A 67,906-nucleotide genomic window follows, 5' to 3' on the forward strand; every position below is an offset into this window, starting at 1 on the left:
TAAATCACCAATTTACTTTTAAGAATTTTTTTTTAGAAAATAGATATTTGTTTCTTGATAGAAAAGAAAAAAAATACTTTAAATAGATAGATTTTTCTAAATTTACCTCTATCATTTGACAAAAACTTGACTTAGACATGATAAAATCCCAATGTAAATCATTCATGGAATTGGACTTTTTGGATCGTCATTTTAAAGAGTGGATTGGTCGATAATTAGGTTTGTTCATTTGGGCTATATTTGCATGGTGAGATTGCTCAATAGTAGGCTTATCATCGAGTCAACCCAAAAATATACGTAAATATTTTAAATTTTCTATTACATTTAGATAGATCGATGGCAAATTTCTTATGGATAGTGGGTTTTGTTTGAACCCGAATCTCATACTTTAGAAGAATGGGCACAAAAGTTAATGCATTAATTACAACAATAGATGACGTTTATAATGTCTATGACACATTAGATGAACTCGAACTCTTTACCAACGCAGTAGAGAGGTATCAATCGATAAATCTATAATTATAAAGTATATTGATACTAAATTTTGATTAAAAATGATAGAAATTAACAATTAAAGAAAAAAATATTTAATTATATAATTCTTTTTGAACCTCACTTCCGTTGCATGTATGTTATAATTTATAAAATATATAAATATTTAACTTTCTATGATTTTAGGTGGAACGGTGATGCAATGGACCAGCTTCCTGACCATGTGATGGTCTTCATAATTTTATAAATGAGATGACTTTTGATGCACTCAGAGAAAAGGAATTAATGTCATCCAATTCTTTAAGAAAACCGTAAGAATTTGATTATGATAAAAAAAAAATTTAACTTTTAAAATTAACTTTATAGCAAATTTATTGTACAATGGGTAGATTTGTGCAAATCTTATATATTGGAGGCTAAGTGGTATCACACCCGCTATAAACCAACCTTGAAAGAATATTTAGACAATGCATGGATTTCAATATCGGGATCAGTTATGTTAGTTCATGCATATGTTTCCGTGACATCTCCAATGCTCCAAGACATAGAGAGCTTGGAAGAGCATATTAATATAATAAGTTGTTCTTCCATAATTTTGACTTAGGTGATGATCTTGCATCATCATAGTATAGTAGGATCTACAATCACTTAACTTGACATAACATAGCATACAAAATATTTCACATCATCCATATCATGGTATAATAGGACATCGCATACATACATAACATGACATCGTAGGTCATCAGATAACATACATAAGCGCATAACATTATGATGCACGTAGGGGCAACGAGGCATGTGTCATCATACATCATACAATTCTTCGGACCAACCAACAATAAAGCTACTTACTTGTTTATAGGTGCTCCAAGACTGTCCTTAAAGCTCAACCTGACTTTCTAAAACTGCAACCCGATCTCCCTCTCTTCTCATATCTGAACTCCAATGACTCTCTATGCTCAATTTTGGCCGCCACTAGTTTACCAAACACTCGTACTTCAACCCTGAACACTCCTATAAAGGAAGCATGGGTGGAGTGCTTATCAAGGAAGCATGGGTGGTTGAAGTTGCACTAAAATCTTCGTTTCACCAAAAATCTTGAGATTTTGAGCTAGATTCAATTATTTTCAGCTGCTATTACATTATTTTCAGCTGCTATTAAATAAGAATTTTTTTTTTTCGAAAGTGTCTAAATCTTAAAATTACTCTGTGTATTTCTAGTTCAATTCATCCTCTTGTTCCCTAGTAGCTTTCTATATATGATGATTTCTCCACAACACTTTGATAAAAGGTGATGTCCCTAGTACGTAAAGTTTTTATATCACAAGCCAAGATCTTCACTGATGTTTCTTCGTATCTCAAGTCTTCGACCAACTCTAGTGTAACGACCCTAAATTTCCCTTCTTAACATTTAATGTGGAACTAACTTTATTCGGCGTTCTTATACGTTTATTTCATACCTCTTTATTACCTTGGGATAAACAAATACAAAGAAAATAATAAAGGAAACAATACAAAAATAAAATGTCATATACTAACCTATACTAACCTATATAATATCAAGGGAAATACAAATTCAACCTTTACTAACCTATACTACAAATGGAAATCAAAGTTCGATTTAAACTAACCTGTACTATTAAATTGAAAAATACAATTGAACCTACACAAACCTATACTACTAAAGAAAATGCAAATCTATCCTATGCATGTGCCACAGTCTCGGGGTAGCGATGTCCCCGTTAGCCTTACAGGGGTGCCTTGCATTTATCTGAAAAATGTAGTAGCACGAGGCTTGAGTATTTGAAAAATACTCAGTAAGCGATCCCCTATCGGGGTTATAATGCAAGAACATGCGAGTGCAATGACGAGACCTATCATAACTGTCTATTTTCCTATGGTACTATCCTAACGAGCACCTTGGATGTGTAATTCATTTCCTACACACGGTCCACACGTGCGAGTACGGACCCACCGGTCGGTTTGCACGCTGTTGGGCCCCCTTTACTTGTCGAGCGAGCACACTCTAGGAACTGTCTATGCTGGACACCTGTTAGAAGTAGTAACCGTCTCGGCAAAATTTTGTAAAACATAATGGTCTCTTGCCTAGTAGTGTATGCGTCCGTACAATTGTTAAGGAATAGGGGTTTCCCCCAATGCATGAGGTCTCAATTTTTTTCCATTTTTTATCATAATTAAATATAACCCCCGCTGTCAATTTATTCATATCAGAACGTTTCTCATATCAGTCATCATATCATTCATACGTCTTCTAGGGTTATAATTCATGTTTTTTTTTTTTTTTTTTTTTTTTTTTTTTTATCGTTTTTCATGTCATCCATATTATGCTATTCATGCAATTCTCACGACATAACGTAACGTTTTTCATGCTTCTAGACATATCATACAGTACGTATCATAACAATCACATAATGCAATCCGAGCATAACATAATACATAACATCACAAGTCATAACAATTCATCCAAAAACAGCATAACGTTCACATCCATAACAGACTAAACATACAATTTATGACACATGCAAATCCATGGGCACGTGCCAACATACAACATATATTTTATAACCTAACGACGGTAGGGCCACTTACTTGGTTGGCCTGAGCAGGCGTATTCCCAATGTAAGCTCCCGCTCCACAAAAGCGTCTCACGTTATCGTCGGTCCTATGTTCCTATTGGATCATTCATCGCTTTTGTTGGTATTTCATAATAATAACCATATATCCAACTTGAAATTGTGAACTACGACATTAAAATGATCTTATTTACCTTAATCGAGGTCAAAAATAGGTTCGAGAGGGTCGAAACGGTACGAAACGATCCATAAATAGATTCCCGAGCCGAAAATCCACGCCGTAGCCAAAGCCGAGCCATTTAAGTTGACTAAGCCAAAGGGATTTTGCGTCAGACAGTGACACGTGGTGCAACAGAAAGGTGTTGCGTGTGTAGGCCGAGTTCGGGTCGAGGCTGATTTTAGAGGCTTCGAATCTCAAACCGTGGCTCAAAGTGAAGACCAAAAGGTTTTTGAAACAACGACCAAGTCTAGGTGTCATGGCATACCCAATTCTGCCGAGACTAGAAAATGAAACCAAGGCCATGAAACAATGTTTAATAATAAGTCCCAAACATGATTGGATGTGATTACATTTTCTTACCCAAGTAGTGGGATCACTTACCGGGTATTTCTTAAAATACTCAAGTCACGTGCTAGTTGTACTTTCTCGGTAAAGGCAAGGACCCTCTGCATGGATGGAAATGTCGCGATGATGACCATCGGACTGAAATTAGGGTAGAAGCATTCATGTTATTTGTAACCCTTAAGTTAGATCAGGCCATTGTTTCAATTTCTCTCTATTATCTACGTTTCACGTGGTTTGTTTTTCTGCTATAATTTTTCTTGTGTCTTCTCACTTTTGTTCTTCATATTCTCTATCTAGATTTGGTGTGTGAGTTGTGCGATCCTAACACTCATTTGTCGGGATCAGACTATACCTATAATGTTCCATTTGGATATTCTTAATTAGTCCAAATTGATCCAAAATATTTTAACTTGATAAAACAACAGTCTTACCAACATCAAACTTTCTATGTGCAGGAGGAGAGGATGACTTCCTAGAGGAGTGAGGACAAGCCATGGGTTGGCTTGAGAGTATAACCATTTTCAAATTTGGCAATTTTGTAAGCCATTGACAAATTTGGCAAAAAAAAAATAAAAATTTCAAACACTCCTCCAATAAACGCAAAATGACGACTCCAAGAAGAAATTAAGCTCCTTATCCTTAATTAACTTTTTTATAAAAAATTAAAATATGTAATTATACTCATTTAGACATACCTTCTTTAAATCTTCCAACTCTTTTGACAATAAATCAAAAAGAAAAAAACAAACGAGAATCCTAATTTCAAAAGAAACCATTACTATTTTTAAATTATTTTAATAAGTAAATTGATAATGAAGTAATATTAGAAAAAACAAAGGACTAATACTCTAGAATGACCCCTCTGTGACCGCGCAGCTCTCAAATGCTTCACCACCTCAACCGATAGTCTGTGAACCCCTAAAAAAAGGTGAAAGGTGAGTATAAAAATACTCATTATGCAACTTACTTGTAGGCTCTCATTGCATCCTTAACCTATTAGATATCCACGCGCTTTACTCTATGCTCTAGGAAGTATAACTTTTGGTGTTCGCAACTTGACTAGCTAGCTTTGCCTATAAGCAATAACTGACCTTGCAGAGCTGCTCGTCTGCTACCTGAGCGTCAATAATACGCCTACAAAAGGTAGGTAATACTATCAGCTAAGCTAGCTATACAGTGACTCCTCGTATCACCATATCAATTCCAACTCTCCGAATCTAATCCTGCAACTTGCTCTGTTTAGCGACCAATGCAGAAGTATGGACTGTCTTTCCACTCAGGACATCTGCTACAACGTTAGCCTCCCCTGGGTGGTAAAGGATCTCGACATCATAATATTTCACCAACTCTAACAACCTTTTCTGACTCATACTCAAATATTTAAGACTCTTATGATCTCTGTAAACTTGAATTCTCTCACCATATAGGTAATGAGATCAAGTCTTGGCAAATACCACAGCTGCAAGCTCAAGATCATGTGTGGGGTAATTTCGTTCATAATGCTTCAGTTGTCTAGAGGTGTAGACGATTACCTTGCCACTCTTCAAAAAAGTAATTTTAAGGAGTTAAAAAAGGACATTGAAAGAAAGATTAGAAATGTGAAATTAAAGAAAATGACAAAAATGTCATATTTTCCATTTTAAAGGAATTTTCTGAATTTTTAAATTCTTATCTAAAAAGAATTTCAAGATGTTGAAGGAGTAAAAAATGACAAACAAAATGTCTTACAAAAATTGGATTTTTTGAGAAAAATAATAATAAAATATTCAGAAAATTGCAAATTACCCGTATATCCATATAGGTCAAGATAATTACGAAAATGTCATAGATTAGAAAATCAAATCTGCGACCGTATAAAGTCATAAGAAAATCCCTCGAAACTTCAAATCCGACCGTTGAATCTTCACCAAAATTAAATATGTTACAGAGAACATACAGCTCACCACATCCAACGACTAGAATTCAAATTGGAAGTTAGAAGCTCGCTGATCGGAGATGATATTTCCGACGGATAATCCAAAAAACTCTTTTTTAAAATCACGACGATTCTAGAGGTTTCAACGTTGGTTTAGGTTTCCCCTATGAAGTTTGAAGTTGGGGCATTCATATGGATTAAGGATTGAGTTGAGTCGAGCTCATATCGCAAGTAATAAGCATTTAGTGTTTGGTTCTCCTATTCTCATATTTCTTCCAAATTCGAGATCAATGGTAAATTATTTCCCATCAAACTTGTTCCTATAACTTCTAAACTTGATTACCCACAAGTCTTATAAAAAGATGCGTGCTGAACTGATATTTCATGATAGGTCCCCAACACGAATGCATGTAATTGTATTTCCTTACTCCAATAGTGGGGTCACTTACCAATTATTTCTTAAAATACTCAAGCCACGTGCTACTCTTACTTTTTCCAGGTAAAAGCAAGACACGTCTAGATGGATGACAATTATGTCGCGAGGATGACCATGAGACTAAAATTAGGGTAGAAGCATTCATGTTATTAGTAGCCCGTAAGTTAGACTAGGGTGTTGTTTCAATATCTCTTTATTATCTAAGTTTAACATGGCTTGTTTTTCCTTAATAATTATTTTAACGACTTTGTTATAAACATATAAGTCCATAGCATGAGGAGAGGATAACCTATGTATGGTGGACAAGAAATGGGTTGGCTTGAAATGTGATGTATTTGGTCGCCAGCCAGTTTTTCAAATATTTGGCAAAATTTAAAAATTTGAAACACTCCTCAAGTAAATGTAAAATGACTATTCCAACAACAAATTCATTTAATAAGTAAATTTATAATAAAATAATATAAATTAACAACAATTTATGTAATTGTAATAACAAATTAATTAGATAAATTAAATGCCAATCAGCTAATTGTTATATTAAAAAGAAAAAACAAATTAACATAGAATTGACACGTACTCCTTATTTGAAAAGTAAGGTTCCATGGTAATATTGGAGAATAAAGCCTGGTTTGGATCATTTATATATTTGTTCCCTCTCTTACGAATTAGTCATTAAACCAACAAATTCTTCCATCCACTTTCTCAATGGCTCTTTACACGTTTCTCACTCCTTTTATCATGACCCCTTCCATCAAACGAGTTTATTTTGATCAAAACTCTTCAATTATCTGTCCTACTGCTAAAGTAATTAGTGATGCAAGAGTATCAAATCAAACCATTATACGACGCTCTGGAAATTACAAGCCTCCTATCTGGAAACATGAGTACATTCAATCATTAAACAGTGAATTTAAGGTATGAATGATAGAAATCTTTAAATTGGTTCTTTTCTTTGTTTATTTACATTTAATGTTAAAAAGAGTTAGCAGGTACTCGTGGATATGTATGTTATGTTCAGGGAGAAATATATGTAGAACGCTTCAATGAGCTAAATGTAGAGGTTGGTGTTCTTTTGTACCAAATAAAAGACGATCCTCTAAAGCGACTTGATCTTATTCATAGTTTACAACGACTTGGAATCTCATATCATTTTGAGAATGAGATTAAGGATGTGTAGGAAAGAACATATGAGAAGAGGTATGAATGTGATGATTGGAAAAAGAATAATTTGTATGCAACATCACTTAAATTTAGGCTTTTAAGACAACATGGATTCAATGTGGCAAGATATTCACTTTCTTCTTCACCTAATTTTTTTAATTAGAATAAAGATATCAACATTAATTCTCTAAAAAAAATTAAGTATTATTATTATATAGACACCCACAAGAGTGAAAATGAATATGTAAAAATGTCGATAGGAAAGTTTAATACTCTGGTCATGTTTGTTAAGACCATGCATATTTATTAATATAACAATTTTTTATATTATAATGATAGAAATTTTTCATAACTTCAAGGAGAGACGAAGAACTTTAGCACAAGACTCTATCAAGATTTAAATGGAATGTTATCATCATATGAAAATTCGTTCTTATGTATAAAAGGTGAGAACATTCTAGAGATATCAAAACATTTTACAATAAACTATTTAAAAAAGTACATGAGATCGTGCAAGGATGAATATGAAGCATCCATTATTAGACATGCGTTGGAGCTTCCCTTACATTGGCAAATATCAAGATTGGATACAAGATGGTTCATAGATATCTACGAGAGAAAAGTGGGCATAAACCCTATTCTTCTCGAGTTCAATCTATCCACCAAAAAGATTTTAAATATGCACGAACGTATGAATATTATAAACATATTTAGAGTATTAAAAATAATGGTTTGTGGCTAGTTTTTCTCATAATTTTGTTTCAAGTAGCCCATTTACTTAAAAGTTTATAATTTTTATTTTTAATAAGAAAAAAGATATTTTATATAGATGGTTGTAACTTACATTAATACTTTTGCTGACTAATACAAATTAAGAGTGAAGAAGAACTGGATTTAGGGAAAAGTTGAGTTTTGCAAGATGGGTGTTGGATTTGAACTTGAGTTCTCATATTTTAGAAAAATGACCACAAAAGTTGCTGCAATAATAAAGACAATAAATAACATTTATGATGCATATGACATATTAGATGAACTCGAGCTCTTTACGAAAGCTGTAGATAAGTTAGCAATCGATAAATATATTTTTTGTTTACCAAATGATTTAATGAAAGTAAACTATTTAATTCATAAACATTAATAAAAAATTATTTTTTAAAACTTAAACAATTAAATAAAATATTATTAAAATATAAATGTCTTTTGAACCTCAAAATGGTTGTGAGAAACTTATAATTTAAATTGAAAATGTATAAATATTTAACCCTCTTCTAAATTATAATTTTAGGTGGAATGTTATGCGGTGGACCAGCTACCTTACTATATATGTTTCCTTGGTCTCTACAATTCTATAAATATGAGATGGTTTTTGATCAATTAAGAGACAAAAGAACTAATGTGATCCAGTACCTTAAGAAAACGGTAAGAATTTAACTATGATGACTTTTTTTAACTTTGCAAATTATTATGTAATTTACTTTAAGACAAATTTAATTTTACTGTGGGTAGATTTGTGCAAATCTTTTCTATTGGAGGCTAAATGGTATCACATTGGTTATAAACCAACATTAGAGGAGTATCTAGACAATGCATGGACTTCAATAGGAGGACCGGTTGTCTTAGTTCATGCATATGTTTTCATGGCATCTCCAAAGCTCAAAAACGTGGAGAGCTTGGAAGAACTTGATATAATTCGTTGGTCTACTACAATTTTTCGACTTGCTGACGATTTAGGAACATCAATGGTAAGTGAACAATAAATCATGTTATCATTATTAAAAGCAAATTTTTTTATTAAAGTAATTAAAACCTATGTATACGAGTAGATAAGTATCTTTGAGTCAATCAAATTCCATATAGATTAGTCCATTTAACATTTTGGAACATTTATTTATTTATGAACATTTTATTTAGGTTGAATTAGAGAGAGGAGATGTTCCAAAATCAATATAATGTTATATGAATGATACATGAGCTTCGGAGAACAATGCTCGTGAACATATAAAGAGTTTGATTGATGAGACATGGAAAGTTAAATACAGTTGAGGTCGAGAATTCAATATTTCCTCATGTGTTCATCGAGATAGCTAAAAATCTTGCTGGAATGGCTTAATGCATGTATCAATATGGAGATGTTCATGGCACAGGGTGCCAAGAAATAAACGATAGTGTAATGTCTCTACTTATTCAGCCCATTTCCAGGCAACCACATTTGATTATGTATCGAAGGAAGTTGATAGAGTTTTGTACAAAAACACTATTTCTTTTTTATAATGTACAACTGGTTCTGCCTTAGCTTTTAAAATACTAGGTGTAAGTGTATTTTGTGTTCCTCCATCATGGCATTATATACAACGATATCGTCGAGATACACTACGACAAACTGATCTAGGTATTTATGAAAAACTTGATTCATTAAGGTATAGAATGTAGCTTGTAACACCCCAATTTTATACTTAGATCAGATTCGTCATTACATTCACGCCTTTGATAACATATGCGGAAAACGTAATGATATATTTTAAACGAAACCATAGACTTATACATTTAATTTAAAATAAGCAATAAAAATAATAATATTGTCAAAAACTAAGCCTTAACATAATTTTCAGTACAAGAATGAAAAGTCACCTATGAAACTGCTATTTAACGATGGAGGTTAGAAACTTTTCTCATTAATTGATTAATTACAAAGAATCGTCATCATTATCTAATTTCCTCAACTGAATAAAATGCTTTAAATTATGACATGTCGTACTCTCCTCCAGCCTCAAGAATTTGATCTTCAACCTGATTTAATTTTCAAGTTTAGTTTTCCACCTCTTAAGGGTGACGAACACAGTGTTTTAAAAAATAAACTTATATCTTCCTTTTGAAATCATCAATGAAGTGACGTGAAACTTAGATCAACATATTGATGAAATAGGAGATAGTTCCCAAACATTTGTATAAACAATTTTCAACCGTCTTTTCTTTAATTTTTTTTGCCATCTTTGTGAAGCTAACTCGTTTTTGCTTACCCATAATGCAGCTCTCACAAAAACTCATACTAACTAGTTCAAGATTTCTAAAACTCCTTTCGCAGCCAGCATCCTCATACTTTTAACGTATATATATCCAGGTTTAGTGTACCATAGACTTGAACTTGAAGCACTCTCAGCAATAGCAGCTTTGTATATACACCATGCAGTGATACATAAGGCTCTAGATCTTGGGCCACGTGCTGCCACCATAGCATTCTTAGTATCTTCTGCTGAATATTGAAAATCATGGTTAACTCTACATGTATGATTCTGCTTCTTCTTCGATTTAGTATAATCTGTCAAAAAGTGTTATTTTCTTCAAAATTTCAACACATTACGTGTTATTTTCTTCAAAATTTCAACACATTACGTTTTGTCTGTTTGAAGACTTTCATTAGTTCTTTGATTTTGATTGACTATGTATGTTTGAGCCCTTCGAGTTACTTCTTCCCCCTCGATCAACACTGAGAGCATGTCCGATAAGGCCTCAATTTCTCATTTGCGAATATTTTCACAGAGAACTATATGTCAGATTTCCAAACAACTTTAGTAATAATGACGTCAAAATCCTTCAAAATTAATTTCTACATAGCTTAGTTGACTTACAATCATATTGAACTCATTTATATGATCTGCAACAGATCCACCTTAAGACATTTGTAGATTGAAAAATCTACGCATCAAATGCATCTTGTTCATAGTTGATGATTTTTGTCCATATTTGATAGCGCATTCAACAGATATAGCGTTGTCTTCTCCTTAATGATGTTGAACACCATATTTTTAGAGAGCGTCAACTAAATCAACCCTCTAGCTTGTCAACCCTTAAGCTTACACTGCTTCCTAGTTATGTTATCTAGCTATCCAATTGCTAGCTTAAGATAACCGCCCTAAGATAAAGATGGTAAATTAATCATTTTTTTCCCACTAATTATGACAAAAATCCATTTTTGGGTACAAAAAAAATTTGTATTCTCAAATGCTATCCCAAGGGTTTGCAGTCATTGTGGAAATTCCATTTTCCCTAAGATTAGTATCTTCCTTAGAGGAAGAAGAAATTGCAAAATCTTATAATTTACAATCAAGTCATTCAATATTTCCTTTTTTAGAGGATAAATTACCACATTTAAATTATGTGTCAGATGTATTAATCCCCTATCCTTTCATCTGGAAATTTTAGTTCAAATCCTTTGCTCCTAGGTGAAAGATGCCTCTTCTTTTAATTTATTATGGTTCTTTTTTCACGAATATTGTAATTGGAATAGTCTTAATACTTCAAAAAAAAATTGATTTCTTTCTTGACTATAAATAAGTAGAAATCTAGGATGGTTACGTTGACAATGTAGGAACTAAACAAGATTTGTTGTCTTCCATGATTGGTGGAAGCAAAGCATTAGCAACAACTTATAACTTTTGTATGCTACCATAAAACCACTACCATATGCATAACATGACAAGATTCATTTAAATTAATTTCAAATGCTATCATGGACTTAAACGTTCATAGTTAAATCTTATAAACATGTAACGACCCTAAATTTCCACATATCTAGAGTCGCCACTAACGTCTCATGCTTATCTCTAATGCAGAATAAAAATCTAAGCATGCTCATCTTTATTAGCGGAAAAATTTAAAAATTCAGAATACATTAAAACATTGGAAAACACTGCCGGACTTACGTGTTTCAAACATCGTGCTGGAGTTCAAAAAGATAAAATAAAACGATTACAAATTAATTAATATAAATGAATGAAATGCAAACGCCCTATCCTAACCAAGACTAGGAATTAAATATGCAACTATCCTATGCACGCGCCACAGTCTCTGATCATGATGCCACCGTCAACCGTACATGGGAGCCTTGCCTTAACCTGAAAAACAATATGGCACACGGCCTGAGTATTTCGAAGAAATACTCAGTAAGTGACCCCACTATAGGGGCCATGCTAATGCAAACACATGCAATCATGAATAGGGACCTATCTCTAATCATCTTAGGGGTGGCCTCCAGTCTCGGACAAATTGGATGTGTAGTACTTCCCTACACACGACTCACACGTGCGAGTGTGAGTCCCCAGGGCGCTCACACACCCCCTGGACCCTCTGGTCAAGCTAATCTGTAGCGACGTCCGGAGGTCAGTGGAACCCCATAGTGTCATGCGCCTCATGAACACCCTCATCTGTGTGCTTTCGCACCTGTGCGCATTCGCGCTCATCATAAGGTGCGCGTCCGCACTCATCATCTCTAGGGGAAGTAGCCCTATGCTTATGAACATACAAAATGCATGAGGTCCCTCTAAATCCATCGTAATGTCTCTTCTGACACAACCCTCTAGTCTCATCTCTAGGTAACGCATACTCGTGGATATTTATATTAATATCATTTTCATGCTCTTAGGGTTGTGTCCTACGTCGATCTAACAACATGATGCAATATGGCACTCATCATCATCTATCATGCTCAATATGGAAAACATCATCATATTAAGGTAAAAATCATGCAATCATCATGCTCATCATAATGCCACAACGTGCATCAAACATATCAAGCGTCACTCAACAAAATATGTATATACTAGCACATATCATCAAGCATCATATAATTTATTTAGCCTATCCTATAGTAAGGCCACTTACTTGGTTGGCCTTGGCCGAAGTACTCCCTAAATAGCTAAACGTAAGCTCCGGTTCCGTGAGAGCTGCTTCCTACGTCGCCGGGGTTTGTTTCCTATCGCATCGTTCACCACTTTCCGTTAGTATTTCACAATTAATTTACCTATAATTTAATAAATGTGAAATACGGCTCTAAAACGGCCTCGGATACCTTTATCGGGGCTGAAAACAGATCCAGGAGGGTCGAAATAGTGGAAATCGGGCTAAAAACAGTTGAGCCGAGCCGAACAGCCGCTGGAGCCGCCGGAGCGTCATCGGAGAGAGCCCGAGCCGTTTGCACCGAGCCGAGCCGAGGGACTGCCGTGCCGCTGTGTGACACGTGGCAGCAGCAGAGAAAGCCACGTCGGGCGGTAGTGTCGGGTCGAAGCGCGGGTCGCAGTCCGGTTCGGGTCGTGGTTTGGGTCGTGGGCTGTGGAAGGCTACTGGGCCAAGGCTAATCGTTGGGCCTCGGCTTACTGGGCTGGGCCGCAAGTGTTTGGTTTGCAGGGCGGCTCAATTGGACCGTGGGTCTAGTCTGGGTTGGTTCAACTGAACCGTAGCTTCTGGGCCGGTTTGAGGTTTGGGCCGCTGTAGTTGGGCTGGGCCGAAGGTAGAGGCCAAGGGAGGAACGGGCTGGCTCTCCCGGGTTCTGGGTTCGGGTTGACCCGGATCCGTGGATCTCGTCTTCCTTACCCAACTTCGGCCGATTTTCTGGCGAGCTTTCTCTCTCCTTCCCGCGGCGTTTCCGTTGTCGATTTCGGTCCTCTTCCTTCCCTTTTCCTCTTTGTTCGTCGTTCTTCTTTCCTTTTTGGGAGTTTTGCGGCCTAAAAGCTCCTAAAAGCCACAGATCTAAGAATCGATTAAGAAACCTAATTTTCCGACCTCGGTTACCGACGACGACGCTTACAAAATAACACAAAACGCACCCTGAGTTATTGTGCTTTCGTTAGGGATCCCTCTTATGGTGGTAACAGGTCGTTTGGTGTCGGTTTGAGGTTGGTTTGAGGGCTCGTCGGAGAAACTGGACACTCGCCGAAGTTTGTCCGAACTCTCTCTCTCTCTCGAAATTTTCTCTCTTTTCTCCCTTTGCAGGCGTTCTGAAGATGCTGGACTGAGGGTGGGCGTGCTGTGGCCGTTGTTTTGCGTGGGTTCCGCGAAACTCGGCAGTCGCCAGAAAACTCGCGGGTTTTCCGGCGACTGAGTTTTTTTTTTTTTTTTTCGTTTTCATTTATTTATTTATTTATTTATTATTATTATGGAAGAGAGGAAGATTTTAAGAAAGAAAAGAAAATTAAATCGATTTAAAATGACCCGGTTAATAGATTTTAAGGAAGAAAAGAAAATTATAATAGATTGAAAATGATTCCGTTAATTGCATAGACATTTTTAAGAAAAGAAATGAAAATCATATGGATTGAAAATGGCAAGTACAATAAGCAGAATAAAAAAAATGATGAAAATGAGATTTCATTAATGATGAAAATGAGATTTCATTGAAAATGGCTAAGCAAAATTAAAAATGAATGATTCCTCATATTTTTAGGAAAGAAAAGAAAATGAGATAATATTTTTATGAAAGTAAAGAAAATCACATTACGATGAAAATGAGATTTCATTGAAAATGGCTAAGCAAAATTAAAGACGATGATTCCTAATATTTTTAGGAAAGAAAAGAAAATCAGACTGATATTTTTAAGAAAGAAAAGAAAAGAAAATGAGATAATATTTTTATGAAAGTAAAGAAAATCAGATTAGGATGAAAATGAGATTTCATTGAAAATGGCTAAGCAAAATTAAAGACGATGATTCCTGATATTTTTAGGAAAGAAAAAAAAAAAGAAAATCAGACTGATATTTTTAGGAAAGAAAAGAAAATCAGATTACATCCAAGAGGAGATAAACGGAGTGACAGAGGTAAGTGGAAAATATGAGAAAATTATTATAATTTGTACCCATTAAATATAATATTATTAGAAATCATATTTTGATTGAATGATCCAAGTAGCATAAGTTTATTACCCAATACAATTTAGAAACAATGAAAACATGGAATTTGATTTTTTACGGAGGTCGTTTTAGAGCTGCATTTCATATTTATTGAATAAATGGTAAATTAATTGTGAAGTACTAACGAAAGATGGCGAATGGTGTGATAGGAAACAAATCCCGGCAATGTAGGAAGCAGCTTTCACGGAACGGGAGCTTACGTTTAGCTAATTAGGGAATACTTCGGCTAAGGCCAACCAAGTAAGTGGCCTTACTATAGGATATGCTAAAAATTGTATGAGTTATGATGATGTATGAACTATGTCGTACGATGCGGTATATGAGTTATGATGATGTATGAGTTATGATGATGTGTAGGTTACGATACTTGATGATGTGCTCAGTATATATATATTTTGATGAATGTCGTACTTGATATGTTTGATGCACTTTGTGGCAATATGATGAGTATGATGATTGCGTGACGTTTACCTTAATATGATGATGTTTTCCATATTGAGCATGTTATATGATGACGAGTGCCATATTGCATCATGTCGTTAGATCGACATAGGACACAACCCTAAGAGCGTGAAAATGATATTAATATAAATATCCACGAGTATGTGTTACCTAGAGTAACAAAGAGATGAGACTAGAGGGTTGTGTCAGAAGAGACATTACGATGGATTTAGAGGGAACTCATGCATATTGTATGTTCATAAGCATAGGGCTACTTCCCCTAGAGATGATGAGTGCGGACGCGCACCGTATGATGAGCGCGAATGCGCACAGGTGCGAATACACACAGATGAGGGTGTTCATGAGGCGCATGACACTATGGGGTTCCGCTGACCTCCGGACGTCGCTACAGATTAGCTTGACGAGAGGGTCCAGGGGGTGTGCGAGAGCCCTGGGGATTCACACTCGCACGTGTGAGTCGTGTGTAGGGAAGTACTACACATCTAATTTGTCCGAGACTGGAGGCCACCCCTATGATGATTAGAGATAGATCCCTAAATCATGATTGCATGTGTTTGCATTTGCATGGCCCCTATAGTGGGGCCACTTACTGAGTATTCTTTGAAATACTCAGGCCGTGTACCACATCATTTTTCAGGTAAAGGCAAGGCGCACTTGTACAGAGGACGGCGGCATCGCGAGCAGAGACTGTGGCACGTGCATAGAGTAGACTCATATTTAGATTCTTAGTTTTAAGTTAGAATAGGTTGTTTTGCATTCCATTGTTTTAAATTATTTTGTATTTGTTTTTATTTTCTCTAAATTTTAGTATTTTGTATTTAAACACGTAAGACCATGACTGTGTTTTCCAGAGAATAAGTTGTTTTAAACGTTTTTTTAAGTTTACGTTATGAATTACGTTCATGTAAGAGTTATATTTCCGCATTATAGATGAGCATGAGACGTTAGTAGCGACTCTGACTATGTGAAAATTTAGGGTCGTTACAGTTGGTATTAGAGCTCTAGGTTTTAGATTCTGTAGACTAGCCTACAATGTAGGCTTGGCACGTTCCATGGTCCCATCGTCGATACCCCGTCACCGTATGGTACGCCTTGCACAAGATAAGAAAAGAGAAACGTTTTCAAACTCGCATGCATTTTTATGTTAATGTTACTGAAATTGTTGTAATATTTCACGTATTTATTTAAGAGCATGATGTGACGTGTTGCATGCTGAGTGATTTTGTTTGCAACATGATGTGAACTTACTAGATGTGGTGCATAGCATAATTTCATAGGTAATGAGCCTTAGACTTAAGAGATGTTATCTTGGTTTCTAGAACCATGCTCCTTAGACCATGCGAAAGAGTAAGACGAGGAAGGGGACGACCTCCTATTAGAGATGACCGACTTCGCGTAGTCTTAATAGTAGTAAAGATGACCGACTTCGACGTAATACTAGGCATGGATTGACTAGCTGCAAATTGCTAGTATAGACTGTCGCAAAAAAAAATGATATTCTCACCACCGGTGTGACCTAGCTTTAAATTTAAATGCACAAGTACTGGGACGACCCCAAAGGTAGTCTCGGTGATGAAAGCAAAGAGATTAGTCCAACAAGGCGGTTGAACTATATTAGTAGGTGTTGTAGACGTAAGAGGAAAAGAAAAGACCCTTGAAAACTTGCCAATAGTAAAGGAGTTCCTAGATGTATTTCTGGACGACCTACCTGGAATACCCCTTCCCGAGCGGTCGACTTCGTCATCGAAATCCTAGCCAAGAACTGGTCCTATTTCTAAAGCACCCTATCGCATGGCGCTAGCAGAGTTGAAAGAACTTAAGGCGCAATTACAAGACTTACGGGATAAAGGGTTCATTCGACCTAGCATATTCCCCTGGGGTGCGCCAGTGTTGTTTGTTCAGAAGAAAGATGGATCGATGCGTTTGTGCATCGATTACAGAGAGTTAAATAAGAGAACCATAAAGAACAAATATCCTCTACCTAGAATAGAAGACTTATTCGATCAACTAAGGGAAGCAACGATATTTTCTAAGATAGATCTGCGGTCAGGTTATCATTGAATAAAAAGTAAAGAAAAAGACGCACCAAAGACAACATTTAGGACAAGGTATGACCGCTATAAGTTTGTGGTATGTCATTTAGCCTCACCAATGCTCCAGCTATGTTAACGGAGATAATGAACCGAGTGTTCAAGGACTGTCTAGACACTTTTGTGATCATGATCATTGATGACATCCTAGTGTACTTGAAAACAAACTTGGAACACCAGGAACACCTCTGAAAAGTCCTAGCCACCCTAAGAGAGAACAAGTTGTATGCCAAGTTCTCAAAGTGGGAATTTTGGTTACGATAAGTCTCTTTCCTAGGTTACGTGGCGACAAAGGACGGAGTATCTGTAGATCCTACTAAGGTCAAAGCAGTCACGAAGTAGGAACACCCAACTTCGATAACATCAGTACAGAGTTTCTTGGGACTAGCGAGATACTATCGAAGGTTCGTGTAGGACTTCGCTAGAATAGCCTCTCCTTTGACACAGCTAACGAGAAAAGGGGTACCATTTATATGAAATGATGCTTGTGAGGCAAGCTTCTAAAACCTAAAAGAGAGATTGGTAACCGTCCCGGTACTCACGGTACCCGAGATCTCAGATAAGTACGTAATCTATAATGATGCCTTTAAAGAATGGACTAGGATGTGTGTTAATGCAACTCGGTAAAGTTGTTGCATACACGTCCCGTCAACTAAAAGAATACGAAGATAATTACCCTACCCACGACCTAGAGTTGGCCGTTGTAGTGTTCACGTTGAAATTTGGTGACACTATCTGTATGGAGAGAAAATTCAAAGTTTAATCGACCACAAGATTTTAAATATTTCTTCACTTAGAAAGAGTTAAATATGAGACAGAGAAGGTGGTTAGAATTGGTGAAGGACTACGATGTAGATATCCAGTACCACCCTAAAAAAGCAAATGTGGTCGTAGACGCTTTGAGTAGAAAGGCGGCCCACTCTTCGGTCCTCATTACAAGGGAAGTAAGGGTAAAAGAGAACTCGAGCGAGCCAACATAGCTATAGCGATCGAGAGAGTCATAGCACAGCTGGCCCGAGTCACAATGCAACCTACGCTTAGACAGAGAATTATTACCTCCCAACGAGAGGATCCAAGCCTACAGAAAGTCTTGGGCAAGCTAGACAAAAGTCCTAGGCCAGCTAGATAAAAGTCCAGTAGACAGGTTCTCGAAGTCTTCAAATAAGGACTATTGTATCAGGGACGTCTATGTGTCCCAGAGGAGTTCGGGAAAGAGATACTAATGGAAGCAAAAACGAGTTAGCTTCACAAAAGTTGCAAAAAAACTAAAGAAAGAACGGTCGGAAATGGTCCGTACAAATGTTTGGGAACTATCTCCTATTTCGTCACTATATTGATCTAAGTTTCATGTCACTTTATTGACGATTTCAAAAGGAAGATATGAGTTTATTTCTTGAAACACAAATCATATGTATTTTTCAGCTTCAAGAAGTGGAAAACTAAAGTTTAAAATTAAATCGAGTTGAAGATCAAATTCTTAGGGCCTGACAATGGAGGAGAGTACGACATGTCATAATTTAAAGCATTTTGTTCGGTTGAGGAAATTTGATTAATGAGGACAATTCTTTGTAATTAGATTAATGAGAACAGTTTCTAGCCTACATGGTTAAATAGTAGTTTCATAGGTGACTTTTCATTTTTGTACTGAAATTATGTAAGGCTTAGTTTTTGACAATATTATTATTTTTATTTCTTGTTTTAAATTAAACCTATAAGTTCATGACTTCGTTTGAAATGTATCATTAAGTTTTCTGCATATGTTATCAAAAGTGTGCATTTAATGAGGAATCTGATCTAAATATGAAAATTAGGGGCGTTACAAGCTACGTTTTATACCCTGATGAACCAAGTTGTATACAATGTCACGATGGAGGAACACAAAATACACTTACACCTAATATTTTAAAAGCTAAGGTTGAACCAGTTGTATATTAAGAAAATGAAAGGTACTTTTGCACGAAAGTGTATCAACTTCCTTCCATACATAATCAAATGTGTTGCATGGAAATGGGTTGAATAAATAGACACATTAGGGCATCATTTATTTCTTGGCACCCTGTCCCATGTCCATCTCCATATTGATAGATGCATTGACTCATTCTAGCCATATTTTTTGCCATCTCAATGAACACATGAGGAAATATTGAATTCTTGACCTCCATCGTAATTAACTTTTTCCATGTCTCATAAATCAAACTCTTTATATGTTCACGAGCAATGTTCTCTGAAGCTCCTGTATCATTCATATAACATTGTATTGATTTTGGAACATCGCTTCTCTCTAATTCAACCTGAATATAATGTCCATCCAAAAATTATGTTAGTAAATAGATGTTCCAAAATGTTAAATGGAATAATTTATACGGAATTTCATTAACTTGAAGATGCTTATCTACTCATATACATAGGTTTTAATTACTTTAAAAAAAGATTTGCTTTCAATAACGATAACATGATTTATTGTTCACATACCGTTGATGTTCCAAGATCATCAGCAAGTCACAAAATTATGGAAGAACATCGAACTATATCAATATTTTCTTCCAAGCTCTCCATGTCTTGGAGCATTGGAGATGTGAAAACATATGCATGAACTAATGCAATTGGTCCTCCTACTGAGATCCATGCATTGTCTAGATACTCTTCTCATGTTGGTTTATAACCGGTGTGATACCACTTAGCCTCCAACATATAAGATTTGCACAAATCTATCCACTGTAAAATTAAATTTGTTATAAAGTAAATTACATAACAATTTGGTTAAAAAAAATCATTATAATCAAATTCTTACCGTTTTCTTAAGGTATTGGATCACATTAGTTCTTTTGTCTCTTAGCGCATCAAAAGCCATCTCAGTTATAGAATTGTGGAGACCAAGAAAACATATTTTCATATAGTAAGGTAGTTGGTCCAGTACATCAACATTCCACCTAAAATTATAATGTATAAGAGGGTTAAATATTTATACATTCTTCTGTTAAAACCGGTATAAATTATAAGATTCTCCAACCATTTTGAACCTCAAAAGACATTATATATTTGAATAATATTTTATTTAATTGTTTAAATTTTACCAAGTAACTTTTTTTTATTAAAGTTGTTACTTTCATTAAATCATTTAGTAAACAAAAAAATATATTTATCGATTGCTAACCTCTCTACAGCTTCGGTAAAGAGCTCAAGTTCATCTAATGTGCCATATACGTCATAAATGTCGTCTATTGTCGTTATTATTGCAGCAATTTTTGTGATCATTCTTCTAAAATATGAGAGTTGAGGTTCAAATCCAATACCCACGGACCAAAAGAAATTTTCCATCAATCTATCTCTTGCAAAACTCAACTTTTCGCTAAATCCAATGCTCCTCCACCACCTAATTAGCATATACAAGAATGTATGTTAAGTTAGCAAAAGTATTAATGTAATTTACAACCATCTATCTATATAAAATATCTTTTTTCTTATTAAAAATAAAATAGTATCCTATTTTTTTTTAAAGAAAGGAAAACTTTTAAGTAAATTAGTGACTTAGAAACAAAGCTTTCCGAAGAAAAAACTGACCACAAACAATTATTTTTAATGCTCAAAATATGTTTATAATAGTCATACCTTGATGCATATTTCAAATCTTCTTGGTGGATAGATTGAACTCGATTGAAATCTAATTTAGCAATTTCGAGAAGAATAGGGTTCATATCCACTTTTCTTTCGTAGATATCAATGAACCATCTTGTATCCAATCTTGATATTCGCCAATGTAAGGGAAGCTTCAACGCATGTCTAATAATGGATGCTTCATATTCATCCTTGCACGATCTCATGTATTTTTCTAAATAGTTGATTGTAAAATGTTTTGCTGCCTCTAAAATATTCTCACCTTCTATACATAAGAATGAAGCTTCATACAATGATAACATTCCATTTAAATCCTGATAGAGTCCTGTACTAAAGTTCTTCGTCTCATCCTTGAAATTATGGAAAATCTCTGTCATTGTAATATAAAAAGTCGTTAAATTAATAAATATGCATTGTCTAACGCCATATGATAAGAGTATTAAGCTTTCATATGACATTTTAACATATTCGTAGATTTAACATCTTCTATGAAATAATTTAAAAACAAATAGCAATAAAATCAAATTCATTTAAATTATAAAAAATATATATTATAAATTAATCTATATATATATATATATATATAAAAATGTGTGCATGTATACTTAAAATGTGTCTAAAACTTTTATAATAATATTTATTAACATTTTCTCATCATTTCCATGAAATTTACACTTCTCTCATGGGTATTGATAAGATTATTAAAATTTAGGCTTTAACTCTCATTTTCAACCAGGTAAGTGTTGGTATTTTTATAATAATAATGATAATAATAATAATAACAATAACAACAATAATAATACACTTATCTCTCGGGTCTCCGTAAGATTATTAAATTCTAAGAGATGTTGATACCTTTCTTTAAATAAATAAATTAAAAAAAAAAAAAAAAAAAAAAAAAAAAAAACTTATACCAAAATAGTCTATACCTTGTGAAACATTGAAACCATGTTGTCTTAAAAGTCTGAATTTAAGTGATGTTGCATACAGATTATTCTTTTCTGAATCATCACTTTCATTGCTCTTCTCGTATGTTCTTTGCAACACGTTTTTAATCTCATTCTTAAAATGGTATGAGATTCCAAGTCGTTGTAAAGTATCGATGAGCTCGAGTTGCTTTAGAGGATCGTCTATTATTTGGTTCATAAGCTCACCAATCTCTTCCTTTAGCTGATTGAAGCGTTCTACATATATTTCTCCCTGAACAGAACAAACAAGTAATTTCTGACTCTTTATAATCTTTAATGTAAATAAACAAAGAAAACAACTAATTTAAAGATTTCTATCATTCATACCTTAAATTCGCTGCTTAATGATTCAATGTACTCATGTTTCCAAATAGGAGGCTTGTAATTTCCGGACCGACGTACAATGGTTTGGTTTGATACTCTTGTAACACTATTTTCTTTATCGGTAAGACAGATAAATGAAGAGTTTTGATCAAAATCGACTCCTTTCATGGAAGGATTCATCATAAAAGTTGTGAGAAATAATGAAGACTTCGTTGGTTGATTTAATTCTTACGGGAGGTAGCCTAATATATAGATGATCCAAACGTGGCTTTATTCTCTAATATTAATTTTTTTTAATATATTATTTTTGTAAATGATTTAAAATTTTGACGTAGGACCAAATATCTGAGATTCGAAGCCAACCCATTGCTTGTCGTCACATCTCTTTCGAAAGCAACATTTTCCACGACAAATAGATGTGATAAGATTGAGTTGGAGACAATAGAAATCAAATTTTTTACGTAACGATCTTAATTTTTCTATTATAATAAGTTACTATTATATGCATGATTTGATTAAGAAACGTGTAAAAGTCTTTTAAAACATTTCAAAATAATGTCATGGACTTATAAGTCAAATAATTATTTCGAAAAAACAAACCAAGTGAAACTTAAATAATAAAGAGAGATTGAAACAATGCATTGATCCAACTTAAAAGCTATAAATAACGTGAATGTTTCTACCCTAACTTGAGTCCCATGGTCATTATTGTGATATTGTCACCCATGCAGAGGTGTCTTACCTTTACCTGAAAAGTAAAAGTAGCACGTAGCTTGAGTATTTCAAGAAATACTTGGTAAGTGACACCACGTTTGGGGTTAGGAAATGCAATTACATGCAATCGTGTTTGAGATGTATTGTTAAACATCATTTCATGGCCTTAGTCTCACCTTCTAGTCCGAACAATATTGGGTGTGTAGTACTTCTCTGTACACAGCCCACCAAACACAACATATCCTTAATCACGTTAGTTCTTCGATATGACAAAAAAGAAAGAGACTAATGTTACTTTTTACAAGTGTTTGTTCTTTAACTTATTGTTGAATAATAGTCATTTGAAGGGCTCCATTTCATTAAATAAGAAGGGCTCCATTTCATTAAGTAAGAAGGGCTCCATCAATACATAACCATTGCTTTTCAAAAGAAAAGGAAATAAACGTGTGTTTGGATCAACTTTTTCAAAGGGAAATAAATGTGTGTTTGGATCAACTTTGTAAGTGGAGAAAAAAATTGCATCAATTTTAACCTTCAGCTTTTAATTTCATCTATTTAAATTTAAAACTTAAATTAGTTGTACCATTTATACCATCGATTAATTTTTTATTTCAATTTTTCATTAGAACCATTTAAGGCATGCTTAAAGCCATTTGTTGCTCTAAGATATACACTTCTTTTTTTATATTTTTTAAAAATATTATTCTCACTAGAAACCAATATTATTTCTCTTATAAATTTCTTTGATGAAGTACTTTCATTCTCGAATGAGTCGTCAATATTGATTTCTTGTTCTTTTTATTTCTTATTAATCTCAAGTTGGATTTGTGCTTCATCTAATGCAGCTGAGTGCAGGTTTTTCATAATAAATTTTATCATAATCTTTATCTTCTTCTTCTCTAACATCGATGTCAACTTCATCCATAGTAATATTGTTGACAGGGCAAACAAGGTCAACTACGTCTAATTCATTGTATTAATGGGCGTTACATTGTCCATTAATGCTTTCCTTTGCTCTTGTCCACATTTTAGTCTCGCTCAAAATTCTCACAATCAAAGTGGGTGAAATAAACGTGGCCACTTGAGTCTTCAACGAATCGCCGTTGCATCTTCCATACACTTGTTATTGCGTGTCGTAACAAAACTGAAGGCTATGAGGAACACAAGAATCTTTTTTGTTTCTGTATGGGTCCTCTACAAAAAAAGGTGCACCTATCTTTTTTTGTGGCTCAATCACAAGAATTTCAAAGTTAAGCCTGCTTTGTTTTGAGTCATTTATGTTGGGTGACCTCCGGACTATTTTCCTAGGAAACATGTGAGTAAGAACAAAGCATCCTAAAAGAACTTGTGTTGGCACTCTTTTTTTTTTCTTTTTTTAGCCATGTCAATAGAATCCTCAAGTGTCGAACAAAAAGTTGTGAGCCATGAAGGTGTAGTCAAAGGTGACTTAAACATCGAACAAATGGTGTACTTTGTAAGAGGGTTCCAGAAAAGGAGTTGAGCCTCGATTAAGTGGAGGTTGTTCGAGAGCTCCAGAGAATGAGGTATTAGGAGCGGCTCCATGGTGTTCTTTGTTCGAGGAGAGGATTGTTGAGGATTATTGAGGAGAGTAGTTCTATATTGGCTAATTAAGAGAAAGATCATGAGTTTATAAGTAAGGAACATAATCTTGAATTGTATAAGGCCTTTTGGAGAAACCAAAAGTAAAATCTTAGAGCTTGTGCTCAAAGTGGATAATATCATATCATTGTGGAGGTTTGTGATTCTTAACAAATTTTTCAATGCATGACTGCCATATTTCGTGATTCCAATGTGATGTTTAATATTCCGTTTTGAACAAGTCGAGCTTATTTTCTCACAAAGTAAAATTTAAGTCTTAAAAATAAAACGTCCATTTTGAACAAGTCGAACTTATTTACTCACAAAGTGAAATTGCAGTCTTAAAAATAAAACGTTTAATGAAAATATAATACTATACAAACAACAAAGAAGAGAAATCGTGTAAAACTTTGTGATCAAGAACAATAAATACATGTGTGTAAAACTTTAGTAAATATGTCTGCCAGTTGTTCATTGGTGTTATGTTCTTCAAAAAAATTTCTTTCTTTGCAATAAGATCACGAATATAATGATGTCGAAGTTCAATATGTTTTGTTCTACTCTGAAATGTTGGGTTCTTTGTTACGTAGATAGTTGTTTTGTTATCACAAAATATCTCTATTTCTCTTTTTTGCTTTTGTGGAAAATAAACTAACATTTTTTTTAACCAAATGACTTGACACGCTATTGAAGCTGCTGCAACATATTCTTGTTGCTTTCTTCTTTGATCTCTAAATTGTTGTTAATTATTTCAAATTTAATTAAACTTCAAAAGATTTTCGTAATGTGCATGAAATAACGGTTATAATATTTAAAGCAATTTCAATGAAATCTTTAGAGATGATTGGTGAATAATTCAACATTTGAATTTCATTCAATTTCTTCCACGACTCGATAACCAAATCCTTGATATATCTTCCTGCTTGATGTTTAGAGGCGCCTGTGCCATTCATGTAATATTGAAGAGACTTAGCAACTACCTCTCTCAACTTCATCCTATGAATTAGAAAATTTTCAAATTTTCATTATTAGTGTGATTCGTCCGCATTCTCGAAAATTAGGAAATTAGAAATACCGATGATGAAGTTAAGTCATTGGTAAGATGAAAGATCATGGATGAATGTCGAATAATATCAGGATAGTCTTCCAAGTATTCCAAATCCTCTTTCATTATTGAGTCTATGGAAAAGACGTAAGCATGAACGAGAAGAAGAGATCCCGATACTAAAATTTATGCATTGTCTAAATACCTTGGAATGTTGGCTTATAATTGGTGCAGTGTTATCTTGCCTCTATCAGAAACGTTTTGGATAGATCTATCCATTAAAACATTTTAAATGTCGGAGGAGTTAGGGTTTCATAAATTATCTTAGTGAAAGAAAAAACAACATCAGAATTTTTCAATTAGCGTAAAATTAAATCGAAAGAAAAAATATTTACTATTATTTTTCTTAAGTATTGAATGACATTGACTCCATGATTCTTAAAGAAAAAATTACCTCTAGACAGCATCCATGAAGAGTTCAAGTTCATTCAAAGTTCCATACACGTCATAAACATCATCAATTATTGTTATTAATGAAGCAATTTTTGTAGACATTCTTCTAAGATATCTCAGATGAGGTTTTCATCTCATTCCCACTGACCAAAAGAAATTTGTCATCAATCTATTTCTTATAAAGTCGAGTTTTTGTCCGAGCTCAGTGCTCTTCCACCACCTTCATACCAAATAAACCATTACAATGTTTTAGGTTCAATGTTTAGAAAAGAATTAGGTAAAAAAATGATATAAATATAATATAAAAGTTCTCTATGGAAAGACTTCCTAGATTATATTTTCTTTTAAAAATACTTTTTTCAAAATTAAAAAAAAAAATATTTTATATTGATAATTAAACTTATTACCTAGAGACATATTTTAGGTCATCTTGATGTGTGGATTGGACAATATTGAAGTCTAACTTGACCAAATCTAACAACACAGGATTTAGTTCCGGTTTTCTTCTATACAAATCGATGAACCATTTAACCTCCAATCTAGGCATTCTCCAGTGAAGTAGGAGTTCGAGAGCATGCCTAACCATAATACAAATTATTTCATCACCACTCGATTTAAGGTATTTTGATAGATGTTGGATGGCAAAATGTCTCGCTTCATCCAAAAAGCATTCACCTTCCATTGCTAAAAGAAGCTTCGTATAAGGATAATATTCATTCAGCTTTCTCTTCACATATATTATTAGAACTTTCTAACTCATCTTTAAACTTCTCGACCACCTCTGCATATAATCAATGAGAAACATTATTTGGGAGAAAGAGATATAAAAAAGAAAAAAAAAAAACAATGAAAAACAAATGGGTGACCTTCCCGATATAATAGCCATGTTGCCTTAAAATTCTAAAATGAAGAGAGGTGTCATATAATTTGTTGTTCCACTCGGGAACTTTTCATTTATATTCTCCAACATATGATTTATTTCTATTTTGAAGCGATGTGATGGTCCTAGCCTTTCTAGTTCGTCCACTAGCTCCAATTGTCTCAAACTATCTCCATCAAATAATAATTTTTTTTTTATTTGTACATCATTTTCACTCTTCTTTTTGGCTTATCTCTACGTGGGTAAATAGATGAAAAATAATTTAAGAAAACATATTCATATTCACTTAGTTAGTGATTCAACAAACTCATGCTTCTAATAGGAGGTTTGTAATTTGCAAACCACAAAAGAACAGAATTACTAGAAATTTTTGCATCTACCCGTGGGTCGCTTAATTATTTGGAAAAACATGTAAAAGTTGTCATATTGTGAGCAACCATAGCTCTCAATTTCTTTTATACATTTAATGTTCACATTTTGAACTAAGGTGCACTAGATGGGAGGTTGGTAATTTGCAGACGGCCGAACAACTAAATTATTATAAACTTTTGTAGAAAAAAGATTTCGTGAGGAGGTAAGAGTAGAGATGGAGGAAAGAAGAAGATGGAGAAGACCCATTATTGTGAGCAAACATATCTCTCTCAATTGCTTTATAACATTAATTTTTCTCATTTTGAAATGCAACATCGTTTGAAATAATTAGAAGGAGAAAAACGTGTATTGCTATTATCTCCAATCAATGATCCATAAAATTTTACAACAAAATGAAGACGTGGTCACTACTACTCCATACTCTCCACCACATGAACCTTATCATCAGGCAAAGGCCACATGTCATGGTCCAGCCCACCTGCAGTGGCCCAAATCCATAACAAAATGGTAGTCTAGCTCGTAACCCGCGACCAGCGCCTACCTTTGGAGACTCGAGGCCCAAGTGCACTCGGCCCAAAACTAATCCGGCCTGCAGCTCAAACTCATCCGCGGCCCAACCTGCAAACTGAAGCCCACTAAGACAGCCTGCAGACACGACCTGAACCACTCGTCAACATGCGCCTGACCCGACGCTGCTGCACGACGTGGCTCGCCTTCTGCTTCCATGTGTCGAGCTGCAGCGCAAGCAGCCCTTCGACTTGAACAGCAGCTGACGGCGGCGGGTGATGGCTATTCGGCTCGAATTTTAATTTTTGGCCTGGTTTCTACTGTTTTGACCCATCCGAACCTATTTTCAATCGCGATTAAGGTAATTGAGGTCATTTTGGGGTTGTATTTCACATTTATTAATAAATGTTAACTTAATTGTGAAATACTAGTGAAAGGTGACAAACGGTGTGATACGAAACATACCCCAGCAACGTTTGAAGCAGCTCTCAAGGAATGAGAGCTTACGTTTAGCTAATTAGGGAGTACTTCGGCCAAGGCCAACCAAGTAAGTGGCCTTACTATAGGATAGACTAAAAATTGTATGAGTTATGATGATGTATGAGTTGTATCGTATGATGCCGTATAGTAGTATATGATGATGTGTGAGTTACGATTATGTATGAGTTGTATCGTATGATGTTGTATACTAGTATATGATGACATATGAGTTATGATGCTTGATGATGTGCGTAGTATGTGTATTTCGATGAATGACGTACTTGATATGCTTGATGCACTTTATGGTAATATGATGAGTATGATGATTGCATGACGTTTACCTTAATATGATGATGTTTTCCATATTGAGCATGCTATATGATGATGAGTGCCATATTGTAATGTCGTTAGATCGATATATGACACGACCCTAAGAGAATGAAAATGATATTAATGTTCATAAGTATATGGCTACTTCCCCTAGAGATGATAAGTGCGGACGTGCACAGTATGATAATGAGCACGAAAGCGCACAGTATGACGAGAAGGGTGTTCGTGGGGAGCATGACACTATGGGGTTCCGCTGACCTCCAGTCGTCACTACAGATTAGCTTGGCCAAAGGGTCCATGGGGTGTGCAAGCACCCTAGGGATTGGGATTCACACTCGCACGTGTGGGTCGTGGGTAGGAAAGTACTACACATCCAATTTGTTCGGGATTTGAGGCCACCCCTAGATGAGCTAGAGATAGGTTCATAAACCATGATTGCATGTGTTTGCATTTGCATGACCTCCTATATTGGAGCCACTTACTGAGTAGTTTTCGAAATACTCAGGCTGTGTGCCACATTATTTTTTAGGTAAAGGCATGGCGCACTTGTATGGACGATGGGGACATCGTGAGTAGAGAATGTGGCACGTGCATAGGGTATACTCATATTTAAATTCCTAGTCTTAGGTTAGAATAGGTTGTTTTGCATTTTATTTTTTAAAATTATTTTGTATTTGTTTTTTTTTTCTTCAAATTTCGTATTTGAACATGTAAGATCATGATTGTGTTTTCTAGAGAAGAGATTGTTTTAAATGTTTGCGACATTTATATTAAAGATGATGTTTTCTTTTAAGAGTTATGTTTCCGCATTAGAGATAAGCATGAGATGTTAGTAACGAGAGCGAGTTACTGAAAAGATTAGTTATAGAGAGAATGAGTACTCCTGACCGTTGGTATATGAGTTATACAGGCCGCCAGAGAAATTAGTAGATGGGTCGTATTTGACCGAGAGCGAGTCTTACATACGAGTCCAAAATTCTAGATAAGCATATAGAGAGAGTTAGTAACCTAAGCTTGAGGTAACTGAGATACCTCATTAACGAACAGGTGGCCCTAGAAAGAGAAACTAGGTGTCAATTGCGAATAAAACTTAAAAAACAACCTAAAAGATTAGTTATAACTTATGAAAGATAAGTTAGCTACTGACTGGATAATTAATTATTCATCAAAATTATTTTAACTTTTCTTTTCAGATTTAGATGATGTAGGCCAACGAAGGTCGAGACCAGCGGGTTAGAGACTATTGGAAATCCATGTCTGGGTATGTTTATGTAATTATGTTTTAGTTGTTTAAAATTTAAGTGGGTTAATAATGCTTTAAATAGAACTGGTTTTGAATGTTTTACTTGATGTTTATGAACATTTTTTATGGAAATCTTTTGCAAAATTATGATTGGTTGTCGGAGTTTGTTTTCTAAGTCAATGGTAACTCCTGTAAATTGCGTTGTCGGTGAGCCGGTGGTACACCTAAAAACCTAGCAAACCTCCAAGCATCCAAGAATGATAAAAGTAGCTCTTTCTAATTTGATAACAACTAGTAGAGTGTCTAAAAACTTCCATTTCCCTTCTCACTCCAGTACAGTATCGTTGACCTAGGTGTGAGGACATTTAGGGATGTGTGATTCATTTGTTTGTTGGATTACCTTGAATGGTAGATAAGTCTTGTAGTTACCTTGCACGAGAAGTAAGCGGTTACCCTACATGGAGGATCCATTGTATGGGAGGGTAGTCATCATGCGGGTAGTCATCATGCGGGTAGCCAATGAAGTAGGCACATACAAGGGTAGCACCTCTAGCCACGGTCTGTGGGATGGGTTTGCTAGCTAACGTTCCATGGATGACAAGTATGCTAGCACTCATCATGTTGTCCTCACCCTTATACGAGCAGACTAACACTCACCATGTTGTCCCCACCCGTATAAAATTGGATTTTAATTTTGTATTTTAGTCTCGTGTTGTGTGTCTTAGTTAGATTTTAATGTTACTGCATTTTTATTTTATTTTATTTTATTATACCTTGTTTTTTCTTTCATCTTTCTAGTCTTGATCTAGGTTTCAAAGCCTTGAAATTCATGTTGTGATAGATCGGTATCAGAGAAGTTGAATTTTAGGTTTCATAGATTTTTCTTATGATAAAGAGTCGTACAACTCTGTGACTAAACTCGACGACACCCACAACAAGTTATGTAGTATAACCCTTTTTAGTATTATATGATATGTTGTAAAACTATATAAATTATCTGTATGTTTTAGGTTTTGTTGTAGTTATGATAGTAACCTTTGACATTGAAGAGTGAACGTTAACCTTATAGGTCGATGTTGGATCCGGGTTATAGTGTTTTGGTAAGGTGATGTGACCAAAATGGGCCACGAGAGAGTAGACTTACCATAGGAAGATAGAGAAAAGACTAGCAGAGTGCAAAATATCCAACCCATGAATTTGGGCATGACATACATTAAGGCTCAGTACCCGATTAGTTTCCCATAACCAAGCTTTCTGTGACCATAACACTAGAGTCCAAGTAAATCTCTGTACGATCACGTAATAGACCCAAACAGTATAGTTCACACAGGCAATAGTGATCACCAAAGGAATTAAGCACCCCACGAGCCGACCATTACTCCGAGTGAGTTTTACATACGTTAGCATGTTAAAAAATAAGATTCACCAAATTTGAGATAGGAGTTATGGAGGACATGGCTTCAAGGTTTTGGTTGGACGGTTCAAAAGTTAAGTTCAAATTTATGGACTTCTAGGAGTGTGTGCGTGTTATGCCATTTATGAGTTTCGGGGTGGATATTACTGATTAAAGATTGTCCAAGTGGAAACAGTTTGACAGGAAAAGTATGCTCGTGAAGTTAAGGATGTGGAATTAAGGATGTGGAACTACTAATGTAGACCTATTAAACCATGGAGTCGAGGGCACCAGAAGAATGGCCAATATATGACCACATCTTCATTGAGAAAACAATGTTGGTAGGAAGAATCCTCAAATAGTTTAGCTAGATTATGAAGAGAAGGACTCCTGTGATTAGCATACTTTTGAAGCAAGCTCAAAAAAAAAAAAAATATATATATATATGTAAGGTTAGTAGAAGAAATATTTTGTCCCAGGGGAAAACATATAACTAGAAGAAGCATTTCCAGAGTTCACAATAAGTTCTTTAGGATCCCATGCAAGAACTTGAGAGGTCTACGTGCTTAAAGAGCATATGATGGAATATTACTAATAGATAAGATATGATTAGATTAACTTTAAGTAAATGCATAGGACTTATGCAAAGCTTATCTTCTCCTAAATGGTTTGTACTTAACTCAGATGAGTGTCAATGCTAAAGCAACATATATATAATAGGGCATCACTCTATGATGAGGGGGCCTGAGTTGGCAGCGTGAGAAGGAACTATGAGGCAATTTTTGGTGATACAATAGGATCATAAGGGTTTTGGCATGGTTAGGTTGCCTTTAGATGAGGGTTAGAGAGAAGGCATACTGAAGTCTGCTTTCGAGAGCCGGTATAAGTATTAAGAAATTTTTGTTACGTTTTATGACCTCATCGATGCCCTACAAAGTTTAAGAATCAAATGAATTGAGCGTTCATAAGGTTATCTAGATACGAAAAATCTTGTTTCCTCTAATGATTAACTAGCGTACACAAAGACAAAAGTATAGCATACCAGTTGGGATGATTTTAAGAGCGCACCAGTTGTATAGTGATGAGTTTTTGTTATTGGAAATTACCTTCCTTATTCACATGGTATCAAGTTAAGGAATAACAGGTGCAATTGAAGTGTAGTTGCAGACTATAGAGATAGTCTTTCAATATTTGAACTGCCATGGTATTTACTATGCCACGTATGTGCTGAGAGGCATGGTACACTTAAGTAAAAAAAGCACTCTAGAGATACTTGAAATTGAGGAAGGGCTAGAGATGTAGTTCGAGTCAAAAGGTGGCTACCTAATGAAGTACCACCCCATGGTAGCCCGCCTCAAGAAATAGGTTGCCTTCCTTGCATCGAAATAGTGTTAGAGGACGGTCGGAAAGGATAACCTTGTGCTGAACAAATTGATAAGGTTTACGCTAGAATTGGTCATTTGGTCAGTGTACAAAAGGTTAAGGTCGACTTCTTAACTGAGAGTCCCAAAGACTATATCTAGGACTTGGAAGGTTAAATCAGGACTTGTAAGACATGCTCATTGCTTGTGTAATGGATCTCACAGGTTACTGAGACGAACATCTACCCTATATGGAGTTCACTTATAATATTTGCTACCAAGCAATTTTCTATATGGCACCATTTAAAGCTAGCATGGTTGAAGGTGTCAGACTTCGATATTCTGGAAAGAGGTGGATATGCAAGCTTATGGCACCCGATTAGTTCAGGTTAATAATGCAGCAGTGTAGATGATCAAGTAGGCAATATTACTACACAAAACTGACAAAAGAGTTATACAGATTCTCGTAAGAAGGAACTTAATTTGTTGTGGGTGGACACGTCTTCTTAAAGATGGCACCAATGAGAAAAGTGTTAAGGTTTGAGAAGAAGGATAAGCTAAGTTTGAGGTTCATTGGTCCCTTTGAGATCCTCGAGAGGATAGGGCTTGTTGTGTACAAACTAGCACTGTCACCCACCCTCGTCACTGTGCATAATGTGTTCCAAGTCTCTATGTTGCGAAAGTATATTCTGAACCCTACACACATCACATAGCATGAGGCATTTCCACTAAAAGAGGATATGTCTTAAGAAGATATTCACGTACGTTTATAGCACGTGAAGTTAAGCAGTTGCATAACAAGGAGATTCCTCTAGTCAAGATTATGTGGGGGTATCCATTGGGGCTGTAATGCATTCCAGGAAATTGGTTAGACTGCGACCTAGGATGAAACACCTCTAGTAGATCGAGCAAAATAGAATGATGAGAGACACTCAAAGGGTGAGGCCCCTAGTACTCCTAACCGATATAGACTCAGGGAGTCGAAACTGAAAAAACTAGAGACGTGAATCCATGTTAAGACTGCCAAACAATCCTAAAGACCTAAAAATCACCACAACAACCCTAGAAAACAAAGGTAGCCTCCTATTCGATAGTACCGGTACAATGTATGCACATCTTCCTCTTTATTTTCCACTTTGGTATTGTACCGTTGAGCTAGGCGTAAGGTTGGTTAAGGATGTGTGACTTGATAATTTGTTAGATTATCTTGCACGGTGAATCTATCCTACTAGGGAGCATTAATCAAGGGGGTAGTCAATAGTTATTCTACATAGTGGATTCTTCTTGTGGGAGGGCGTTCAACATTAATCAGTGGAGCTGGTACGTATAGAGGGTAGTGTCCCCAACCTTGGGGGACTACATAGCTATGAGACGGGTTTGCCATTAAGCTCCCATAGATGACGAGCAGCCTAGCACTCACCATGCTGTCCCCACTTGGCTATGAGACGTTTTTTTTTTTTTTTTTTTTTTTTTTTTTTTTTTTTTTAATAGTTCCTAAACTTCAAATAATAGTTACTGCTATATAGACTAAGTTAGCTACCTAAGTCTGTGCACAGTAAAAGCAATACACCTAGAGCCTAGTGTAAAATCGGTGATCTTTTTTAGGTCAAGAAGACAATGAGAGCATACAAGTAGATTGCTTATTAAGTATATTTACATACGAGGTGGAGAAACGTTCAAGAGTTGTGCAGTCATAAAGGAAGTTGTTCCGGAGCATCCTATTGATATTTTGAGTCTTTTGAATTTATTTTGTAATTGTATTCCAACCCATTTTATTAATTTGTAATAAATGTGGGGTTGCTTGTCTTAATTTGATTTTAATTTCACTGTATTTCTTATTTTTATTTTCAAATTTTATTTTATTGTAGTTTTATTTTAATTTGTTTCCACTTTCGTCTTTTTTGTCTCAATCCTAGTTTCATAGTCTCAACATTCAGGTCGTGATGGAGAAGACAAGTTATTGGTTGGCATGAAATATAATGTCTCTGTCTTAAATATTTGGTCGACAAACTATGGTTGAGATTATTTGGTTGGTGATAAATGGAAAATGAGGTCAAATATGAACCGTTCACAATACTCCAAGACATAGAGAGCTTGGAAGAACATGGTGATATAATTGGTTGTTCTTCAACAATTTTGTGACTTGATTACGATCTAGGATATTGTTATCATCCATAGATACAAAGCATTAGCAACAACTTAGCATAAAATCTCTTTTTTATGCTGCGTAAACCACACAACTAAATTGAAAAAATGTGTTGTAGAAATATGGAATGAGTTGTGTAAGAGAGGACAAGCTATGGACTCGCTTGAAATATAATGTCTGGTATTAACTTTTTTTGTGGAGAAAATATAGTTGAGATTATTAGATCGGTGATAAGATGAAAAATGAGGCTAAAAATGAACCATTCACAATGCTCCAAGACATGGAGAGATTGGAAGAACATGTGATATAATTCATTGTTCTTCCACTCTTTGCCACTCGTTGACAATCTATGACCTAGACAATAAATCTTGTAACTTTTTTTATGCTCCATAAACCACAAAAATATATTGGAAAAACAACTTTGAAATATAATGTTATGTCTTTATTATTTGGTCGATAAACCATGGTTGAGATTATTGGATTGGTGATAAGTTGAAAAATGACACTTAAAAATGAACCATTGGCAATGTTCTTTAAGACATGGAGAGTTGAGAGTTGGGAAGAACATGTAATTATATTTCATTTTTCTTGACGGTAATAATCCAAAATTTTGAAGGAAAAAAAAAAAAGAGGTGGAGAGTTGACCTCCACGGTAAAAAGGATTGTACCATATTGCTTAAAGGAGAAGTGGGGTTGCATCTCACTTGAACGGTTCGAACTAGTCGGAGAATACACTTTTTGACAGTTCAAGGTCAACATTTTGACTGATCCGACTTGGGTCTGATAAGCTCATACATTCCTTCTAGTTTCAATTCTTCGAAAACATTTACGGTTAGTACGACTACCTTTTAGCTGGTTTAAATTACTAGGAATAGTTTAAATTATTATATGCAAAATTAGGCTTAGCTAGTTTAATTGAGTAGGAGTAAGTTTAAAAGTTTAAACTATTTTATGCAAAGGTAGGTGAGCCAATCCCCATAGTCGAATTTTTATTTATGATTGATGGAATCTTTAGGCAGAATTAAAACTCAGAGAGCAGTGTTAAGCTAACGTCAAGAGGTCATAGTAGCTTCGGCCAAGGCCAACCAAGTAAGTGGCTTGGTCCTACCGTCGTTCGGTTATAATTGTGTGCTGTATTGTAACGACCCGAAATTCATAGAGATGGGAGGAATGTACCAATGTATACTGAAGAGTAAGCAGTGTCAGATGAAATAAAATGACCTAAGAAAAGCTTGATAGACGGCAATATCTTATAGTACACTATAGATACTAAAAGTGGTAGTGCGTGAAATTTTTTTTTATAACTTTGAAGTATGTAAAAATGAAATTAAAAGTATCAGTAAAAATTAAAAAAAAAAAATTGAGTTAAGACCATAAAAGTTTAAAACATGTATACTTAAATTGATTGGTGAATGACATAAGTGCCTTTAATGGAAGCTGAGCTTTGGAAGCATTGAGATATAGAACACTTTCATGCCTTAATAATACAACCAATTAGAGAAGTTGTGAGGTGATTTAAAAGTATCGAGCCACAGTTTGGACGAGGCATTATGATCATAGTCAAAATTTTAGAGGTGTATGGAGAGGGAATACGGTATGAGATTGTCAAAGGTACCTTAAATTTAAGAAACCATGATTTAAAATGAACTTGGGTGGGGGATACACGAGGATTAGAGTGGGACATTGTCTCTAAATCAACTAGAAGTTTTGTGGTAATTCTTCTTAGGGTATACGAATGCACTCAGGAAGCTCAACATAAACAAATTGTTGTAGGAAATTACCGAACAATTTTTCCTAGCAATGTCAACCTAGTTAAAAGGTATTACTATAGTTAAAGTTTCAAGACTATCATTTTAAGTTTGATTTTCAAGTATCCCAAGTTTTATGGCATCTGAGGATATCCACCATGCTTATACAATACCAATTTTTATAAGAGAATTTTGTTAAGCCCATTCTTGGTATTACAAAGGCATTGAAAGGGTTGTGATGTCTTTCCATTATGGTTATAGGAACATTAGTTTTGGACTGTAGTAGATAAGGTATACCAAGAGAAGCCTATTTGACAATGTTTCCTATGGAAGTTACCAAATCCTCAAACTCTAGCTTGACCACAAATCAAATACAGGAAGTCGTTCCTAGATCCATGTGATTTACTAGTGCATTCTATTTGCATTGGAACAGGGTGGAGTTCTTACTAGTTTCATGTCATGATTTTGACTCCAAAAATTTACTAGAATTGGGGTAGGTAGCCAAGAGAGAAGAAGTATTACCAATTTCTTGATTTTGTATGGGAAAATAGGCAAATTTGTATATGGAATTCATCTACAAAGATGAGACATTAATGATGAACCAAATCAAGTGGACACCAACAATAATGAGGAAAGGAAAACAATTCTTTCTTTCTTTTTAATTATTAAAAATATAGAGAACGAACAATTTTAATTGGAAACATTCCTCTAATGAATTCCTAGGGAACTCCTATAGTAAATGGACTATACAGAATTGTGATCAGTCAAATATTGCAAAGCCCCGGTATCTATTACCGGTCAGTATTGGACTGTAACGAAATTTCGGTCTACACTAGCACCGTAATATCTTATTGGTGAGGAAGATTAAAATTAGAGATAGATCGAGAAGCAAAGATATGAGCGCGTGTGAGTAGGAAACAGAAAATATCTATCCTAGTTCTACCATCAGCTATGGGTTCAAATCTTAAGAGAAATTCTCGAGAATGTTTCTAACCCGGAATTTTTCTTTCTTTAATGATAGGGAGAGAGAGAAAAAAAAAATTTGGATCAAAAGAAAATGCCATTTTGGATATTTAAAAATGAGATTTTGAGAACTCATGGACAAACAGGTCAATTAGTGAACCTTTAGCTAAGTGTAGAAAATTGGATTTGGAGAACAATGTAAACCCGAAACTAGTAAAACTATTGATCTAGTAGATGGAATCATAGTAAAAAAAAAAAAAAAAAAAAGAAGTGAGGAACTATGTAAGTTTTCCAACCTGATTGTACACATAACATTTATTTCAATGAAGAGCCACAAACCTTAGATAAATTATGTTGTCCATGAAATTTTAGAAGAAGACTCAATATGACATGATAAGGTTATGTACGAAATTTGGTGACTATTAGGTTATGATAACGGGCTAAACCAAGTGTAGGTGTAAAATGACTAAAGTGCCCCTATAATTACGTACCACTAGTTTATGACCAAAGTGACCTCTAAATGACATGAAATTTGATGAGGAGCCTTATATCATGGTGTATAGGGATTACACAAAGTTACAAAGCCATTAGAATATGTTGAAGAATTAAACCAAGATTTGGGGGTAAATGACCAAAAGACCCTTTTGGAGTATGAATTAAGATTTAAAAATGACAAGACACCTTATAAAGAATCAAAGATTTTATGAACACAAAGTGATAGACTTATGAAAGTTTTATGCATGCAAATAAATGCTATGACTCATACGGATTAGGGTATACTTGTTAAGAATTTTTACTTAGTTGTACTAGAAGACTTAACAAAGAACTCTTAGAATAAGGACCCGAGTTATACCAAGATTAAAACACTTTCGAGGACGAAAGTTTATTTTAGAGGGATATAATGTAATAGCCCAAAAATAAATAAAGAAATAAACAAGTAAAAATAATTAAAAAAAAAATAGTTAAAATAATAAAATAATAAATAAATAAATAAAAATTAAAAGAAGAAAAACATTTGGTAACCGATCCCTCTTCCTTCCTTCAATCTCTCACCACTCCTTCCCTAAAATAAATCTGGCAACAAATCACAATCTCTTTTCTGTAAAAACAATGCAGATTTACCCAGAATTCTTCCTTCCTACATAAACAAATAGAAAAAGAAAACAAAAGGTTTAAGCAGACTAGCTACACCGGAGGAGATATGTCATTTGAAGAGGTCAGTATATTAAATCTTCCTTTTATTTTATTAAATAATATTAATTTGGTTACAATTATTTAGTTTTATATTAGAGATTAAATGAAAAGAATTCTATATGAGTTTAGGAAATCAAAACCAATTATATTTTAGATCTACTTTGTTGCAATGATTTAGATCTACTGAATTGTTGCAATGATTTAGGTTGTACTTTTATATGAATTATAGGAAAAGAAGATAAGGAAATAAGAAAAAAAAAAAGAGATAGAAATAGAAATACAGAACACTGTTAACTGAAAAGAAAAATAATAACAAAAATAAAAATGGAAGATTTGGAAGTAAGAATAGATTAACGAAATTGAATAATACCTTCTTAAAAATAATTACAGAACAAGAGGAAAGATTTGTTGAACAGGATTTAACAGTAAAACAGGAAATATTAGAGTGCAGTGAGCTCCTTTAAATTTTGTCTAATCGGAAATATCAGAATTTTACGATGGCCAATCTAAATTAGAGAAATAATTTTATAGAGTTCAAACTTGAAACTGATGTCATGAACTCATATAGGTTGACTCGGATTTCAAAGGACGGAATCGAACTTTCATTAAAGATATATTTGTGACAACGACTTAAGCTAGCCAGGTAAGTGACCTTACTATCGGCATGATTATTTTTTTATGTTGACACGTGCCCTGTGGTTCTGCACGTGTCATATATATTGATATGTGTGAATTGTCTGTGGATCGATATGCTTCCTATATGTTATGTTATGTTATATAATATGTGGATTGTATGATAATAATTATCGTACGATGTGCTCTAGGAGATGTTTGAGATAGGATACGAGAAGGATGCACAAAACGAAATGTAACGATAGGAGTAAGATACGTTCATGAAACGTTAGAGTTAGGTTACACACCGAAGTGCTATGGATAGGAGAGAAGGGTGAAAGAATACGGTTAGGTTATTGGTAGAAAGGGTTAGGTTTGTGATAGATTGATAGAACGATAGCATTAGGGTACGTTCTTGTGACGATATGACTAAGGTACGTCACGTAATGATATGTCTGTGATAGGTATAAGAATATTAAGGCTATGGTAAGTTAGAGAACGATATGACTATGAAGTGTTTACGTTATGACTTGTTTATGATATGATGCATTGTATGCTAGATTATGGTGCTTAAGTACGTAGTTATGTGAACGTGAATGTATGCTTTTAGTCTGATGTGATGTGTAATGCATGTAACGATGTGTGGTCCTTGAACGATTATGGCTTGTTTGTATGAATATTTGAATGTAGCTGCATGAATTGTATGACATGAAATACGGTAAATTGCATGAAACATAACCCTGTTAGGAATATGTATGATATGTAAAGAAATGAGAATGAGAATGACATGTAAGCATGAAAACGTGACAGGGGGTTATGTTCATTAATGATAACTGTAGGACTAGTGGGACCTCATGCATATTGTGTGCTCATGCATTTGGGGGATACCCCTATCCCATCACGAGGGTACGGACGCGTACATCCAATGGCAGGACAACGATCGTTATGCTTTGCATAGCGCTGCCGTGACGGTTCTAGTTTTAACGGGTCCCGGTGGGCCCCCAGAGCATGCCCACCGGCTAGGGACAGTGGTCCAGCGGTGTGCGAACTAGCTGGTGAGCCCATACTCGCACGTATGGGCTGCGTGTAGAGTATATGGTACACGTCCATGATTACCTGTTAGGATTACACCGTAGGGAAAATGAAACGAAAAAGAAACAAAAACGAAACGAAACGAAACGAAATGAAACGAAACGAAAGATAGGTCCCATCATTTTATTGCATGTGATTGTTGCATTTAACCCCAATAGTGGGGTCACTTACTGAGTATTTCTTTAAATACTCAGGCCATGTGCTACTACATTTTTCAGGTTAAGGCAAGGCATTCCTGTACGGCTGACGACGGCACCGCAACTCGAGATCATGGCACATGCATAGGATAGTGGTATTCATTTTCTTAGACTTAGGATAGAATAGGATGTTTTAAACTTAAACGCTTATTTATTTTATTTCGGGATTTTTTGTTGTGTATTTTAAAGATGTTTTCGAAACACGTAAGTCCATGGCTGTGTTTTTCAGTTAAAGGTTATGTTTTATGGAATTTAAATGAAGTCTTCCGCATTCAATGTTTATGGTAGGTATACAGTAGCGACCTTAAATTAAGTAGAAAATTTCGGGTCGTTACATGTATGATGACACGTGCTCGTGGCTTCGCACGTGTCATATAACCGTGTATGCAAACTGTTATGAAATAATATGAATATGTTATGATATGTGAACGTTATATTTGATGAATTGATATGTTTATGATATGATATGTTAAGATATAATATGTTGAAGACATGCTCGGAATATGTTTTGTGACTGTTATGGTAAAAGATATGATATGATATCTGCATGTGATGTGAATTTTTATGTCCAAAAGCATCAAAACATTATGATATGATATATGTATGACATGAATGATATAATATGATTGACATGCAGAACGACGAGCTAGCATAAAATACAACTCCGACATACGTATGAAAGATATGATAAATGATATAACAAACGATATGAGAAACGATGTGACAAAATGATATGATATGAAGAAGACACTAGGGGGTTGTATTAATTGATAATGAAAATGAAAAAATGTTGGGACCTCATGCATTATTGTGTGTTCAAGCATTGGGGATACCCCTTCTCCTTTTATGATAGTACAAACGCGTATGTTATAAGGCAGAGAAATGATAATTATGTTTACCATATTGCTGCCATGACGGTCGCTATTCTTAACGGGTGTCCAACATCAACAGCTACCAGAGAATGCTCGCTCAACCAGATAGAGTCCCAAGACGTGTGTGAACCGACTAGTGGTCCATACTCGTACGTGTGGATCGTGTGTAGGGAAATTAAATACACATCTAATTGCCAGCTTAGGATAGCCGTAGTAGAAATCTAGGATCATTACATTAACTAGGTAGGAACTGAACAAGAAATCTTAGTCTTCCATAATTGGTGGAAGCAAAGCATTAGGAACAACTTATAACTTTTTTATGCTACAATAAAATCACTATCACATGCATGACATGACAGCATTCATTTAAAATATTTTCAAATACTACTATGGACTTAAATGTTCTAGTTAAACCTTATAAACAACACTAAGAAAAACAGTCAAGTAGAAACAAATAACGTAATATTAGAAATAAATAGGAAAAAATAAATCAATACCCTAAAATCAATCTCATGGTTTTCATTGCGACATTGTTATCCGTACAAGGGTACCTTACCTTTACTTGAAAATAAAAGTAGCACATGGCTTGAGTACTTTAAGAAATAGTCATTAAGTAATCTCACTATTGGGTCAAAAAATGTAAACACAGACTACATGGTGGGACCTATCATTGAAAAACATCATGGCATGACCTTGGACCACTTTCCAGGAAAGGTTAGATGTGTAGCACTTCTCTACATAGAATCCACGCGATATAAACATGAGCCCACAATGTAGTCTCGCACACCCCTTAGGCCTAGCTTGTTGAGCTAGCACTTGTTAACAGACTACGTCGTACACCATGAGGGAAAGATCCTGCATAATGACAAACATAAATATCATAAGTTGCCATGTACATTTTTGTATTTATCATAACAAAAAATATCTCGATACACATGATACACAAATATGCATCAAGCCTCCCTAGCTTAAACTCATGAAATATATTTATGGTTGAAAGAAGAATAGAAGGTAGAGCTGTATTTTTATATTTATAGTTGAAACAATCATTGCACTCCGAAGGGTGGACCAAAAACAAATTATTTTGTTTTATTTTAAAGTAAATATTAAAAAAATTTCAAATTCTTTTTTTATTTTTTATTTATTTTTAAATATAATAATATATTAATAAAAATAACATGAGTAACCCTTTTTTGTTTTTATTTTTATAATAAAAATGATGTATAAATAATTTTATTTCTATTTAAAAGTGATGGAAAACTCTTACTCCTACAAAGTTTTAAGTGATTGGTCAATGATGTCAATCACACTGTCACGTCGGATATCTTGTTTCGACGGTAATTTCTTTGTTAATTTCTTCTCTCTTGTTTTTCATGCTCTTCATCTAGATTTAGCGTATGAGTTGTACGACCCTGATACTCATTTGTGGAGATTAGACTATATTTACAGTATTCCATGATATCCTAATTAGAGTATCCGTAAAGAATTAAACAGAAACTCTGTTAATCAGTGCAAATTGTTTTAAAATATTTTAACCGTATAAAACTCTTCTAGAAGCCAATTTTCTACTTGCAGGAGGAGAGGACCTATGTGTGGTGGAAAATTGTCCTTGGGGAAAAGATGTGAGGACAAGCAATGGGTTGCCTTCAAATCTCTCAGGTATTTTTTAAACCATTTACAAATTTAATAAATTAAAAAAAGAAATACATTAGACAATGAAGCCAGGTTTGGATCAACTATATATATATATTAGGCACCTCTCATAAGAATTAAATCAACAACAAAGTCTTCCTTCACTTCATCACTAATTTCTCACTTCTTTTATGATGAACCCTTTCATCAAACAAGTCTATTTTTATCAAAATTCTTCATTTATCTGTCCTACCCATAAAGTAAATAGCGCTGCCAAGAGTATCAAATCAAACCATTGTAGGATGGTCGGGAAATTACAAGCCTTCTATTTGGAAACATGAGTATATTCAATCATTAAACAGTAAATTTAAGGTATGAATGATATAAATCTTTAAATTTGTTATTTACTTTGTTTGTTTCCATTTACCGTTAAAAAGAGTTATCAATTACTTGTGGATGTGTATGCTGTGTTCAAGGAGAAATATATGTAGAACGCTTCAATGAGCTAAAGGAAGAGGTAGATGTGATGATAAACCAAATAATAGATGATCCTCTAAAGCAACTCGAGTTGGTTAATACTATACAACGACTTGGAATCTCATACCATTTTGAGAATGAAATTAAAAATGTGTTGAAAAGAACACACCAGAAGAGCCATGAAAGTGATGATTCAGAGAAGAATAATTTGTATGCAACATCACTTAAATTCAGACTTTTAAGACAACATGGTTTCAATGTTTCACAAGGTATAAACTTTTTGGGTCCCTTAATATTTCTTTCTAATAAAAGTATCATCAATTAATATATATTTCTTACGTTTTAAATGAATTTGATTTTATTTCACTTCAATTTATTCTATTTGTTTTTGAATTATTTCATTAATGTTAAAACGGTGTAATGGAACAGTGAATATGTCAAATCTACAAATATGTGAAAATGTCAAAGTTTAATATTATAGTCATGTCAGATTAGACCATGCATATATATTAATTTAACTTTTTGTATTATAAGGATGAGACGAAGAACTTTAGCATAGGGAAGGATTTAAATGGAATGTTATCATTGTATGAAGCTTCTTTCTTAGGTATAGAAGGTGAGAACATTTTAGAGGCAGCAAAACATTTTACAATTAACTATTTGAAAAAAAATACATAACATCCTGTAAGGATGAATATGAAGCCTCTATTATTCGACATGCGTTGGAGCTTTCCTTACATTGGCGAATATCAAGATTGGATACAAGATGGTTCATTGATATCTATGAGAGAAAAGTGGATATGAACCCTATTCTTTTCGAAATTGCTAAAATAGATTTCAATCGAGTTCAATCTCTCTACCAAGAAGATCTGAAATATGCATCAAGATATGATATGAATATTATAAATATATTTAGAGCATTAAAAATAATTGTTTGTGGTGAGTTATTCTAGAAACTTTGTTAGTCACCCATTTACTTGAAAGTTTTCTTTTTCTTTAAAAAATAGAATACTTTTTTATTTTTAATAAGAAGAAAGATATTTTATATAGATAGGTGGGTGTAAATTTAATACTTTTGCTAACTTAACATACATTCTTGTATATGCTAATTAGGTGGTGGAGAAGAAGGTGAGCTTTGCAAGAGATAGATTGATGGAAAGTTTCTTTTGGTTGGTGGGTGTTGGATTTGAACCTCAACTCTCATATTTTAGAAGAATGACCACAAAAGTTGCTGCAATAATAACGACAATAGATGACATTTATGATGTATATGGCACATTAGATGAACTCGAGCTCTTTACCGAAGCTGTAGAGAGGTTAGCAATCGATAAATATATTTTTCGTTTACTAAATGATTTAATGAAAGTAACAATTTAGTTCATCAACTTTAATAAAAAGTAAAATTTAAACAATTAAATAAAATATTATTAAAATATATAATAAATGAGCCTCAAAATGGTTGGAGATTCAATGTATATATATTTAACCCTCTTATAAATTATAATTTTAGGTGGAATGTTGAGGTACTAGACCAGCTACCTTACTTTATGAAAATATGTTTTCTTGGTCTCCACAATTCTATAAATGAGATGGCTTTTGAGTGCTAAGAGACAAAAGAACTAATGTGATCCAATACCTTAAAGAAAACGGTAAGAATTTGATTATGATGAATTTTCTTAACTTTGAATATTATTATTTAATTTACTTTATAACAAATTTAATTTTACAGTGGGTAGATTTGTGCAAATCTTACATGTTGGAAGCTAAGTGGTATCATACTGGTTATAAACCAACATTAGAAGAGTATCTAAACAATGCATGGATTTCAAGAGGACCAATTGCATTAGTTCATGCATATATTATGACATCTCCAATGCTCCAAAACATGGAGAGCTTGGAAAAAAATATTGATATAGTTTGATGTCCTTCCATAATTTTGCGACTTGTTGATGATCTTGGAACATCAACTGTATGTGAACAATAAATCATGTTATCGTTATTAAAAGCAAATATTTTATTAAAGTAATTAAAACCTATGTATATGAGTAGATAAGCATCTTCGAGTTAATGAAATTCCATATAGATTATTCCATTTAACATTTTGGAACATTTATTTATTAATATGATTTCTGGATGGACATTTTATTCAGGTTGAATTAGAGAAAGGCGATGTTCCAAAATCAATACAATGTTATATGAATGATACAGGAGCTTCAGAGAACAATGCTCGTGAACATATAATGAGTTTGATTGGTGAGACATGGAAAGAGTTAAATATGATTGAGGTCGAGAATTCAATATTTCCTCGTGTGTTCATCGAGATAGTTAAAAATCTTGCTAGAATAGGTCAATGCATGTATCAATATGGAGATGGACATGGCACAGGGTGCCAAGAAATAACTAATGGTATAATGTCTCTATTTATTCGACCCATTTCCATGCAACAAATTTGATTAAGTATGGAAGGAAGTGATATACGTTTGTGCTTTCTTATAATGTACCACAACAAATTTGATTAAGTATGGAAGGAAGTGATATATTTTTGTGCTTTCTTATGATGTACCACTGATTCCGCTTTAGCTTTTAAAATATTTGGTATAAGTGTATTTTATGTTCCTCCTTCATGACATTGTATACAACGATATTGTCGAGATACACAATGACAAATTGGTCCAAATATTTATGAAAATTTTGGTTTATCAAGGTAAAAAACGTAGCTTGTAACGCCCATAATTTTCATACTTAGATCATATTTGTCATTACATGCACGCTTTGATAACATATGCAGAAAACTTAATGATACATTTCAAACGAAGCCATAGACTTATACGTTTAATTTAAAACAAGAAATAAGAATAATAATATTGTAAAAAACTAAGCCTATACGAAAATGAAAAGTCACCTATGAAACTACTATTTAACAATGCATGCTAGAAACTGTTGTCATTAATCTAATTATAAAAAGTTGTCCTCGTTAATTTAATTCTTTTGACTGAAAAAAAAATGCTTTAAATTATGACATGTCCTACTCTCCTCCATTGTTAGGCTCAAGAATTTGATCTTCAACCCAATCTAATTTTCAACTTTAGTTTTCCACTTCTTGAATGTGACAAACACATATGACTTTTGTTTCAAGAAATAAACTCATATCTTCCTTTTGAAATCATCAATGAAGTGACGTGAAGCTTAGATCAACATAGTGATGAAATAGGAGATAGTTCCCAAACATTTTTACAGACCATTTCCAATCGTTCTTCCTTTAGCTTTTTTTTGCAACCTTTGTGAAGCGAACTTGTTTTTGCTTGCCCATAACGCAGATCTTACAAATACTCATAATAACTAGTTTCAAGCTTTCTAAAACTCCTTTCGCAGCCAACATCCTCATTCTTTTAACGTTTATATATCCAAGTCTAGTGTAAATTAGACTTGAACTCGAAGCACTCTCAGCAACAACAACTATGTACATACACCATGCAGTGATATATAAGGCTCTAGATTTTGGGCCACGTGCTACCACCATAACATTATTAGTATCTTCTACTGAATATTGAAAATCATGGTCAACTCTAGAGGTGTGGTTCTGCTTCTTCTTCGATTTAGTATAATCTGTCAAAAAGTGCTATTTTCTTCAAAATTTCAACACGTTACATTTTGTCTGTTTGAAGATTTTCATTAGTTCTTTGATTTTGATTGACTATGTATGTTTGGGCCCTTATAAGAGTTTGGCAATATGGATGATTATGGTATGCATGATGTAAGAAATTACCAAAAAACTCCTCTCATAAGATTTGTGATTAAAATTGTTTTATACGTTTTCTATTGTGTTCAAAAGGAGAATGGGCTATTGTGATCTGTACTGTGGGTGATTGATGGATGTTATCTCTCGTTAAGCTTGTTCGCTTGTATGTTTCCATCATTTAATATCTTTTAGTTCTAGATGTTTGATCGTGTATTCTCTGTGTATGGCGTGTTTATCTGCACAGAGCTACGATGTTAGAGTTAGGATTGCTAAACAATGACCTATGTCGGGATACCTTCATTAGAATGAGAACCTTAAGATCATGAGTGATAGTTAGAGGGTCTAGATCTTAGTGCTCTCGGACTAGGAAAGACAGAGGAGTGAAAAGAGAGCAACTTAGAGTCAGAAGTCCATGTTAAGCCACCTAGCTGCTTTGGGAATATAAAGACCTCCTCAACCGCCAAATAAGACTAGGATGATGTTTAATTTATGGATTACATGCTTAGATGATCGATAGGAATATCTTCCTAGCAAAGCATGCACGAGAGAACTCAGTTAAGATTAGGGAGCTACAGCTAGTGTGGTTTAAATGTCGACCCAAGTCAATAGATTTCTAGTAAACCTTGTACCCCCGGATCGTAAGCCATCAGAGGTTTAGACTCATGTACACCAAGAGATTAGTTTACCCCGAGGAGTTAACCTCGAATGTCTTAAAAATGAGAAATAGGATTTAAATCGCCTAGACACCTCTAAGAACCTAACAGACCTCAAGGCATCCAAGAATGACAACGGTAGCTCTTTCTAGTTTGATAGCAACTAGTATAGTGTCTGAAAACTTCCACTTCCCCTCTCACTCTAGTACGCTATCGTTGAGCTAGGTATGAGGCCAATTAAGGATGTATGATTCGGTTGTTTGTAGGATTATCCTGTATTGTGGATAAGTCTTGTAGTTGGGCGTTGATAATGTGGGAAGTCAGTGGTTACCCTACACGGAGGATCCATCATATGGGAGGGCGTTGATAATGCACGTAACCAATGAATTCCCACATACCGAGGATAATGCCCCTAACTTTAAGGCGACTACATGGTCTGTGGGATGAGCCCGCTAGTTAAACTCCCATGGATGACGAGTAGGCTAGCACTCACTTTGTTGTCCTCACCTTGTAGGAGGAGGCTAGCACTTACCATGTTATCCACCGGGATATTGGTTAAAACCCCCCACACCTAAATTGTGTGAAAGTTCTCTATTTAGCATCAAATAAATTACAAGTAATGGAAAGAGCAATAAATGAAAGATACCTATGGTAAGCCGTAATGGAAGCAAATATCTATAATAAAAAATCAAATATGATATATATGGTAAACTATAATTCAGTACTAAATATTCTTAACACCCCTGTAAGTTGAGCGTCGGATTTGAATGAACATGAAGCTTGAATTTGAAAAATGCAAAGAGTAAGTTTAAATTATTTTATGCAAAACTAGGTGAGCCAATTTCCATAGTCGGATTTTATTTATGATTGTTGGACTCTTTAGGTAGAATAAAATTAGAGACTAAGTGTTAAACTAACGTCAAGGGGTCATAGTAGCTTCGGCCAAGTTCAACTAAGTAAGTGACCCTTCCGCTTTATCATGTTCCTACATTTAATAGGAGCCCACACATTAACAACTACCCTTGTTGTCCCAAGTCGCTTTCAAGTACGGTTTATAGGATCATGGTGTCAACCTTGACCCATCCGACACATAATAATAGCTTGAAATATCTACCAATGTAGTCTCAAATCTCTCTTTGAAATCGATTTACATATTAGTAGCTTTCGTCTTGATTCATTTCTATACACAATAGAAACACTCCTTTGAATTATCTACCTACATAGTCTCAAATCTCTCTTCGAGACTAGTTTACAAAATCCTCACTTCCACCTTGATTTTTTTCAACCTCCCGATGCATTCAGATCTATGCCTCTGATCATCCTTTACGATCCTATAGTGTTTAGTCTACCGAAAATGTACCGACCTCGGTTATCTCTAAAATTTCTCTAACTCTAGCACCCTAAAATTAACTTGACTCATACATGATTTGCTATGGAGATATTTTATCGATTACCAAGAGCATAGAAGTTATAATCTAAATATTCATGCATGCTTATTAGAGAGATATTCCTATCAATCAGCCGAGCACAAAATTTCATAGTCTAAAAACATATAAGTAATTATCTAAAGCTAACACACAATTTACACACAATCAAACACGCTCAGTGGGGAGATAATGTCTATGGAACACCTGGAGCACAAATCACACATTTTTCTTCCTCATTTCTAGCCAACAGAAAACATTAAATAGGCATCCATCAATAATTGTCATACTAAGGAAATTTTTGTAATATTTTATAACATACATTGTACCTACATAACATACATTGTACCCTTTGCCTTTTTCGCTTACATTTTTTCTCGTTGAATGCTTTATATTTCTTGAAAACTCACTGGTTATTATAGTTCAAGTGAAATTAAGGTCGTATTGAAATTGGGATGAAAAAAAAGAGAAATGGAGGTCGAACGAATCAAAAGGAGGAGATTATGCATGTTTTCACACGCGAGTAGCCACGTGCCACAACCTCTCCACGAAGACCGTAGGTTGATCCTCAAATGTCGATAGAGAATGTGGCGACCCTCAAATGGCTCATTAAGCCATGTAAGGGCTAGGACAGATAAGTATCATGATGCGACCAAGGAGAATAGTACATCATCCAACACACCAAGAAGAGTGTGCATTAAAGCCAATTTGTGACATAAGAAAGGTTGAACAGAATGAGGTGACACGAGTATTGAAAACAAGTTCAGGGAGAGTCGAGTAGGGCTTTGGGCCATAACCTTAAAAGTTTGGGTTTTGATATGAGGTTCAATAGGCGGCTCTGGAGTTATGTTCGTCTATATGAAAGATGAAAGCTAACTAAATTTGGTATCAATCAGATATCCGACGGATGCTCCACGGGGTCGTATGACCATGAAAAAATTACGTATACTCTAGAAAGATTTGAAATGCATCAAAATGTCCTATAGGAGAAGACATTGTGTCAGCTCTCCATCACCCTTGGGCCCTGTGGTCTAAGCAAGCTACCCTTTAGCACATACGTGTGTCATAGTGTGGGTAAGTGTTACGAGATGAGCGTTTCAAGCAACTTTCTTAAAAATGAGTCTTTCAAGAATATTGTTAGACAACACGACTGTGCCAACATTGCGTCCTAACCCATGTGTCGTAGGTTGGATATGCACACACGCGGGTTCATGCCTCGATTAGAACCAAGATGGATGGATGTTTGGGTTATCTCGATGAAATGACTGACACATGGGTCGGTTTCAATATAATGTTCGAGCAATATAAAATGGTTGAGCTTTCTCAAGGCATGGGACGACCTCAAGATGTATAGGTCGGCCGAGGTAACCAAAATGATGATGAGATGCAGCATTGCACACGGGAGATCTTAACCTAGAGTAGAGGCAAGGTCAAGGCCAATGACTTGATCTAGTGGAGAGGTAAGTCATCTAGAGTCGCAGACGAATGATCATGCATGCACGAGTGGCATGTGTGATAACCAAGCTTATATTCTACACAAGTTGTGTTCGATTGGTGAAGGTGAACCGCAGCTAAGGTCCAACAAAACCATAAAGTGGGACAAAAAATTTGAATGGTGTAACAACCCTAGCTTTCTATTGACCTAGAGTCGTTACCATCTGCATGACATAACTTTTTTATGTGGAAACTTTCATTTAAAACGAGTTCATAAAACAATATCATGGATTTATACGTTTACGAAAGGGTCTTAAAACAATACAAAATAAATATTCAAAGTAAATTTAAATAAAATCAAGGAAAATATTAAAATAGAAATGCTGATATGAACTAAGAGACATCAATCCTACAATATACTCCAATAAAGATGTGAAGAAAATATTGTTGAAACTATCAAAAGATATTTCAACCTATGCCAAATTGAAAAGAATGAAGTTTGATGTTATAAATTTTGGATAGATTACCATTTAGAGTTATTGTATTTCATTAATATATTTTAAGACTTTATTTATTTTAGGTTAGGTTACAATTACATAATGGTTAATTATGGCCATAAAATATGAATGTTAATCTCTTCCATAAAATATGAATGTTAATCTCTTGGAATGTCTTTAATAGTTTCATTTTGAGGCGGTATAAAGTCATGTAGGTTGTATTTGTTAGTAGACTTGGAAAATATAGTAAAAGGAGCATTTGTGCTTCCTTTAGTCAATGGCTAAGTTTCTCTGTAATTCGATGTACTTTAGGTTGCATGTAGAATCATTCAAGCTCGACATGATCAATCTTGTTTGTGGAGTGATTCAAATCTCAAACAAGTGTTCTTGCGTTGAGATATTTAATCAACAAGAATCATTCAAGCTAGACATGATCGATCTTTCGTGTGGAGTGATTCGAATCTCAAACAATGTTCTTGCCTTGAGATATTCGATCAACAAGGTAATCTAAATCTTACTCCCCTTGTAATGATTTCCTTATCATTTGGCATCAGTCCTTTCCATCGGATTGATTTCTATATCATTTGGTATCAGAGCTTTAGGCTCAAGATTGGATATATGTTTCCTTTGCGTTTTTTTTTTCTCAATCTGATTTTTATTTATTTTTATCTTAATTTTTATTGGACCAGAGTTTAAAATCGAATCTTGGCTCTATTGAAAATTTTGAGAGGTGAGAATGAGAGCTTCATTTGTGTAAATGAGTATAAAAAGAGTGGCCTAAAATACCTAGAGTGTATACTCAGTGACAGAGTGTTGTGAGCTCCTTTGTATTTCCATAACATATTTTTTGCAGCAAAGTTTCACAAATAGATTCGAGGACGAATCCTTTTGAAGAAGTGGAGAATGATATGAACAAGAGTCGTCAATCATACAATATACTTCAAAGAAAATAATCATACAATATACTTCATTTGTGTAAATGAGTGTAACAATATACTTCAATGATATAAACCAAGAGACATCAATCATAATGTTGTGAGGTCCTTTGTATTTCCTTCATTTGCCATCAATTTTTTTACCTCCTCGTATTTCGGGTAGTTGGGTCAATAATTTTTATTACCACCACTTACGGAAGTCTGGTTCTGCCTTTTATCGTGGGATTAATCATTGCTAAGGTCAAATAGTCGTTCGCCTATAGCATAGGCTATGGAAAGATTTTTGACTCTTTGTTCGTAAAGCTTGGCTTTGGCCCATGATTAAAGCCCCTCAGCAAAAGTGAAGACCTTGTCTTCTGAGACATGTCACGAATATCCAACATAAGCCGAGAAAACCACCTAACATAGTCTTTTTTTTTTTCTTTGATCTCGATATTTTTTTGGGAAGAACTGTTAGCGGAGTTCTTGTTTTAAACTCTTCTAAGTGGCCACGATACATCGACCATCTTGAATGTCCATATACTTGGATCTCCACCAAAACTTTGCATCGTCAACTAGATGCATTGTAGCCAACATGACCTTCGCCTCTTCTTACATAGTATTTGCGGCTCGAAAGTATTGTTTGAGGTCAAAGATAAAATGTTTCAAAGCCTTAGTTTCTCGAGCCTCACAAAAGGGCATTCATCATGAATAAATTAATTTGATCCAAAATTTAGTTTTTTTTTTTTTTTTTTAGTTAGATAATATCCAAATTGTCCATTAGAGAATAAATGATACTTAGGTAGAAGATTTAATTACAAATGTAAAATAAACTATTGACCTAGTGCAATTACGAACACCTTATGAATGACTGATTTGCCCGTAATGCTTATATTCATAAACACAACTTATTCTAACATTTATAAGAGTTCAAATATAGGTAATAATGGGTGACATATAGTTAATGGATGAAAATTAATTGATTAAAGATTTTTTTTTTCATGGTACTTTATACGAGCGGGTCCTAAGGTCTTCATATTAACGTTAAATGGTAAATTTAGTTGAAAGAAAGAAATAAAAAATTGAAAGACTCAAATTAATATTTAATACATTTGATATATTAAGTAGAGAGGAAAAGAATATACATAATTTGAAGCATTAAAGTATTAAAATGTATTTATTGTATTTAATATATTAAATATTAAAATAAAAAAAATGTATGAAATTCATAAAATATATATTTGAATACTTATTCCAACACGTTTTAAATAAAATTAAGAATTTTTAACATACTATATTAAAAATAATATTTTAAAACTCACTAATATTCTTCCTAAGTCCTACAAATAAATATCGAGGGATAAGTCATATGGTCATTCCTCATAAGTTCTCCGTTGTCGATATACTCTCGTTCTTTCAATAGACACTCACAAGACAATTGTGACAGAATCACAAGAAGGAAGATCTTAGAGACGAAGTTACACATTATTGGAACACACCAAAAAGGCTTGTCAACTACGCTTTCTATATGATATAGTTTTTGCTCATGCTTTATATTAGTTTCTAAAAATCGAATCATATCTCACATTTCTAATACCCTTCATATAAATTGATGTGATAGTTAATGTATAAATATTAATGATATCTTTTGAGTTGATATCAAGAGTAAATGGAGCTTTCAAATTTTTACAATCAGGTCACCCAAAACTGTCTGATGAACCCAAAATTCGAATCAAATCTATTCGGTTTCAGAAAATTAACTCAATCCAACCTAACCTAAAATGTTAAACCAACTCAACCCTACCCCTATAATTTGGGTTGAATCAATTCAGATGTCGAATTGTCGAGTTTATTGTACGCCCCTAATTAGGTGTTGCATTAATTTATATCTTCCATTCTACTAAAAAAATCTCTGAGAATATTTTTCATAAATAACTATCGAAATTTAAAGGTTGGTCCAGCAAACTAGCTAAGATGTAGCAACCAATATCAACAAAAATTGATTAGGAAAAACTATGTATTATTTTGACGCAATTTTATAGACTTGGAGAAGTAAAAATAAGTAGGAAGACAAGTACCAAGAACATATATAATGTCTTAACACAATTTTAATAAAACCACTGTTGTCTTATTATCACACATTTAGTGATTTGGTTGTTATTAAAATGACCTTAGTCCATTATCCACTATATGAACGAATGGAAATAGGTCGAATAAGTAAAGACGCTATATCTTCATTTGTTTCTTGGTGTCCTAGACCATGTCCATCCCCATGTTGATAGATGCATTGAGCCATTCTAGCAAGATTTTTAGCTATCTTGATGAACACAGGAGGGAAGACAGAGTTCTCGACATCAATCTTATTTAGCTTCTTCCATGTCTCATCAATCAAATGCCTAACATGTTCACGAGCTTTACTCTCTGAAGCTCCTGTGTCATTCATGTAACATTGTACTGATTTTGGAATATCACCTCTTTTTATTTCATCCTGAATGAAGTTTATCCATCATAGGATCCTGTTAGTTAGCAAAAGATAACCTACTTGTGTACTTAACTTGCACTTATTTCAATAAGAAAAAATGATTTTAATGAAAATAACAAGACTGATTGTTCACATACCGATGATGTTCCTAGATCATCAGCAAGTCGCACAATTGTCGAAGACCAACGAATTATATCAGCATATTCTACCAAGCTCTCCATGTCTTGGAGCGTTGGGGATGTCACGAAAACATATGCATGAATTAATATAACTGGTCCTGATATTGAAATCCACGCATTGTCTAGATATTCTTCCAAGGTTGGTTTATATCTCGAGTGATACCACCTAGCCTCCAACATATAAGCTTTACACAAATCTACCCACTGCAAAATTAAATTTTTTATAAAATAAATTACATAAAAATTTTGTTGCAAAGTTAAAAGTACATTACAATCAAATTCATACCAATTTCTTAAGGTATTGGATCACGTTAGTTCCTTTGTCTCTTAGTGCGTCAAAAGCCATCTCATTTATAGAATTGTGGAGAACAAAAAAACATATTTTCATATAGTCAGGAAGTTGATCCACTGCGCCAACATCCCACCTAAAATCATAATTTCAAAGAGAACTACGTATCAATATATTTTGAGATTAAAACAGGCCTAGACTATGCATGCAAAAGTTTTGAGGCTTTAAAATTATTATATATTCTCACACTCGAGTAAAGGAGGGTACATGAATGAACCAAAACCTCATCTATATGTAGTATGATTAAGAAAGGCGGCTTAAAGAAAATGAAGATTACTATCTATATGAACAAGGTGCACTTTCCTTTTCAATAGCTAAATTATTAAAGCTTCATGACAAATCATACTTGGATTTAATTTTGAATTAATGTTCGCTCCCTTTTTAGAAAGTTTCCTAGGATGCGGACCGATAATTGAGGATAAAACATAACACTCTATTGTTATGAACTAGAGTTTAGGGATAAAAAATATTTTCTACCTTTTTTATATATATATATATATATATTTTGAATGAAAAGCAAAGATAACTTCACAAGCAGTTTAAACATTTCATTCTTTGTCATAGATTTATCGATTGCTTACCTCTCTACAGCATCGGTAAAGAGTTCGAGTTCATCTAATGTGCCATAGATATCATAAACGTCATCTATACTTGTGGTCAATGCATTAATTTTTACGCCCATTCTTCTAAAATATGAGAGTTCAGGTTCAAATCCAACACCCACGGTCCAAAAGAAATTTTCCATCAATCTATCTCTGGCAAAGCTCAACTTTTTGCCAAATCCAGTACTCCTCCACCAACTGTTCATATATATATACAAAAATATATGATAAAAAATATTAATATAATTAAATTTACTATAGTATAATAACATGAGTATTTAAATTATTGTTGATATAAAATGATATTGAAAGTCTTGTATTTAATTTTTTCTAATTTTATTTGCTTTTCAATTAATATTAATTCTTGATTCAACGATAAGCTTTCCTTTTTTTGGGACAAGCCTAGCGATCGGTCAACCGACTTTTGGATTGGACTTGTATCAAGCTCGAGTCATAGTTTAATCGACTTTAGGGCTAATCTCAATGCTAAAGCTGACTTACGCTTGAGATAGACTATTAAAGAATTCACATAATTAAAAAAATTTATATTAAAAAAACAAAAAAAAAAAAAGGAAGTAAATTTTTTTAGTGAGAAAATTGGTGATTTAAAACGAAGTTTCGAAAAAAAAAAAAAAAACCACAAACAATTATTTTCAAGATTCTAAATATGTTTGTAATAGTCATACCTTGATGCATATTTTAGATCTTCTTGGTGGATAGATTGCACTCGATTGAAATCTAATTTAGCAAGTTCGAGAAGAATAGGGTTCATATCCTCTTTTCTCTCGTAGATATCAATGAACCATCTTGTATCCAATCTTGAAAGTCGCCAATGTATGGGAAGCTCCAACGCATGTCTAATAATGGATGCTTCATATTCATCCTTGCAAGATCTCATATAATTTTCCAAATAGTTTATTGTAAAATGTTTTGCTGCCTCTAAAATGTTCTCCCCGTCTATGCATAAAAATGAAGCTTCATACAAAGATAATATTCCATTTAAATCCTCGTAGAGTTGTTTGCTAAAAAATTTCGTCTCATCCTTGAAGTTATTGAAAACCTCTGTCATTAAAATAAAATGTCGTTAAATTAAATAATATGCATTGTCTAATGCAAAATAATCCGAGTATTAAATTTTCAAGTTAACATTTTCACGTGTCATTAGATTTGATATTGACATAAAAAGTGAATACTCAGTTAGTTAATACCTTGTGAAACATTGAGTCCATGTTGTCTTAGAATTCTAAATTCAAGTGAGGTTGCATATAGATTATTCCTTTTCCAATCATCACTTTCATAGCTCTTCTCATATGTTCTTTTCAACAAATCATTGATCTCATTCTCAAAATGGTATGAGATTCCAAGTCGTTGTAAGGTATCAATCAGCTCGAGATTCCTTAGAGGATCGTCTATTATTTGGTTTATCATCACATCTACCTCTTTCTTTAGCTCATTGAAGCGTTCTACATATATTTCTCCCTGAACACAACATACATATCCACAAGTAATTGTTAACTCTTTTTAACATTAAATGTAAAGAAACAAAGTAAACAACCAATTTCAATATTTCTATCATTCATACCTTAAATTCACTATTTAATGATTGAATGTACTCATGTTTCCAAATAGGAGGCTGGTAATTTCCAGATCGTCGTACAATAGTTTGGTTTGACACGATTGCAACGCAATTTACTTTTACAGTAGGAGGGATAAATGAAGAGTTGAGATCAAAATAGACCCGTTTCATGAAAAGATTCGTTGTAAAAGAAGTGAGAAACGGGTGAAGAGCCATTAAAGAGAAGAATAAAGATGATGTTTTTGATGAACTCAAACTTTGTTGGTTAATATATAGATGAACCAAACACTATTTTGTTCTTCAATATTAGTTTTTTTTTTTTTTTCTTTTTAATTCAAGATTATGCAACTTGCTATAATTACTAAGAAAAATAAACACTTACTATATTTATCAATAAAAAAAACGCAATATTTATGTCTGCCTTCTTTCTTACTTTATTGTCATTGGATTGTTGAACAATTTGGGCATAAAATCATCATCATTGTTGAACTTTAATAACGTAAATCATAATATATCCTTTGAAATGACTCCATCATCTTTTTCATTATTGTGAATTACTATTTCTAGTGCTAATAATTTCCAAAGAATTATATCCTTTGAAATGACTCCATCTACTAATCTTACTTGTCTTTTTTTCATCATTTAGGTTCTTGTCTATTTGTAACTTATCACTATGTCAGGTCGATCAAATACTTGTGAAATATCGACACGTAGAACACGTTATGTACCGTAGAGAGGGATGATGGCAGGGCTAATCAATATGCCACTATCTCAATCCGATTTAGAATGTCGAAGGTTCGATGAAGTGTGGACTCAACTTGATCTTCTATCTAAACCTCAAGACGTCTTTCATCAGAGCCATCTTCAAGAATATCTTGTCACCTACCTCAAACTCAAGGTTCCTACTTTTCTGTCTACTTTGAGTTGTATGCATCTTGATCATTGATGTTTTGCACGACATCATTGGTAGTTTAAACCAATTCATATTCCTTTAGTAAATATAAGGTAGAACACTAGCCTTCTCATATTACTTAACTATATGAGGTAGGGCACTAACCTCCTCATCTTTATCTTAGTACTCAATCTAATCATTTTTTTAGGACGTCATTACCATTTACTAACCTTCACATATATTCAGGAGCATCTTACTATTAGGGCTAGGGTCAACAAATTCCTTAAATCTAAATACTTCTTTTTTTATTCATCCAAGACTCATACTTTGAGACATTGGTATAAAGCACACAATATAGGAACACCAAACTACCTCGAGGGCTTATTTCATTGCTCCTTTTAAAACTTGATTAAAATATGCACTACTACAAAATAATCTAGGAACTTTTTAAATATCTAATTCATGAAAAAAAAAAAAAACGAAGTTGTGCTACCATAATTTAAGTTAGTGTTGTTCAAGTTTATTACAAATGGAGAAAAGGATCGAGATACATATTTCAAACAAATACAAAAGAACCAACATGTTGTGCGCCAAAAGCGGAACAAATGTACTCACAACACTAATGAACGAAATTACACAAAGAGACACCAAGATATTTACGTAGTTCGGAGAGAAGAAGTTCCCCTACATCCATGGGTAGCAACCAATAACTAATAAATAAAGTCTTAAAAGTGAATACCTCACTATCACACTACAAAGACTCTCACCAATATGTCACTCAACAAATACGATGTGATACACAAAACTCTCCCAAATCCGGATATCAAATTCCGATATCAAATCCCAATATATAATTAAATCTGTTATGACTAAATCTAATTCAAATAACCAAATCAAATCTCATCCAAATAACCAAATCAAATCTAATCAAAACTTATGACAATTTACAATCATCTTCACCTTGTCATAAGATCTCCAAGTTGATAACTGAGTTGAAATCAAAACTTATGACAATTTACAATACAACATACATAGATGACTAACGCCCTGGGATGACCTCCTCTATGCCCGCAGAACTTCCAAATGCTTCCCTATCTCGACTGTCAGTCAGCGAACACCGGAAAAAAACGAAGAACGGGGTGAGGTACAAAAATACTCAATAAGAAACATACTTATATGCTCTCATTGCATCGAATCTCTAGTATGTTACCATAGGTTTTTCTCTAGGCTCTACGAAGTTTGTGTGAGATCCCACATCGATTGGGGAGGAGAACGAAACACCTTTATAAGGGTGTGAAAACCTCTCCCTAGCAGACGTGTTTTAAAATCTTGAAGGGAAGCCCGAAAGGGATAGTCCAAAGAGGACAATATCCGCTAGCGGTGGACATGAGGCGGTGTGCCAGCATGGACACTGGACCCCAAAGAGGGTGGATTTTGGGGGTCTCACATCGATTAGAGAAGGGAACAAGTGCCAGCGAGGACGTTGTGCCCCATAGGGGGTGGATTGTGAAATCCCACATCGGTTAGAGAGGAGAACGAAACACCCTTTATAAGATTGTGGAAACCTCTCTCTAGGAGACATATCTTAAAACCTTGAAGGGAAGCCCAAAAGAGAAAACCTAAAGAGGACAATATCTGTTAGCGGTGGACTTAGGTTGTTACTGTTTAGGCCCAATTCTACAGTTATCTAAGCTTCTACGGAGATCTCGAAGTTTTGAGCTGTTCTTTTGGTGCCCATAAATCCACTCTGGGTTCAGAGGTGGTTCACTCATTCAAAACACTATATTTCTAATAGACAATAAATTTTCTCTCTAACTGGAACTACTTTCATGTTCATAGACTTTGTGAGCTTGCATAGCCATTGTTGTGAATGTATGGTATCCTATGTTGAGTCGATACCTCATAATATCTATTAGAAAATTACAACATCTACTGGTCTAAACATCATTTGTGGAAGGTTAGTTGTCGACACTTCCACCGGGCCATAGAGGTTACTTTGAATAAGGAACTCTCATGGTTTTAAATGAAAGAAAGTATAACCAGAATAGCTCAAAGGGGAAAAGACCAAAGTTAAACGTGTGAGGGCCAATGAGAAGTCCATGGAAATTTTTTAAGCCTAGAACGCGAAAAGTTCGTACAAATAGGTGACTTACTGAGGATAAATTTTATACTCATCCCTATTTTTCTTTCTTTTTCAGGTGTTCACAGGTTGTCGGTCGAGGTGGAAGAACATTTGAGAGTTGTGTAGTCACAAAGGAGATCTTTATAGAGTGTCGGTCAAATATGGATCGGGTTGAATCTTCTTGACATGCGTCACCACCTAACGTCCAATGTGTCGCTCCATTCCTTGTGCAACACATGTCATTTTTTGGGCTTGACATGCTCCTTTGTTGGCTGGTCAACAATTGTCCCCACTCTTTGCGGACACAAGTTTTCCTTCTTGCGGATGCACGTTTTTTTTTTTTTTTTTTTTTTTTTTTTTTTTTTTTTTTTTTTCTAGATTTTGATCAACTTATCAATTCTTTTTTTAATTTCTTTAAATTTTATTAAACTCTCTTACCAGATTAATCAACTTGGAACAAAGGTTGTAGTTCTAAGAATATTTTCTAGTAACCTTTAATCAATTATAGAGGAAAATCAACACACGAAAAACCATGTTCTTAACCCTTTTTAAGGTTTGTCGAACTTCAACTTTTGGTCTGGTTAAACTTTGGCTTCCATCATGAAACTTATTTGAAATCTCTCCAAAAACAACATATAAAAAGTTTAAATTCTAACTCTCCGTAAATCTCCCGAATCTCCTGAATCTGAAGAAAAATTGAGAACAAAATCTAAGAAGTCTTACCTCTCATTCTTCCTTAATTTTTTATGGCTTTGAATGATTCAAGTATCGAGGCTTGATCTCCACAAAGTTTCGAGAAGGTTTTGTGAAGGAACTCGTGCAAGAATCAAACTTTAGGTGCCATGAGGAGGTCTTCGACCGTTACCTCTTTCTTTCTTTTTTTGCTTTTGTTTTCTTTTTCTTCACTAATTAGTCAAGACGGTACCCGTTAACTACTAAGGGGGAAAATGACTTTTTTACCCCTATGAGGTTGACTTTGACCATTATTTTTTTTTATTTTATTTTTTTTTTTAGTTTCTAGGATTTTTCTAATCACTTTCCTTTTTAAGCCATCTTCAAATCCATCCTCTAAAACTAAAAATAAAAAAAAATAATAAAAAAAATCTTGAAAGTTTAAACTTAAATTAAAAAATCGAGTAATTAATTTTTCGTCGGGACTCCGGTGTTACAACATCCGTACTTGCAAACCTTGCAAGACTTAGAAGCACTTAATGCTTCCTTACATTTACTATGTAGGTGCGATCAAGGGGTTTCCTACTTCTCCCTAGTCGATCAAGTGGTCACTCCCTCCTGTGTCACATTTGCGTTGTGAGACTATTAGGACTAGGCTGATTACCCTGTTAATTTATATGTAATAGTACACAAACTTCAAATGCATGATTGAGTTGGTAAAAAGACGATATACACCAAGATTAGAACGAAGACATACATATTACCCTTAAATTTAACAACATATCAACTTTGATACCAAGCTTGATAAATACATATTACCCCTAATTTTTATCACCCTAATTTTTGTGTAAAGCTTCGTATTAAATAGTGGGTTCGTGAACTTAAGAAGTAAGATGTTACTCAATCTTGAATGATCGAATAAACTCGTGTTTCGAAACATGATGTTTGTAGTTTCTAGACCATCAAACAATGGTTGGATTAGACGTTCTTGCAATACCAACTACTTTAACGATAGGACGGATAAAAGAAGAGTTAAGATCAAAAGAGGCTCGTTTGATGAAAAGACTTACCGTAAGAGATCCACTAAAAGAAAGGAATGAAGATTGTCTTGTTGAATTTTTTTTTTTTTTTCAATAATTACGAGATAGAAAATCAAAATCCACTCTTCACGTTCATATGTAATGTTTTTTTTTAATTCAACATTTTGCAACGTGGTATATTTATTATATAAAAATGCTATATTTATGTGGGTTTTCTTTCTTACTTTGTTGTCATTATATTGTTGAATTATAAAAGCATAAAATCATGATCATTGTTGAACTTATAATTGGTAAATAATTATTATGGACTCCATATCAAAAAATCGAATTCTCCATTAATATTGAGGATTATTATATACATTAAATAGATTACAAATAGAGCTAGATGACTAATTGTTATCTTAAAATAATATAATGATTGTCATATATACTTCCTTCTTATCAATATATTGATTTTAAAAGAAAATACATTTAAAATGGAATTCATTTGTTACAAGATAAAATTCACTTTTTCGGTATAGGAAAATTAGATGAGTAGTTTCATGGTTGATTTTATGACTTAAACAATGGAGCTCCCTACTCAAAAGGAATTTTTGTTTAGGGTTAGTTCATAATTTAATTGTTTATAAGAGAACAAGTGGTATTAATGGTAAAATATGTAATTAGAGGGAAATGCACATCTGACTCCGTTGTAATTATGAATAACTCGTGAAGGATCGACTTACCTATAATTAGGGGTGTACACCTAACTTGTCAATCCAAGAACCCAACCCGAATTATAAGGGTTGGGTTGGGTTTAAAAGGACTTTGGGTTCAGGTTGGGTTCATTTTTTGGAACCCGATCCGTTTCGGATTGGGTTCGGATTCAAATTTTAAATTATTGGGACAATCCGACCTAACCCGAAAATCATAAAAAAGGCCCAAGTCCACGCATCCCGCCCATCAAACAACAACCCCGCCAGGTGCCGCACATGTACTATTCAAGGTGCAGACTTTCTCCCTCTTCTTGGATATGATTAATTATTTTAATTGTCTCTCTCCTTCAACGGGTAGACTTTCTCTCTCTCCTTCTAGGGGCATACTTTCTCTCTCTCTTCATCTATCTCATTGTGATTCCGCTCATCTTCATCATTCTCATCTCATAGCGTTCATCTTCTCTGTTGACGTCATTCTCATCTCGGATGTCAATCTAGCTCATTGGTCACCTCTTTATTCTCCATCAGACTCTCTTCTCAGCTCCCATTTCTCCACTCGACGTCGTCATCGACTGTCTCTCTGCTCGCCTTTCTGTTCCATTTCCGTCAAACTTCTACACTCTGTGTTTCTCTTCGAACTTCTCCGCTCGGCAGTAGGTTATTTCTCCACTTCTTGTCTCTTCTTAGTTTGGAACAACCTGAAAATAGAGAGTTGGATTGGGTTGGGTTGTGAAAATTTTCAGGTTGGGTTGGGTTACCAATCCAACCAACTCGAACTTTTGGGTTGGTTCAAATATATGTCTATAGTGGAGTGACCTACAGTTAATGAAGGAACATTTATTAATTAAAGATTTTACTTAATTAATTTTATGTCATTTTAATTTAAAATATAGGTCACTAAATTCCCATACTAATAAATTGTCACTTACCTAAAATATATACCTAAACTTTCAAAAGTTTCAATTATGCCCATCATTTTTTTTTAAAATCTCAAAATATTTCTGATGTAATGACCTTAAATTTTATATTTAATCTAAAGTCGCTGCTATATACAAATCATGAATATTTAATGCGAAAATAATTCAAGTGAAACTTTATAATAAAATTAACCTTAGTCTTGTATGCTTCACTTAAGGCCTTAAAATAAAACAATACAAAATAAATAAATAAATAACATAAAGTAAAATGTCCTATACTAACCTATATTCTAATAGATGAAAATGAAATTAACCTATAGTATTCTATGATCTACTAATAATTAAATTCGAAACTAGTTTGAGAGATCTTATTATAAAAATGTATGGACTCACGTCAATGCAATATGGTCACATGAATAAATTATATCCCCAAAGACCAAGAAAAGTTTTTCACCATGCTTTAACCTCACTTGCATGTATCTCGAAAAAATTCTTTAAAGGTCACTCAACATAGTATAGCTCCAAAGAAACCACAGTTAACTTTGGAGTTCCTATGATTGAATCACTGAAAATGAAGGCGCACCTTTGTTGGTATTGCCACTAACTTTTAATTCTTTTAAACCTTTCTTAGACATTCTGTTCTCAAAATTGCTGTCATTTGAATGTGATCTTAGTTGATTCATGTACCTCTTTTTCTTGAGTATCACAATTAAAAAATAATAATAATAATAAAGAAAGAAAGAGAATTTTGGTAGAAAAGAAAAGGCAAATGGTCTTTGATCTAGTCACCTAAAGGCATTTTCTTTCGAGAGCTCATTGCCCTAATCAAGAAAACTAGGAAACAAAACATTGTCATAATCTAACATAGGAATATAAAATAAGATGAAATGCAACTAACTTAACATCGGTTCCTTGGTCTTCACGCATTGTGTCTGTCATTCGTACATGGAACTCTTATGCGCCCCACACGCAAGTTGAAGAAGCAAACTCGTGCATATGCGCGGGTTAGGTTCATCAGTTGGGTCGGGTTCTCGTGCAACCTCACGCACCTTTGAATCCAGACTAAAGTGGAAATAGAAATTTCTTCCCCGTTTTTCTCAATATGATGTGTGGCTTCACTAGCACCCGATACATGTCATAATCCTTGCCACTTATGATCGTCCATTCATCGTCTTACACATTTCTCTCTATTTTTTTTTTCTTTTTTTCATAGCTTTTACCAGGTAACTCGACGAATTAACTTGATTGTTACATCAAAGTTGGAGAGTTTTAATTCATATATTTAAAGAGATTTTCTTGTAATTTTTAATCAACTACAATAAGAAATAAATGTGCTCAAAGTTGATCCAAAAATAGAAACCATACAGTCTTTAACTTAAGCGGGAACTCAAACTTTTGATCCCAACTCTAGCTTCCTTCGCAAAACTACAAATTTCTTCCAATAACAACTTATCAAAAATTTAAAATGTCCAAATCAATTCGTATAATGACACATGGAGGGGCCACATAGCACATGTCTTTCACACTTGATTCAATTCATCCAATCATGTCAATAATAGAGCCAGATATTTGAGTAGCTTAAGCCCGAGTTGCTAATTTATTCTTGGGGATAGTTCAAACTCATCTCTTGAAATCTAAGTCAACCTATATGAGTTCACGGTGTTAAACGTAGAATAGATCATATATGTATATAGTAAGATAATCTAGTGATATACTAGTTTGTTACCAAATCTATGATTTACTGGTTTGTTACCAAATCTATGATTTACTTGTTTGTTACCAAATCTATGATTTCATGGTTTTGTCACCAAATCTATGATTTACTGGTTTGTTACCAAATCTATGATTTAGAATATAATCTTCATTATACACATCTATAAATACATGAGGTCGTGACCCTAGGTCATTGTGCCATTCAACCTAACATGGTATCAAAGCCAAGGTTTATTTTTTAAATGTCTATCATATCTTCTTCCTCCTCTCCATCCACCATCTCCAACACCGTCTCAACTACCATGGCGACCTTTGGCCCAATCCCTCTACACCATGCTGTCACAATTCGTCTAACCAAAAACAACTTCATCATATGACGCGCCTAGCTCCTCCCCTACCTACGGAGTACGAAGCTTATGAGCTACCTCAATGGCACCAATGTCACACCTACCAAGCTGGTCCCTTCCTCAACTGCTGCTGATGGTGACCTAGTCTCTAATCCGGCCTAGAATCAGTGGTATGATTAGGATCAACAGGTCCTTAGCGGCCTTCTCTCCTCCATGTCTGAGGAGATTCTTCACGATGTGGTTGCCGCTACTACGTCCAAGGAGGCGTGGGATACCCTGCAACGGATGTTTTCGTCGTCAACTCGTGCTCGCACTATTCAGATTCGTGTTGAGCTCTGCCTTGCAGGATGATGATGTGATCGCGTATCTTCTCGCTGGTCTTGGCCCTGACTATGATCCCTTCGTCACTTCAATGACTACCAAGAGTGAAGCCCTCAGGCTTGATGATGTGTTTGCACATCTAATGACGTTTGAAGCTCGCCAACTACAACACCAGGCTGAACTTCAGTTAAATCTGGGATCTTCTGCCAATTATACTGGTCGTGCTGAACTTCAGTTAAATCTTGGATCTTCTGCCAATTATGCTGGTTGTGGTGGTCAGCAGAAGAATCGTGGGCGTAGGGATCGTGGTCGTGGTCGTTGTCAAGGTTATGCACCCTCTCGTTGTGCTGGTGATTGTCGTGGCACTTATGCTCGTCCTTCCTGCCAGATCTGCGGCAAAGTGGGGCATACTACTATCCGTTGCTGGCATAGGATGGATGAGTCCTATCAAGATGAACCTTCTTCTGCTCCTCCTACAGCACTGGCGGCTACTTCCTCTTACAAGATTGACCCAAATTGGTACAGCGACACAGGCGCTACGGATCATATCACCAGTGACCTGGATCGTCTCGCTGTGCGTGAACGCTATCATGGAGGTGAACAAGTTCAAGTCGGCAATGGAGTAGGTTTGCGTATTTTGCATACTGGTCATTCTTTAGTTAATACTGCTACTCGTTCTCTTGCATTGCGTAATATTTTGCATGTGCCTGAAATTTCCAAATATCTTCTTTCCGTTCATCAATTTTCTCGTGATAATGACGTATTTTTTGAATTCCATCCTTGACATTTTTCTATTAAGGATCGACGGTCGAGGAAAAGTCTTCTAGATGGGAGGTGTGAATCTGGTCTTTATCCTATTAAGCCATCCGATATCGATGATCTCAAGCATGCCTTGGTGAGTAGATCTACTACTCACGCCCATTGGCATGCACGTCTTGGACATCCTTCATCTCAAGTAGTAAAATCAATTTTGCGTCTCAATAATATGTTGTGTGCTAGTGAGTCACCTTTGTCAGTTTGTAATGCGTGTCAGTTAACAAAAAATCATCAGTTACCATATACTAGTTCTTCCCATAGGTCTTCGTCACCTTTGAAACTTATTTTTTCGGATGTTTGGGGCCCTGCACCTCCATCTGTTGGGGGCTTTAAATATTATATTAGCTTCATTAATGATTTCAGTAAATTTTCGTAGATCTATTTGATGCATGATCGTACAGAAGCTCCTCGTATATTTTTGCAATTCCAAGCTCATGTTGAGCGCCTCATAGATAATAAAATCAAGTGGGTCCAATCTGATTGGGGTGGGGAATATCAGAAAATTCATAACACATTTTTTCGTTCCCTTGGAATTTCTCATCGTGTTTCGTGCCCTCACACACATCAACAAAATGGGTCTGCTGAACGCAAGCACCGTCATATTGTTGAAACTGACCTAGTCCTTCTAGCTCATGCTCATGTACCTATTAAATTTTGGAACGACGCGTTTCTTACAGCCACATATCTCATCAATCGTCTTTCTACTCATGTCATCGATAACAAAGGCCCCTTAGAGCATCTCTTTCATACCCCACCAAATTACTCCTTATAAAAAAAAACTTTGGTGTGCTTGTTGGCCTCATCTTCGTTCTTATAACAAACAAAAGCTCTCTTTTCGATCAAAGAAATGTGTCTTTCTAGGCTACAGTTCTTTACATAAAGGGTAGAAGTGTCTTGACACCGATTT

The 67,906-nt window shown here is 34.6% G+C and overlaps 1 protein-coding gene, 1 non-coding gene and 4 pseudogenes across 3 annotated transcripts; 3 read left to right on the forward strand and 3 right to left on the reverse strand.

Moving 5' to 3' along the window:
• Positions 1-6,698: 6,698 nt before the first annotated feature.
• Positions 6,699-9,459, forward strand: LOC111777721 (terpene synthase 10-like; annotated as a pseudogene).
• Positions 9,460-19,386: 9,927 nt separating this feature from the next.
• On the reverse strand, positions 19,387-22,485 carry LOC111777729 (terpene synthase 10-like; annotated as a pseudogene). Its single transcript, XR_015412194.1, has 7 exons — positions 22,309-22,485; positions 21,943-22,213; positions 21,008-21,383; positions 20,553-20,771; positions 20,190-20,328; positions 19,871-20,113; positions 19,387-19,689 (listed from the first exon to the last, which is right to left on the reverse strand). The product of XR_015412194.1 is annotated as a terpene synthase 10-like (transcript).
• Positions 22,486-26,119: 3,634 nt separating this feature from the next.
• Positions 26,120-26,826, reverse strand: LOC111777726 ((-)-alpha-terpineol synthase-like; annotated as a pseudogene).
• Positions 26,827-28,092: 1,266 nt separating this feature from the next.
• On the forward strand, positions 28,093-46,068 carry LOC111777730 (terpene synthase 10-like; annotated as a pseudogene).
• An 8,252-nt stretch (positions 46,069-54,320) lies between these two features.
• Positions 54,321-57,691, reverse strand: LOC111777731 (terpene synthase 10-like). The gene is made up of 7 exons (XM_087118329.1): positions 57,471-57,691; positions 57,097-57,367; positions 56,575-56,950; positions 55,868-56,086; positions 55,224-55,362; positions 54,896-55,141; positions 54,321-54,764 (listed from the first exon to the last, which is right to left on the reverse strand). Exons 1-7 carry the CDS (start codon positions 57,678-57,680, stop codon positions 54,456-54,458), a joined length of 1,770 nt encoding a protein of 589 aa, XP_086974455.1. The 5' UTR covers positions 57,681-57,691; the 3' UTR covers positions 54,321-54,455.
• An 8,508-nt stretch (positions 57,692-66,199) lies between these two features.
• On the forward strand, positions 66,200-66,339 carry LOC111777926 (small nucleolar RNA Z247). Its single transcript, XR_002812449.2, has one exon. It is a non-coding gene; the product is annotated as a small nucleolar RNA Z247 (small nucleolar RNA).
• Positions 66,340-67,906: the final 1,567 nt, after the last annotated feature.

The sequence above is a fragment of the Cucurbita pepo genome, chromosome 16 (genome assembly GCF_057944985.1).
Source record: "Cucurbita pepo subsp. pepo isolate OVF chromosome 16, ASM5794498v1, whole genome shotgun sequence".
Classification (NCBI taxonomy): domain Eukaryota; kingdom Viridiplantae; phylum Streptophyta; class Magnoliopsida; order Cucurbitales; family Cucurbitaceae; genus Cucurbita; species Cucurbita pepo.

Excerpts from the sequence above, each read along its gene's own strand:
- LOC111777731 (XM_087118329.1), bottom strand. The coding sequence starts at position 57,680 with ATGGCTCTTCACCCGTTTCTCACTTCTTTTACAACGAATCTTTTCATG. Across the intron at positions 57,368-57,470 it reads CATTAAATAGTGAATTTAAG|GGAGAAATATATGTAGAACG; the intron begins GTATGAATGATA and ends TGTTGTGTTCAG. Across the intron at positions 55,142-55,223 it reads TCCAATACCTTAAGAAATTG|TGGGTAGATTTGTGTAAAGC; the intron begins GTATGAATTTGA and ends TTAATTTTGCAG.